This window comes from Haemaphysalis longicornis, unplaced genomic scaffold, assembly GCF_048455015.1.
Source record: "Haemaphysalis longicornis isolate Haplotype H1 unplaced genomic scaffold, Haemaphysalis longicornis Haplotype H1 scaffold_5, whole genome shotgun sequence".
NCBI lineage: Eukaryota > Metazoa > Arthropoda > Arachnida > Ixodida > Ixodidae > Haemaphysalis > Haemaphysalis longicornis.
Window position 1 is genome coordinate 205,093,115 of NW_027526385.1, and position 71,468 is coordinate 205,164,582.

A 71,468-nucleotide genomic window follows, 5' to 3' on the forward strand; every position below is an offset into this window, starting at 1 on the left:
GCCACGTGCGATAAAGAAAGGCGAACCTGACGCAGCGGTTACCGAGGCTTCGCTTCGGCTGGACCCACGTGACTGCAAACCAGCGCCACCGCTCCCGGACAGCTACAAAAAGAAGGACGCATCTGGGCTCCAGCATTTCGCAGCAAGGGTTGCGGCTGGACCACAACTAATCGCCGTTTGCTGCGCAGGGTTTGCGTGGGGCCTCATCGAGCGCTGCTAGCCACGTGCGATAAAGAAAGGCGAACCTGACGCCGCGGTTACCGAGGCTTCGCTTCGGCTGGACCCGCGTGACTGCAACGCAGCGCCACCACTTCTGGACAGCTACAAAAGGAAGGACGCATCTGGGCTCCAGCCTTTGGCAGCAAGGGTTGCGGCTGGACCACAACTAATCGCCGTTTGCTTCGCAGGGTTTGCGTGGGGCCTCATCGAGCGCTGCTAGCCACGTGCGATAAAGAAAGGCGAACCTGACGCCGCGGTTACCGAGGCTTCGCTTCGGCTGGACCCGCGTGACTGCAACCCAGCGCCACCACTTCCGGACAGCTACAAAAGGAAGGACGCATCTGGGCTCCAGCCTTTGGCAGCAAGGGTTGCGGCTGGACCACAACTAATCGCCGTTTGCTTCGCAGGGTTTGCGTGGGGCCTCATCGAGCGCTGCTAGCCACGTGCGATAAAGAAAGGCGAACCTGACATAGCGGTTACCGAGGCTTTCCTTCGGCTGGACCCACGTTACTGCAACCCAGCGCCACCACTTCCGGACAGCTACAAAAGGAAGGACGCATCTGGGCTCCAGCATTTAACAGCAAGAGTTGCGGCTGGACCACAACTAATCGCCGTTTGCTGCGCAGGGTTTGCGTGGGGCCTCATCGAGCGCTGCTAGCCACGTGCGATAAAGAAACGCGAACCTGACGCCGCGGTTACCGAGGCTTCGCTTCGGCTGGACCCGCGTGACTGCAACCCAGCGCCACCACTTCCGGACAGTTACAAAAGGAAGGACGCATCTGGGCTCCAGCATTTGGCAGCAAGGGTTGCGGCTGGACCACAAATAATCGCCGTTTGCTGCGCAGGGTTTGCGTGGGGCCTCATCGAGCGCTGCTAGCCACGTGCGATAAAGAAAGGCGAACCTGACGCAGCGGTTACCGAGGCTTCGCTTCGGCTGGACCCACGTGACTGCAAACCAGCGCCACCAATTCCGGACAGCTACAAAAAGAAGGACGCATCTGGCCTCCAGCATTTGGCAGCAAGGGTTGCGGCTGGACCACAACTAATCGCCGTTTGCTGCGCAGGGTTTGCGTGGGGCCTCATCGAGCGCTGCTAGCCACGTGTGATAAAGAAAGGCGAACCTGACATAGCGGTTACCGAGGCTTCGCTTCGGCTGGACCCACGTGACTGCAAACCAGCGCCACCACTCCCGGACAGCTACAAAAAGAAGGACGCATCTGGGCTCCAGCATTTCGCAGCAAGGGTTGCGGCTGGACCACAACGAATCGCCGTTTGCTGCGCAGGGTTTGCGTGGGGCCTCATCGAGCGCTGCTAGCCACGTGCGATAAAGAAAGGCGAACCTGACATAGCGGTTACCGAGGCTTTCCTTCGGCTGGACCCACGTTACTGCAACCCAGCGCCACCACTTCCGGACAGCTACAAAAGGAAGGACGCATCTGGGCTCCAGCATTTGGCAGCAAGAGTTGCGGCTGGACCACAACTAATCGCCGTTTGCTGCGCAGGGTTTGCGTGGGGCCTCATCGAGCGCTGCTAGCCACGTGCGATAAAGAAAGGCGAACCTGACGCCGCGGTTACCGAGGCTTCGCTTCGGCTGGACCCGCGTGACTGCAACCCAGCGCCACCACTTCCGGACAGTTACAAAAGGAAGGACGCATCTGGGCTCCAGCATTTGGCAGCAAGGGTTGCGGCTGGACCACAATTAATCGCCGTTTGCTGCGCAGGGTTTGCGTGGGGCCTCATCGAGCGCTGCTAGCCACGTGCGATAAAGAAAGGCGAACCTGACGCAGCGGTTACCGAGGCTTCGCTTCGGCTGGACCCACGTGACTGCAAACCAGCGCCACCAATTCCGGACAGCTACAAAAAGAAGGACGCATCTGGGCTCCAGCATTTGGCAGCAAGGGTTGCGGCTGGACCACAATTAATCGCCGTTTGCTGCGCAGGGTTTGCGTGGGGCCTCATCGAGCGCTGCTAGCCACGTGCGATAAAGAAAGGCGAACCTGACGCAGCGGTTACCGAGGCTTCGCTTCGGCTGGACCCACGTGACTGCAAACCAGCGCCACCACTCCCGGACAGCTACAAAAAGAAGGACGCATCTGGGCTCCAGCATTTCGCAGCAAGGGTTGCGGCTGGACCACAACTAATCGCCGTTTGCTGCGCAGGGTTTGCGTGGGGCCTCATCGAGCGCTGCTAGCCACGTGTGATAAAGAAAGGCGAACCTGACATAGCGGTTACCGAGGCTTCCCTTCGGCTGGACCCACGTGACTGCAACCCAGCGCCACCACTTCCGGACAGTTACAAAAGGAAGGACGCATCTGGGCTCCAGCATTTGGCAGCAAGGGTTGCGGCTGGACCACAATTAATCGCCGTTTGCTGCGCAGGGTTTGCGTGGGGCCTCATCGAGCGCTGCTAGCCACGTGCGATAAAGAAAGGCGAACCTGACGCAGCGGTTACCGAGGCTTCGCTTCGGCTGGACCCACGTGACTGCAAACCAGCGCCACCACTCCCGGACAGCTACAAAAAGAAGGACGCATCTGGGCTCCAGCATTTCGCAGCAAGGGTTGCGGCTGGACCACAACTAATCGCCGTTTGCTGCGCAGGGTTTGCGTGGGGCCTCATCGAGCGCTGCTAGCCACGTGCGATAAAGAAAGGCGAACCTGACATAGCGGTTACCGAGGCTTCCCTTCGGCTGGACCCACGTGACTGCAAACCAGCGCCACCACTCCCGGACAGCTACAAAAAGAATGACGCATCTGGGCTCCAGCATTTCGCAGCAAGGGTTGCGGCTGGACCACAACTAATCGCCGTTTGCTGCGCAGGGTTTGCGTGGGGCCTCATCGAGCGCTGCTAGCCACGTGCGATAAAGAAAGGCGAACCTGACATAGCGGTTACCGAGGCTTTCCTTCGGCTGGACCCACGTTACTGCAACCCAGCGCCACCACTTCCGGACAGCTACAAAAGGAAGGACGCATCTGGGCTCCAGCATTTGGCAGCAAGAGTTGCGGCTGGACCACAACTAATCGCCGTTTGCTGCGCAGGGTTTGCGTGGGGCCTCATCGAGCGCTGCTAGCCACGTGCGATAAAGAAAGGCGAACCTGACGCCGCGGTTACCGAGGCTTCGCTTCGGCTGGACCCGCGTGACTGCAACCCAGCGCCACCACTTCCGGACAGTTACAAAAGGAAGGACGCATCTGGGCTCCAGCATTTGGCAGCAAGGGTTGCGGCTGGACCACAATTAATCGCCGTTTGCTGCGCAGGGTTTGCGTGGGGCCTCATCGAGCGCTGCTAGCCACGTGCGATAAAGAAAGGCGAACCTGACGCAGCGGTTACCGAGGCTTCGCTTCGGCTGGACCCACGTGACTGCAAACCAGCGCCACCAATTCCGGACAGCTACAAAAAGAAGGACGCATCTGGGCTCCAGCATTTCGCAGCAAGAGTTGCGGCTGGACCACAACTAATCGCCGTTTGCTGCGCAGGGTTTGCGTGGGGCCTCATCGAGCGCTGCTAGCCACGTGCGATAAAGAAAGGCGAACCTGACGCCGCGGTTACCGAGGCTTCGCTTCGGCTGGACCCGCGTGACTGCAACGCAGCGCCACCACTTCTGGACAGCTACAAAAGGAAGGACGCATCTGGGCTCCAGCCTTTGGCAGCAAGGGTTGCGGCTGGACCACAACTAATCGCCGTTTGCTTCGCAGGGTTTGCGTGGGGCCTCATCGAGCGCTGCTAGCCACGTGCGATAAAGAAAGGCGAACCTGACGCCGCGGTTACCGAGGCTTCGCTTCGGCTGGACCCACGTGACTGCAACCCAGCGCCACCACTTCCGGACAGCTACAAAAGGAAGGACGCATCTGGGCTCCAGCATTTGGCAGCAAGGGTTGCGGCTGGACCACAACTAGTCGCCGTTTGCTGCGCAGGGTTTCCGTGGGACCTTCTCGAGCGCTGCTAGCCACGTGCGATAAAGAAAGGCGAACCTGACATAGCGGTTACCGAGGCTTCCCTTCGGCTGGACCCACGTGACTGCAACCCAGCGCCACCACTTCCGGACAGCTACAAAACGAAGGACGCATCTGGGCTCCAGCATTTGGCAGCAAGGGTTGCGGCTGGACCACAACTAATCGCCGTTTGCTGCGCAGGGTTTGCGTGGGACCTTATCGAGCGCTGCTAGCCACGTGCGATAAAGAAAGGCGAACCTGACATAGCGGTTACCGAGGCTTCGCTTCGGCTGGACCCGCGTGACTGCAACCCAGCGCCACCACTTCCGGACAGTTACAAAAGGAAGGACGCATCTGGGCTCCAGCAGTTGGCAGCAAGGGTTGCGGCTGGACCACAATTAATCGCCGTTTGCTGCGCAGGGTTTGCGTGGGGCCTCATCGAGCGCTGCTAGCCACGTGCGATAAAGAAAGGCGAACCTGACGCAGCGGTTACCGAGGCTTCGCTTCGGCTGGACCCACCTGACTGCAAACCAGCGCCACCACTCCCGGACAGCTACAAAAAGAAGGACGCATCTGGGCTCCTGCATTTCGCAGCAAGGGTTGCGGCTGGACCACAACTAATCGCCGTTTGCTGCGCAGGGTTTGCGTGGGGCCTCATCGAGCGCTGCTAGCCACGTGCGATAAAGAAAGGCGAACCTGACATAGCGGTTACCGAGGCTTCCCTTCGGCTGGACCCACGTGACTGCAACCCAGCGCCACCACTTCCGGACAGCTACAAAAGGAAGGACGCATCTGGGCTCCAGCATTTGGCAGCAAGGGTTGCGGCTGGACCACAACTAATCGCCGTTTGCTGCGCAGGGTTTGCGTGGGGCCTCATCGAGCGCTGCTAGCCACGTGCGATAAAGAAAGGCGAACCTGACGCCGCGGTTACCGAGGCTTCGCTTCGGCTGGACCCGCGTGACTGCAACCCAGTGCCACCACATCCGGACAGTTACAAAAGGAAGGACGCATCTGGGCTCCAGCATTTGGCAGCAAGGGTTGCGGCTGGACCACAATTAATCGCCGTTAGCTGCGCAGGGTTTGCGTGGGGCCTCATCGAGCGCTGCTAGCCACGTGCGATAAAGAAAGGCGAACCTGACGCAGCGGTTACCGAGGCTTCGCTTCGGCTGGACCCACGTGACTGCAAACCAGCGCCACCGCTCCCGGACAGCTACAAAAAGAAGGACGCATCTGGGCTCCAGCATTTCGCAGCAAGGGTTGCGGCTGGACCACAACTAATCGCCGTTTGCTGCGCAGGGTTTGCGTGGGGCCTCATCGAGCGCTGCTAGCCACGTGCGATAAAGAAAGGCGAACCTGACGCCGCGGTTACCGAGGCTTCGCTTCGGCTGGACCCGCGTGACTGCAACGCAGCGCCACCACTTCTGGACAGCTACAAAAGGAAGGACGCATCTGGGCTCCAGCCTTTGGCAGCAAGGGTTGCGGCTGGACCACAACTAATCGCCGTTTGCTTCGCAGGGTTTGCGTGGGGCCTCATCGAGCGCTGCTAGCCACGTGCGATAAAGAAAGGCGAACCTGACGCCGCGGTTACCGAGGCTTCGCTTCGGCTGGACCCGCGTGACTGCAACCCAGCGCCACCACTTCCGGACAGCTACAAAAGGAAGGACGCATCTGGGCTCCAGCCTTTGGCAGCAAGGGTTGCGGCTGGACCACAACTAATCGCCGTTTGCTTCGCAGGGTTTGCGTGGGGCCTCATCGAGCGCTGCTAGCCACGTGCGATAAAGAAAGGCGAACCTGACGCCGCGGTTACCGAGGCTTCCCTTCGGCTGGACCCACGTGACTGCAACCCAGCGCCACCACTCCCGGACAGCTACAAAAGGAAGGACGCATCTGGGCTCCAGCATTTGGCAGCAAGGGTTGCGGCTGGACCACAACTAATCGCCGTTTGCTGCGCAGGGTTTGCGTGGGGCCTCATCGAGCGCTGCTAGCCACGTGCGATAAAGAAAGGCGAACCTGACGCCGCGGTTACCGAGGCTTCGCTTCGGCTGGACCCGCGTGACTGCAACCCAGCGCCACCACTTCCGGACAGTTACAAAAGGAAGGACGCATCTGGGCTCCAGCATTTGGCAGCAAGGGTTGCGGCTGGACCACAACTAATCGCCGTTTGCTGCGCAGGGTTTGCGTGGGGCCTCATCGAGCGCTGATAGCCACGTGCGATAAAGAAAGGCGAACCTGACGCAGCGGTTACCGAGGCTTCGCTTCGGCTGGACCCACGTGACTGCTACCCAGCGCCACCACTCTCGGACAGCTACAAAAAGAAGGACGCATCTGGGCTCCAGCATTTGGCAGCAAGGGTTGCGGCTGGACCACAACTAATCGCCGTTTGCTGCGCATGGTTTGCGTGGGGCCTCATCGAGCGCTGCTAGCCACGTGCGATAAAGAAAGGCGAACCTGACGCCGCGGTTACCGAGGCTTCGCTTCGGCTGGACCCGCGTGACTGCAACCCAGCGCCACCACTTCCGGACAGCTACAAAAGGAAGGACGCATCTGGGCTCCAGCATTTGGCAGCAAGGGTTGCGGCTGGACCACAACTAATTGCCGTTTGCTGCGCAGGGTTTGCGTGGGGCCTCATCGAGCGCTGCTAGCCACGTGCGATAAAGAAAGGCGAACCTGACGCCGCGGTTACCGAGGCTTCCCTTCGGCTGGACCCACGTGACTGCAACCCAGCGCCACCACTTCCGGACAGCTACAAAAGGAAGGACGCATCTGGGCTCCAGCATTTGGCAGCAAGGGTTGCGGCTGGGCCACAACTAATCGCCGTTTGCTGCGCAGGGTTTGCGTGGGACCTTATCGAGCGCTGCTAGCCACGTGCGATAAAGAAAGGCGAACCTGACATAGCGGTTACCGAGGCTTCGCTTCGGCTGGACCCACGTGACTGCAACCCAGCGCCACCACTCCCGGACAGCTACAAAAGGAAGGACGCATCTGGGCTCCAGCATTTGGCAGCAAGGGTTGTGGCTGGACCACAACTAATCGCCGTTTGCTTCGCAGGGTTTGCGTGGGGCCTCATCGAGCGCTGCTAGCCACGTGCGATAAAGAAAGGCGAACCTGACGCCGCGGTTACCGAGGCTTCGCTTCGGCTGGACCCGCGTGACTGCAACCCAGCGCCACCACTTCCGGACAGCTACAAAAGGAAGGACGCATCTGGGCTCCAGCATTTGGCAGCAAGGGTTGCGGCTGGACCACAACTAATCGCCGTTTGCTGCGCAGGGTTTGCTTGCGGCCTATTCGAGTGCTGCTAGCCACGTGCGATAAAGAAAGGCGAACCTGACGCAGCGGTTACCGAGGCTTCGCTTCAGCTGGACCCACGTGACTGCAACCCAGCGCCACCACTCCCGGACAGCTACAAAAAGAAGGACGCATCTGGGCTCCAGCATTTGGCAGCAAGGGTTGCGGCTGGACCACAACTAATCGCCGTTTGCTGCGCAGGCTTTGCGTAGGGCCTCATCGAGCGCTGCTAGCCACGTGCGATAAAGAAAGGCGAACCTGACGCAGCGGTTACTGAGGCTTCGCTTCGGCTGGACCCACGTGACTGCTACCCAGCGCCACCACTCCTGGACAGCTACAAAAAGAAGGACGCATCTGGGCTCCAGCATTTGGCAGCAAGGGTTGCGGCTGGACCACAACTAATCGCCGTTTGCTGCGCAGGGTTTGCGTGGGGCCTCATCGAGCGCTGCTAGCCACGTGCGATAAAGAAAGGCGAACCTGTCATAGCGGTTACCGAGGCTTCCTTTCGGCTGGACCCACGTGACTGCAACCCAGAGCCACCACTTCCGGACAGCTAAAAAAGGAAGGACGCATCTGGGCTCCAGCATTTGGCAGCAAGGGTTGCGGCTGGACCACAACTAATCGCCGTTTGCTGCGCAGGGTTTGCGTGGGGCCTCATCGAGCGCTGCTAGCCACGTGCGATAAAGAAAGGCGAACGTGACGCCGCGGTTACCGAGGCTTCGCTTCGGCTGGACCCGCGTGACTGCAACCCAGCGCCACCACTTCCGGACAGCTACAAAAGGAAGGACGCATCTGGGCTCCAGCCTTTGGCAGCAAGGGTTGCGGCTGGACCACAACTAATCGCCGTTTGCTTCGCAGGGTTTGCGTGGGGCCTCATCGAGCGCTGCTAGCCACGTGCGATAAAGAAAGGCGAACCTGACGCCGCGGTTACCGAGGCTTCGCTTCGGCTGGACCCACGTGACTGCAACCCAGCGCCACCACTTCCGGACAGCTACAAAAGGAAGGACGCATCTGGGCTCCAGCATTTGGCAGCAAGGGTTGCGGCTGGACCACAACTAGTCGCCGTTTGCTGCGCAGGGTTTCCGTGGGACCTTATCGAGCGCTGCTAGCCACGTGCGATAAAGAAAGGCGAACCTGACATAGCGGTTACCGAGGCTTCGCTTCGGCTCTACCCACGTGACTGCAACCCAGCGCCACCACTCCCGGACAGCTACAAAAGGAAGGACGCATCTGGGCTCCAGCATTTGGCCGCAAGGGTTGCGGCTGGACCACAACTAATAGCCGTTTGCTGCGCAGGGTTTGCGTGGGGCCTCATCGAGCGCTGCTAGCCACGTGCGATAAAGAAAGGCGAACCTGACGCCGCGGTTACCGAGGCTTCGCTTCGGCTGGACCCGCGTGACTGCAACCCAGCGCCACCACTTCCGGACAGCTACAAAAGGAAGGACGCATCTGGGCTCCAGCATTTGGCAGCAAGGGTTGCGGCTGGACCACAACTAGTCGCCGTTTGCTGCGCAGGGTTTCCGTGGGACCTTATCGAGCGCTGCTAGCCACGTGCGATAAAGAAAGGCGAACCTGACATAGCGGTTACCGAGGCTTCGCTTCGGCTGGACCCACGTGACTGCAACCCAGCGCCACCACTCCCGGACAGCTACAAAAGGAAGGACGCATCTGGGCTCCAGCATTTGGCAGCAAGGGTTGCGGCTGGACCACAACTAATCGCCGTTTGCTGCGCAGGGTTTGCGTGGGGCCTCATCGAGCGCTGCTAGCCACGTGCGATAAAGAAAGGCGAACCTGACGCCGCGGTTACCGAGGCTTCGCTTCGGCTGGACCCGCGTGACTGCAACCCAGCGCCACCACTTCCGGACAGTTACAAAAGGAAGGACGCATCTGGGCTCCAGCATTTGGCAGCAAGGGTTGCGGCTGGACCACAACTAATCGCCGTTTGCTGCGCAGGGTTTGCGTGGGGCCTCATCGAGCGCTGATAGCCACGTGCGATAAAGAAAGGCGAACCTGACGCAGCGGTTACCGAGGCTTCGCTTCGGCTGGACCCACGTGACTGCAAACCAGCGCCACCACTCCCGGACAGCTACAAAAAGAAGGACGCATCTGGGCTCCAGCATTTCGCAGCAAGGGTTGCGGCTGGACCACAACTAATCGCCGTTTGCTGCGCAGGGTTTGCGTGGGGCCTCATCGAGCGCTGCTAGCCACGTGTGATAAAGAAAGGCGAACCTGACATAGCGGTTACCGAGGCTTCCCTTCGGCTGGACCCACGTGACTGCAACCCAGCGCCACCACTTCCGGACAGTTACAAAAGGAAGGACGCATCTGGGCTCCAGCATTTGGCAGCAAGGGTTGCGGCTGGACCACAATTAATCGCCGTTTGCTGCGCAGGGTTTGCGTGGGGCCTCATCGAGCGCTGCTAGCCACGTGCGATAAAGAAAGGCGAACCTGACGCAGCGGTTACCGAGGCTTCGCTTCGGCTGGACCCACGTGACTGCAAACCAGCGCCACCACTCCCGGACAGCTACAAAAAGAAGGACGCATCTGGGCTCCAGCATTTCGCAGCAAGGGTTGCGGCTGGACCACAACTAATCGCCGTTTGCTGCGCAGGGTTTGCGTGGGGCCTCATCGAGCGCTGCTAGCCACGTGCGATAAAGAAAGGCGAACCTGACATAGCGGTTACCGAGGCTTCCCTTCGGCTGGACCCACGTGACTGCAAACCAGCGCCACCACTCCCGGACAGCTACAAAAAGAATGACGCATCTGGGCTCCAGCATTTCGCAGCAAGGGTTGCGGCTGGACCACAACTAATCGCCGTTTGCTGCGCAGGGTTTGCGTGGGGCCTCATCGAGCGCTGCTAGCCACGTGCGATAAAGAAAGGCGAACCTGACATAGCGGTTACCGAGGCTTTCCTTCGGCTGGACCCACGTTACTGCAACCCAGCGCCACCACTTCCGGACAGCTACAAAAGGAAGGACGCATCTGGGCTCCAGCATTTGGCAGCAAGAGTTGCGGCTGGACCACAACTAATCGCCGTTTGCTGCGCAGGGTTTGCGTGGGGCCTCATCGAGCGCTGCTAGCCACGTGCGATAAAGAAAGGCGAACCTGACGCCGCGGTTACCGAGGCTTCGCTTCGGCTGGACCCGCGTGACTGCAACCCAGCGCCACCACTTCCGGACAGTTACAAAAGGAAGGACGCATCTGGGCTCCAGCATTTGGCAGCAAGGGTTGCGGCTGGACCACAATTAATCGCCGTTTGCTGCGCAGGGTTTGCGTGGGGCCTCATCGAGCGCTGCTAGCCACGTGCGATAAAGAAAGGCGAACCTGACGCAGCGGTTACCGAGGCTTCGCTTCGGCTGGACCCACGTGACTGCAAACCAGCGCCACCAATTCCGGACAGCTACAAAAAGAAGGACGCATCTGGGCTCCAGCATTTCGCAGCAAGAGTTGCGGCTGGACCACAACTAATCGCCGTTTGCTGCGCAGGGTTTGCGTGGGGCCTCATCGAGCGCTGCTAGCCACGTGCGATAAAGAAAGGCGAACCTGACGCCGCGGTTACCGAGGCTTCGCTTCGGCTGGACCCGCGTGACTGCAACGCAGCGCCACCACTTCTGGACAGCTACAAAAGGAAGGACGCATCTGGGCTCCAGCCTTTGGCAGCAAGGGTTGCGGCTGGACCACAACTAATCGCCGTTTGCTTCGCAGGGTTTGCGTGGGGCCTCATCGAGCGCTGCTAGCCACGTGCGATAAAGAAAGGCGAACCTGACGCCGCGGTTACCGAGGCTTCGCTTCGGCTGGACCCACGTGACTGCAACCCAGCGCCACCACTTCCGGACAGCTACAAAAGGAAGGACGCATCTGGGCTCCAGCATTTGGCAGCAAGGGTTGCGGCTGGACCACAACTAGTCGCCGTTTGCTGCGCAGGGTTTCCGTGGGACCTTCTCGAGCGCTGCTAGCCACGTGCGATAAAGAAAGGCGAACCTGACATAGCGGTTACCGAGGCTTCCCTTCGGCTGGACCCACGTGACTGCAACCCAGCGCCACCACTTCCGGACAGCTACAAAACGAAGGACGCATCTGGGCTCCAGCATTTGGCAGCAAGGGTTGCGGCTGGACCACAACTAATCGCCGTTTGCTGCGCAGGGTTTGCGTGGGACCTTATCGAGCGCTGCTAGCCACGTGCGATAAAGAAAGGCGAACCTGACATAGCGGTTACCGAGGCTTCGCTTCGGCTGGACCCGCGTGACTGCAACCCAGCGCCACCACTTCCGGACAGTTACAAAAGGAAGGACGCATCTGGGCTCCAGCAGTTGGCAGCAAGGGTTGCGGCTGGACCACAATTAATCGCCGTTTGCTGCGCAGGGTTTGCGTGGGGCCTCATCGAGCGCTGCTAGCCACGTGCGATAAAGAAAGGCGAACCTGACGCAGCGGTTACCGAGGCTTCGCTTCGGCTGGACCCACCTGACTGCAAACCAGCGCCACCACTCCCGGACAGCTACAAAAAGAAGGACGCATCTGGGCTCCTGCATTTCGCAGCAAGGGTTGCGGCTGGACCACAACTAATCGCCGTTTGCTGCGCAGGGTTTGCGTGGGGCCTCATCGAGCGCTGCTAGCCACGTGCGATAAAGAAAGGCGAACCTGACATAGCGGTTACCGAGGCTTCCCTTCGGCTGGACCCACGTGACTGCAACCCAGCGCCACCACTTCCGGACAGCTACAAAAGGAAGGACGCATCTGGGCTCCAGCATTTGGCAGCAAGGGTTGCGGCTGGACCACAACTAATCGCCGTTTGCTGCGCAGGGTTTGCGTGGGGCCTCATCGAGCGCTGCTAGCCACGTGCGATAAAGAAAGGCGAACCTGACGCCGCGGTTACCGAGGCTTCGCTTCGGCTGGACCCGCGTGACTGCAACCCAGTGCCACCACATCCGGACAGTTACAAAAGGAAGGACGCATCTGGGCTCCAGCATTTGGCAGCAAGGGTTGCGGCTGGACCACAATTAATCGCCGTTAGCTGCGCAGGGTTTGCGTGGGGCCTCATCGAGCGCTGCTAGCCACGTGCGATAAAGAAAGGCGAACCTGACGCAGCGGTTACCGAGGCTTCGCTTCGGCTGGACCCACGTGACTGCAAACCAGCGCCACCGCTCCCGGACAGCTACAAAAAGAAGGACGCATCTGGGCTCCAGCATTTCGCAGCAAGGGTTGCGGCTGGACCACAACTAATCGCCGTTTGCTGCGCAGGGTTTGCGTGGGGCCTCATCGAGCGCTGCTAGCCACGTGCGATAAAGAAAGGCGAACCTGACGCCGCGGTTACCGAGGCTTCGCTTCGGCTGGACCCGCGTGACTGCAACGCAGCGCCACCACTTCTGGACAGCTACAAAAGGAAGGACGCATCTGGGCTCCAGCCTTTGGCAGCAAGGGTTGCGGCTGGACCACAACTAATCGCCGTTTGCTTCGCAGGGTTTGCGTGGGGCCTCATCGAGCGCTGCTAGCCACGTGCGATAAAGAAAGGCGAACCTGACGCCGCGGTTACCGAGGCTTCGCTTCGGCTGGACCCGCGTGACTGCAACCCAGCGCCACCACTTCCGGACAGCTACAAAAGGAAGGACGCATCTGGGCTCCAGCCTTTGGCAGCAAGGGTTGCGGCTGGACCACAACTAATCGCCGTTTGCTTCGCAGGGTTTGCGTGGGGCCTCATCGAGCGCTGCTAGCCACGTGCGATAAAGAAAGGCGAACCTGACGCCGCGGTTACCGAGGCTTCCCTTCGGCTGGACCCACGTGACTGCAACCCAGCGCCACCACTCCCGGACAGCTACAAAAGGAAGGACGCATCTGGGCTCCAGCATTTGGCAGCAAGGGTTGCGGCTGGACCACAACTAATCGCCGTTTGCTGCGCAGGGTTTGCGTGGGGCCTCATCGAGCGCTGCTAGCCACGTGCGATAAAGAAAGGCGAACCTGACGCCGCGGTTACCGAGGCTTCGCTTCGGCTGGACCCGCGTGACTGCAACCCAGCGCCACCACTTCCGGACAGTTACAAAAGGAAGGACGCATCTGGGCTCCAGCATTTGGCAGCAAGGGTTGCGGCTGGACCACAACTAATCGCCGTTTGCTGCGCAGGGTTTGCGTGGGGCCTCATCGAGCGCTGATAGCCACGTGCGATAAAGAAAGGCGAACCTGACGCAGCGGTTACCGAGGCTTCGCTTCGGCTGGACCCACGTGACTGCTACCCAGCGCCACCACTCTCGGACAGCTACAAAAAGAAGGACGCATCTGGGCTCCAGCATTTGGCAGCAAGGGTTGCGGCTGGACCACAACTAATCGCCGTTTGCTGCGCATGGTTTGCGTGGGGCCTCATCGAGCGCTGCTAGCCACGTGCGATAAAGAAAGGCGAACCTGACGCCGCGGTTACCGAGGCTTCGCTTCGGCTGGACCCGCGTGACTGCAACCCAGCGCCACCACTTCCGGACAGCTACAAAAGGAAGGACGCATCTGGGCTCCAGCATTTGGCAGCAAGGGTTGCGGCTGGACCACAACTAATTGCCGTTTGCTGCGCAGGGTTTGCGTGGGGCCTCATCGAGCGCTGCTAGCCACGTGCGATAAAGAAAGGCGAACCTGACGCCGCGGTTACCGAGGCTTCCCTTCGGCTGGACCCACGTGACTGCAACCCAGCGCCACCACTTCCGGACAGCTACAAAAGGAAGGACGCATCTGGGCTCCAGCATTTGGCAGCAAGGGTTGCGGCTGGGCCACAACTAATCGCCGTTTGCTGCGCAGGGTTTGCGTGGGACCTTATCGAGCGCTGCTAGCCACGTGCGATAAAGAAAGGCGAACCTGACATAGCGGTTACCGAGGCTTCGCTTCGGCTGGACCCACGTGACTGCAACCCAGCGCCACCACTCCCGGACAGCTACAAAAGGAAGGACGCATCTGGGCTCCAGCATTTGGCAGCAAGGGTTGTGGCTGGACCACAACTAATCGCCGTTTGCTTCGCAGGGTTTGCGTGGGGCCTCATCGAGCGCTGCTAGCCACGTGCGATAAAGAAAGGCGAACCTGACGCCGCGGTTACCGAGGCTTCGCTTCGGCTGGACCCGCGTGACTGCAACCCAGCGCCACCACTTCCGGACAGCTACAAAAGGAAGGACGCATCTGGGCTCCAGCATTTGGCAGCAAGGGTTGCGGCTGGACCACAACTAATCGCCGTTTGCTGCGCAGGGTTTGCTTGCGGCCTATTCGAGTGCTGCTAGCCACGTGCGATAAAGAAAGGCGAACCTGACGCAGCGGTTACCGAGGCTTCGCTTCAGCTGGACCCACGTGACTGCAACCCAGCGCCACCACTCCCGGACAGCTACAAAAAGAAGGACGCATCTGGGCTCCAGCATTTGGCAGCAAGGGTTGCGGCTGGACCACAACTAATCGCCGTTTGCTGCGCAGGCTTTGCGTAGGGCCTCATCGAGCGCTGCTAGCCACGTGCGATAAAGAAAGGCGAACCTGACGCAGCGGTTACTGAGGCTTCGCTTCGGCTGGACCCACGTGACTGCTACCCAGCGCCACCACTCCTGGACAGCTACAAAAAGAAGGACGCATCTGGGCTCCAGCATTTGGCAGCAAGGGTTGCGGCTGGACCACAACTAATCGCCGTTTGCTGCGCAGGGTTTGCGTGGGGCCTCATCGAGCGCTGCTAGCCACGTGCGATAAAGAAAGGCGAACCTGTCATAGCGGTTACCGAGGCTTCCTTTCGGCTGGACCCACGTGACTGCAACCCAGAGCCACCACTTCCGGACAGCTAAAAAAGGAAGGACGCATCTGGGCTCCAGCATTTGGCAGCAAGGGTTGCGGCTGGACCACAACTAATCGCCGTTTGCTGCGCAGGGTTTGCGTGGGGCCTCATCGAGCGCTGCTAGCCACGTGCGATAAAGAAAGGCGAACGTGACGCCGCGGTTACCGAGGCTTCGCTTCGGCTGGACCCGCGTGACTGCAACCCAGCGCCACCACTTCCGGACAGCTACAAAAGGAAGGACGCATCTGGGCTCCAGCCTTTGGCAGCAAGGGTTGCGGCTGGACCACAACTAATCGCCGTTTGCTTCGCAGGGTTTGCGTGGGGCCTCATCGAGCGCTGCTAGCCACGTGCGATAAAGAAAGGCGAACCTGACGCCGCGGTTACCGAGGCTTCGCTTCGGCTGGACCCACGTGACTGCAACCCAGCGCCACCACTTCCGGACAGCTACAAAAGGAAGGACGCATCTGGGCTCCAGCATTTGGCAGCAAGGGTTGCGGCTGGACCACAACTAGTCGCCGTTTGCTGCGCAGGGTTTCCGTGGGACCTTATCGAGCGCTGCTAGCCACGTGCGATAAAGAAAGGCGAACCTGACATAGCGGTTACCGAGGCTTCGCTTCGGCTCTACCCACGTGACTGCAACCCAGCGCCACCACTCCCGGACAGCTACAAAAGGAAGGACGCATCTGGGCTCCAGCATTTGGCCGCAAGGGTTGCGGCTGGACCACAACTAATAGCCGTTTGCTGCGCAGGGTTTGCGTGGGGCCTCATCGAGCGCTGCTAGCCACGTGCGATAAAGAAAGGCGAACCTGACGCCGCGGTTACCGAGGCTTCGCTTCGGCTGGACCCGCGTGACTGCAACCCAGCGCCACCACTTCCGGACAGCTACAAAAGGAAGGACGCATCTGGGCTCCAGCATTTGGCAGCAAGGGTTGCGGCTGGACCACAACTAGTCGCCGTTTGCTGCGCAGGGTTTCCGTGGGACCTTATCGAGCGCTGCTAGCCACGTGCGATAAAGAAAGGCGAACCTGACATAGCGGTTACCGAGGCTTCGCTTCGGCTGGACCCACGTGACTGCAACCCAGCGCCACCACTCCCGGACAGCTACAAAAGGAAGGACGCATCTGGGCTCCAGCATTTGGCAGCAAGGGTTGCGGCTGGACCACAACTAATCGCCGTTTGCTGCGCAGGGTTTGCGTGGGGCCTCATCGAGCGCTGCTAGCCACGTGCGATAAAGAAAGGCGAACCTGACGCCGCGGTTACCGAGGCTTCGCTTCGGCTGGACCCGCGTGACTGCAACCCAGCGCCACCACTTCCGGACAGTTACAAAAGGAAGGACGCATCTGGGCTCCAGCATTTGGCAGCAAGGGTTGCGGCTGGACCACAACTAATCGCCGTTTGCTGCGCAGGGTTTGCGTGGGGCCTCATCGAGCGCTGATAGCCACGTGCGATAAAGAAAGGCGAACCTGACGCAGCGGTTACCGAGGCTTCGCTTCGGCTGGGCCCACGTGACTGCTACCCAGCGCCACCACTCTCGGACAGCTACAAAAAGAAGGACGCATCTGGGCTCCAGCATTTGGCAGCAAGGGTTGCGGCTGGACCACAACTAATCGCCGTTTGCTGCGCATGGTTTGCGTGGGGCCTCATCGAGCGCTGCTAGCCACGTGCGATAAAGAAAGGCGAACCTGACGCCGCGGTTACCGAGGCTTCGCTTCGGCTGGACCCGCGTGACTGCAACCCAGCGCCACCACTTCCGGACAGCTACAAAAGGAAGGACGCATCTGGGCTGCAGCATTTGGCAGCAAGGGTTGCGGCTGGACCACAACTAATCGCCGTTTGCTGCGCAGGGTTTGCGTGGGGCCTCATCGAGCGCTGCTAGCCACGTGCGATAAAGAAAGGCGAACCTGACATAGCGGTTACCGAGGCTTCCCTTCGGCTGGACCCACGTGACTGCAACCCAGCGCCACCACTTCCGGACAGCTACAAAAGGAAGGACGCATCTGGGCTCCAGCATTTGGCAGCAAGGGTTGCGGCTGGACCACAACTAATCGCCGTTTGCTGCGCAGGGTTTGCGTGGGACCTTATCGAGCGCTGCTAGCCACGTGCGATAAAGAAAGGCGAACCTGACATAGCGGCTACCGAGGCTTCGCTTCGGCTGGACCCACGTGACTGCAACCCAGCGCCACCACTCCCGGACAGCTACAAAAGGAAGGACGCATCTGGGCTCCAGCCTTTGGCAGCAAGGGTTGCGGCTGGGCCACAACTAATCGCCGTTTGCTTCGCAGGGTTTGCGTGGGGCCTCATCGAGCGCTGCTAGCCACGTGCGATAAAGAAAGGCGAACCTGACGCCGCGGTTACCGAGGCTTCGCTTCGGCTGGACCCGCGTGACTGCAACCCAGCGCCACCACTTCCGGACAGCTACAAAACGAAGGACGCATCTGGGCTCCAGCATTTGGCAGCAAGGGTTGCGGCTGGACCACAACTAATCGCCGTTTGCTGCGCAGGGTTTGCGTGGGGCCTCATCGAGCGCTGCTAGCCACGTGCGATAAAGGCGAACCTGACATAGCGGTTACCGAGGCTTCCCTTCGGCTGGACCCACGTGACTGCAACCCAGCGCCACCACTCACGGACAGCTACAAAAGGAAGGACGCATCTGGGCTCCAGCATTTGGCAGCAAGGGTTGCGGCTGGACCACAACTAATCGCCGTTTGCTGCGCAGGGTTTGCGTGGGGCCTCATCGAGCGCTGCTAGCCACGTGCGATAAAGAAAGGCGAACCTGACGCCGCGGTTACCGAGGCTTCGCTTCGGCTGGACCCGCGTGACTGCAACCCAGCGCCACCACTTCCGGACACCTACAAAAGGAAGGACGCATCTGGGCTCCAGCATTTGGCAGCAAGGGTTGCGGCTGGACCACAACTAATCGCCGTTTGCTGCGCAGGGTTTGCGTGGGGCCTCATCGAGCGCTGCTAGCCACGTGCGATAAAGAAAGGCGAACCTGACGCAGCGGTTACCGAGGCTTCGCTTCGGCTGGACCCACGTGACTGCTACCCAGCGCCACCACTCCCGGACAGCTACAAAAAGAAGGACGCATCTGGGCTCCAGCATTTGGCAGCAAGGGTTGCGGCTGGACCACAACTAATCGCCGTTTGCTGCGCAGGGTTTGCGTAGGGCCTCATCGAGCGCTGCTAGCCACGTGCGATAAAGAAAGGCGAACCTGACGCAGCGGTTACCGAGGCTTCGCTTCGGCTGGACCCACGTGACTGCTACCCAGCGCCACCACTCCCGGACAGCTACAAAAAGAAGGACGCATCTGGGCTCCAGCATTTGGCAGCAAGGGTTGCGGCTGGACCACAACTAATCGCCGTTTGCTGCGCAGGGTTTGCGTGGGGCCTCATCGAGCGCTGCTAGCCACGTGCGATAAAGAAAGGCGAACCTGACATAGCGGTTACCGAGGCTTCCCTTCGGCTGGACCCACGTGACTGCAACCCAGCGCCACCACTTCCGGACAGCTACAAAAGGAAGGACGCATCTGGGCTCCAGCATTTGGCAGCAAGGGTTGCGGCTGGACCACAACTAATCGCCGTTTGCTGCGCAGGGTTTGCGTGGGGCCTCATCGAGCGCTGCTAGCTACGTGCAATAAAGAAAGGCGAACGTGACGCCGCGGTTACCGAGGCTTCGCTTCGGCTGGACCCGCGTGACTGCAACCCAGCGCCACCACTTCCGGACAGCTACAAAAGGAAGGACGCATCTGGGCTCCAGCCTTTGGCAGCAAGGGTTGCGCCTGGACCACAACTAATCGCCGTTTGCTTCGCAGGGTTTGCGTGGGGCCTCATCGAGCGCTGCTAGCCACGTGCGATAAAGAAAGGCGAACCTGACGCCGCGGTTAGCGAGGCTTCGCTTCGGCTGGACCCACGTGACTGCAACCCAGCGCCACCACTTCCGGACAGCTACAAAAGGAAGGACGCATCTGGGCTCCAGCCTTTGGCAGCAAGGGTTGCGGCTGGACCACAACTAATCGCCGTTTGCTTCGCAGGGTTTGCGTGGGGCCTCATCGAGCGCTGCTAGCCACGTGCGATAAAGAAAAGCGAACCTGACGCCGCGGTTACCGAGGCTTCGCTTCGGCTGGACCCGCGTGACTGCAACCCAGCGCCACCACTTCCGGACAGCTACAAAAGGAAGGACGCATCTGGGCTCCAGCATTTGGCAGCAAGGGTTGCGGCTGGACCACAACTAATCGCCGTTTGCTGCACAGGGTTTGCTTGGGGCCTCATCGAGTGCTGCTAGCCACGTGCGATAAAGAAAGGCGAACCTGACGCAGCGGTTACCGAGGCTTCGCTTCAGCTGGACCCACGTGACTGCAACCCAGCGCCACCACTCCCGGACAGCTACAAAAGGAAGGACGCATCTGGGCTCCAGCATTTGGCAGCAAGGGTTGCGGCTGGACCACAACTAATCGCCGTTTGCTGCGCAGGGTTTGCGTGGGGCCTCATCGAGCGCTGCTAGCCACGTGCGATAAAGAAAGGCGAATCTGACGCAGCGGTTTCCGAGGCTTCGCTTCGGCTGGACCCACGTGACTGCTACCCAGCGCCACCACTCCCGGACAGCTACAAAAAGAAGGACGCATCTGGGCTCCAGCATTTGGCAGCAAGGGTTGCGGCTGGACCACAACTAATCGCCGTTTGCTGCGCAGGGTTTGCGTGGGGCCTCATCGAGCGCTGCTAGCCACGTGCGATAAAGAAAGGCGAACCTGACATAGCGGTTACCGAGGCTTCCCTTCGGCTGGACCCACGTGACTGCAACCCAGCGCCACCACTTCCGGACAGCTACAAAAGGAAGGACGCATCTGGGCTCCAGCATTTGGCAGCAAGGGTTGCGGCTGGACCACAACTAATCGCCGTTTGCTGCGCAGGGTTTGCGTGGGGCCTCATCGAGCGCTGCTAGCCACGTGCGATAAAGAAAGGCGAACGTGACGCCGCGGTTACCGAGGCTTCGCTTCGGCTGGACCCGCGTGACTGCAACCCAGCGCCACCACTTCCGGACAGCTACAAAAGGAAGGACGCATCTGGGCTCCAGCCTTTGGCAGCAAGGGTTGCGCCTGGACCACAACTAATCGCCGTTTGCTTCGCAGGGTTTGCGTGGGGCCTCATCGAGCGCTGCTAGCCACGTGCGATAAAGAAAGGCGAACCTGACGCCGCGGTTACCGAGGCTTCGCTTCGGCTGGACCCACGTGACTGCAACCCAGCGCCACCACTTCCGGACAGCTACAAAAGGAAGGACGCATCTGGGCTCCAGCCTTTGGCAGCAAGGGTTGCGGCTGGACCACAACTAATCGCCGTTTGCTGCGCAGGGTTTGCGTGGGGCCTCATCGAGCGCTGCTAGCCACGTGCGATAAAGAAAGGTGAACCTGAAGCCTTAGTTGCATTAGTTGCATCTGGGCTCCAGCATTTGGCAGCAAGGGTTGCGGCTGGACCACAACTAATCGCCGTTTGCTGCGCAGGGTTTGCGTGGGGCCTCATCGAGCGCTGCTAGCCACGTGCGATAAAGAAAGGCGAACCTGACATAGCGGTTACCGAGGCTTCCCTTCGGCTGGACCCAAGTGACTGCAACCCAGCGCCACCACTTCCGGACAGCTACAAAAGGAATGACGCATCTGGGCTCCAGCATTTGGCAGCAAGTGTTGCGGCTGGACCACAACTAATCGCCGTTTGCTGCGCAGGGTTTGCGTGGGACCTTATCGAGCGCTGCTAGCCACATGCGATAAAGAAAGGCGAACCTGACATAGCGGTTACCGAGGCTTCGCTTCGGCTGGACCCAGGTGACTGCAACCCAGCGCCACCACTCCCGGACAGCTACAAAAGGAAGGACGCATCTGGGCTCAAGCATTTGGTAGCAAGGGTTGCGGCTGGACCACAACTAATCGCCGTTTGCTGCGCAGGGTTTGCGTGGGGCCTCATCGAGCGCTGCTAGCCACGTGCGATAAAGAAAGGCGAACCTGACGCCGCGGTTACCGAGGCTTCGCTTCGGCTGGACCCGCTTGACTGCAACCCAGCGCCACCACTTCCGGACAGCTACAAAAGGAAGGACGCATCTGGGCTCCAGCCTTTGGCAGCAAGGGTTGCGGCTGGACCACAACTAATCGCCGTTTGCTTCGCAGGGTTTGCGTGGGGCCTCATCGAGCGCTGCTAGCCACGTGCGATAAGGAAAGGCGAACCTGACGCCGCGGTTACCGAGGCTTCGCTTCGGCTGGACCCGCGTGACTGCAACCCAGCGCCACCACTTTCGGACAGCTACAAAAGGAAGGACGCATCTGGGCTCCAGCATTTGGCAGCAAGGGTTGCGGCTGGACCACAACTAATCGCCGTTTGCTGCGCAGGGTTTGCTTGGGGCCTCATCGAGCGCTGCTAGCCCCATGCGATAAAGAAAGGCGAACCTGACGCAGCGGTTACCGAGGCTTCACTTCAGCTGGACCCACGTGACTGCAACCCAGCGCCACCACTCCCGGACCGCTACAAAAGGAAGGACGCATCTGGGCTGCAGCATTTGGCAGCAAGGGTTGCGGCTGGACCACAACTAATCGCCGTTTGCTGCGCAGGGTTTGCGTGAGGCCTCATCGAGCGCTGCTAGCCACGTGCGATAACGAAAGGCGAACCTGACGCCGCGGTTACCGAGGCTTCGCTTCGGCTGGACCCGCGTGACTGCAACCCAGCGCCACCACTTCCGGACAGCTACAAAAGGAAGGACGCATCTGGGCTCCAGCATTTGGCAGCAAGGGTTGCGGCTGGACCACAACTAATCGCCGTTTGCTGCGCAGGGTTTGCGTGGGGCCTCATCGAGCGCTGCTAGGCACGTGCGATAAAGAAAGGCGAACCTGACGCCGCGGTTACCGAGGCTTCGCTTCGGCTGGACCCGCGTGACTGCAACCCAGCGCCACCACTTCCGGACAGCTACAAACGGAAGGACGCATCTGGGCTCCAGCCTTTGGCAGCAAGGGTTGCGGCTGGACCACAACTAATCGCCGTTTGCTGCGCAGGGTTTGCGTACGGCCTCATCGAGCGCTGCTAGCCACGTGCGATAAGGAAAGGCGAACCTGACGCCTTAGTTGCATTAGTTGCATCTGGGCTCCAGCATTTTTCAGCAAGGGTTGCGGCTGGACCACAACTAATCGCCGTTTGCTGCACAGGGTTTGCGTGGGGCCTCATCGAGCGCTGCTAGCCACGTGCGATAAAGAAAGGCGAACCTGACGCAGCGGTTACCGAGGCTTCGCTTCGGCTGGACCCACGTGACTGCAACCCAGCGCCACCACTTCCGGACAGCTACAAAAGGAAGGACGCATCTGGGCTCCAGCATTTGGCAGCAAGGGTTGCGGCTGGACCACAACTATTCGCCGTTTGGTGCGCAGGGTTTGCGTGGGACCTTATCGAGCGCTGCTAGCCACGTGCGATAAAGAAAGGCGAACCTGACATAGCGGTTACCGAGGCTTCGCTTTGGCTGGACCCACGTGACTGCAACCCAGCGCCACCACTCACGGACAGCTACAAAAGGAAGGACGCATCTGGGCTCCAGCATTTGGTAGCAAGGGTTGCGGCTGGACCACAACTAATCGCCGTTTGCTGCGCAGGGTTTGCGTGGGGCCTCATCGAGCGCTGCTAGCCACGTGCGATAAAGAAAGGCGAACCTGACGCCGCGATTACCGAGGCTTCGCTTCGGCTGGACCCGCGTGACTGCTACCCAGCGCCACCACTTCCGGACAGCTACAAAAGGAAGGACGCATCTGGGCTCCAGCATTTGGCAGCAAGGGTTGCGGCTGGACCACAACTAATCGCCGTTTGCTGCGCAGGGTTTGCGTGGGGCCTCATCGAGCGCTGCTAGCCACGTGCGATAAAGAAAGGCGAACCTGACGCAGCGGTTACCGAGGCTTCGCTTCGGCTGGACCCACGTGACTGCTACCCAGCGCCACCACTCCCGGACAGCTACAAAAAGAAGGACGCATCTGGGCTCCAGCATTTGGCAGCAAGGGTTGCGGCTGGACCACAACTAATCGCCGTTTGCTGCGCAGGGTTTGCGTAGGGCCTCATCGAGCGCTGCTAGTCACGTGCGATAAAGAAAGGCGAACCTGACGCAGCGGTTACCGAGGCTTCGCTTTGGCTGGACCCGCGTGACTGCATCCCAGCGCCACCACTCCCGGACAGCTACAAAAGGAAGGACGCATCTGGGCTCCAGCATTTGGCAGCAAGGGTTGCGGCTTGACCACAACTAATCGCCGTTTGCTGCGCAGGGTTTGCGTGGGGCCTCATCGAGCGCTCCTAGCCACGTGCGATAAAGAAAGGCGAACCTGACGCAGCGGTTACCGAGGCTTCACTTCGGCTGGACCCACGTGACTGCAACCCAGCGCCACCACTCCTGGACAGCTACAAAAGGAAGGACGCATCTGGGCTCCAGCATTTGGCAGCAAGGGTTGCGGCTGGACCACAACTAATCAATCGCCGTTTGCTGCGCAGGGTTTGCGTGGGGCCTCATCGAGCGCTGCTAGCCACGTGCGATAAAGAAAGGCGAACCTGACGCAGCGGTTACCGAGGCTTCGCTTCGGCTGGACCCACGTGACTGCTACCCAGCGCCACCACTCCCGGACAGCTACAAAAAGAAGGACGCATCTGGGCTCCAGCATTTGGCAGCAAGGGTTGCGGCTGGACCACAACTAATCGCCGTTTGCTGCGCAGGGTTTGCGTGGGGCCTCATCGAGCGCTGCTAGTCACGTGCGATAAAGAAAGGCGAACCTGACGCAGCGGTTACCGAGGCTTCGCTTTGGCTGGACCCACGTGACTGCAACCCAGCGCCACCACTCCCGGACAGCTACAAAAGGAAGGACGCATCTGGGCTCCAGCATTTGGCATCAAGGGTTGCGGCTTGACCACAACTAATCGCCGTTTGCTGCGCAGGGTTTGCGTGGGGCCTCATCGAGCGCTGCTAGCCAGGTGCGATAAAGAAAGGCGAACCTGACGCAGCGGTTACCGAGGCTTCGCTTCGGCTGGACCCACGTGACTGCAACCCAGCGCCACCACTCCCGGACAGCTACAAAAGGAAGGACGCATCTGGGCTCCAGCATTTGGCAGCAAGGGTTGCGGCTGGACCACAACTAATCGCCGTTTGCTGCGCAGGGTTTGCGTGGGGCCTCATCGAGCGCTGCTAGCCACGTGCGATAAAGAAAGGCGAACCTGACGCAGCGGTTACCGAGGCTTCGCTTCGGCTGGACCCACGTGACTGCAACCCAGCGCCACCACTCCCGGACAGCTACAAAAGGAAGGACGCATCTGGGCTCCAGCATTTGGCAGCAAGGGTTGCGGCTGGACCACAACTAATCGCCGTTTGCTGCGCAGGGTTTGCGTGGGGCCTCATCGAGCGCTGCTAGCCACGTGCGATAAAGAAAGGCGAACCTGACGCAGCGGTTACCGAGGCTTCGCTACGGCTGGACCCACGTGACTGCAACACAGCGCCACCACTCCCGGACAGCTACAAAAAGAAGGACGCATCTGGGCTCCAGCATTTGGCAGCAAGGGTTGCGGCTGGACCACAGCTAATCGCCGTTTGCTGCGCAGGGTTTGCGTGGGGCCTCATCGAGCGCTGCTAGCCACGTGCGATAAAGAAAGGCAAACCTGACGCAGCGGTTACCGAGGCTTCGCTTCGGCTGGACCCACGTGACTGGAACCCAGCGGAACCACTCCCAGACAGCTACAAAAGGAAGGACGCATCTGGGATCCAGCATTTGGCAGCAAGGGTTGCGGCTGGACCACAACTAGTCGCCGTTTGCTGCGCAGGGTTTGCGCGGGACTTTATCGAGCGCTGCTAGCCACGTGCGATAAAGAAAGGCGAACCTGACATAGCGGTTACCGAGGCTTCGCTTCGGCTGGACCCACGTGACTGCAACCCAGCGCCACCAATCCCGGACAGCTACAAAAGGAAGGACGCATCTGGGCTCCAGCATTTGGTAGCAAGGGTTGCGGCTGGACCACAACTAATCACCGTTTGCTGCGCAGGGTTTGCGTGGGGCCTCATCGCGCGCTGCTAGCCACGTGCGATAAAGCAAGGCGAACCTGACGCAGCGGTTACCGAGGCTTCGCTTCGGCTGGGCCCACGTGACTGCAACCCAGCGCCACCACTCCCGGACAGCTACAAAAGGAAGGACGCATCTGGGCTCCAGCCTTTGGCAGCAAGGGTTGCGGCTGAACCACAACTAATCGCCGTTTGCTGCGCAGGGTTTGCCTGGGGCCTCATCGAGCGCTGCTAGCCACTTGCGATAAAGAAAGGCGAACCTGACGCCGCGGTTACCGAGGCTTCGCTTCGGCTGGACCCGCGTGACTGCAACCCAGCGCCACCACTTCCGGACAGCTACAAAAGGAAGGACGCATCTGGGCTCCAGCATTTGGCAGCAAGGGTTGCGGCTGGACCACAACTAATCGCCATTTGCTGCGCAGGGTTTGCTTGGGGCCTCATCGAGCGCTGCTAGCCACGTGCGATAAAGAAAGGCGAACCTGACGCAGCGGTTACCGAGGCTTCGCTGCGGCTGGACCCACGTGACTGCAACCCAGCGCCACCACTCCCGGACAGCTACAAAAGGAAGGACGCTTCTGGGCTCCAGCATTTGGCAGCAAGGGTTGCGGCTGGACGACAACTAATCGCCGTTTGCTGCGCAGGGTTTGCGTGGGGCCTCATAGAGCGCTGCTAGCCATGTGCGATAAAGAAAGGCGAACCTGACATAGCGGTTACCGAGGCTTCCCTTCGGCTGGACCCACGTGACTGCAACCCAGCGCCACCACTTCCGGACAGCTACAAAACGAAGGACGCATCTGGGCTCCAGCATTTGGCAGCAAGGGTTGCGGCTGGACCACAACTAATCGCCGTTTGCTGCGCAGGGTTTGCGTGGGGCCTCATCGAGCGCTGCTAGCCACGTGCGATAAAGGCGAACCTGACATAGCGGTTACCGAGGCTTCCCTTCGGCTGGACCCACGTGACTGCAACCCAGCGCCACCACTCACGGACAGCTACAAAAGGAAGGACGCATCTGGGCTCCAGCATTTGGCAGCAAGGGTTGCGGCTGGACCACAACTAATCGCCGTTTGCTGCGCAGGGTTTGCGTGGGGCCTCATCGAGCGCTGCTAGCCACGTGCGATAAAGAAAGGCGAACCTGACGCCGCGGTTACCGAGGCTTCGCTTCGGCTGGACCCGCGTGACTGCAACCCAGCGCCACCACTTCCGGACACCTACAAAAGGAAGGACGCATCTGGGCTCCAGCATTTGGCAGCAAGGGTTGCGGCTGGACCACAACTAATCGCCGTTTGCTGCGCAGGGTTTGCGTGGGGCCTCATCGAGCCCTGCTAGCCACGTGCGATAAAGAAAGGCGAACCTGACGCAGCGGTTACCGAGGCTTCGCTTCGGCTGGACCCACGTGACTGCTACCCAGCGCCACCACTCCCGGACAGCTACAAAAAGAAGGACGCATCTGGGCTCCAGCATTTGGCACCAAGGGTTGCGGCTGGACCACAACTAATCGCCGTTTGCTGCGCAGGGTTTGCGTAGGGCCTCATCGAGCGCTGCTAGCCACGTGCGATAAAGAAAGGCGAACCTGACGCAGCGGTTACCGAGGCTTCGCTTCGGCTGGACCCATGTGACTGCTACCCAGCGCCACCACTCCCGGACAGCTACAAAAAGAAGGACGCATCTGGGCTCCAGCATTTGGCAGCAAGGGTTGCGGCTGGACCACAACTAATCGCCGTTTGCTGCGCAGGGTTTGCGTGGGGCCTCATCGAGCGCTGCTAGCCACGTGCGATAAAGAAAGGCGAACCTGACATAGCGGTTACCGAGGCTTCCCTTCGGCTTCCTCATCGAGCGCTGCTAGCCACGTGCGATAACGAAAGGCGAACCTGACGCCGCGGTTACCGAGGCTTCGCTTCGGCTGGACCCGCGTGACTGCAACCCAGCGCCACCACTTCCGGACAGCTACAAAAGGAAGGACGCATCTGGGCTCCAGCATTTGGCAGCAAGGGTTGCGGCTGGACCACAACTAATCGCCGTTTGCTGCGCAGGGTTTGCGTGGGGCCTCATCGAGCGCTGCTAGGCACGTGCGATAAAGAAAGGCGAACCTGACGCCGCGGTTACCGAGGCTTCGCTTCGGCTGGACCCGCGTGACTGCAACCCAGCGCCACCACTTCCGGACAGCTACAAACGGAAGGACGCATCTGGGCTCCAGCCTTTGGCAGCAAGGGTTGCGGCTGGACCACAACTAATCGCCGTTTGCTGCGCAGGGTTTGCGTACGGCCTCATCGAGCGCTGCTAGCCACGTGCGATAAGGAAAGGCGAACCTGACGCCTTAGTTGCATTAGTTGCATCTGGGCTCCAGCATTTTTCAGCAAGGGTTGCGGCTGGACCACAACTAATCGCCGTTTGCTGCACAGGGTTTGCGTGGGGCCTCATCGAGCGCTGCTAGCCACGTGCGATAAAGAAAGGCGAACCTGACGCAGCGGTTACCGAGGCTTCGCTTCGGCTGGACCCACGTGACTGCAACCCAGCGCCACCACTTCCGGACAGCTACAAAAGGAAGGACGCATCTGGGCTCCAGCATTTGGCAGCAAGGGTTGCGGCTGGACCACAACTATTCGCCGTTTGGTGCGCAGGGTTTGCGTGGGACCTTATCGAGCGCTGCTAGCCACGTGCGATAAAGAAAGGCGAACCTGACATAGCGGTTACCGAGGCTTCGCTTTGGCTGGACCCACGTGACTGCAACCCAGCGCCACCACTCACGGACAGCTACAAAAGGAAGGACGCATCTGGGCTCCAGCATTTGGTAGCAAGGGTTGCGGCTGGACCACAACTAATCGCCGTTTGCTGCGCAGGGTTTGCGTGGGGCCTCATCGAGCGCTGCTAGCCACGTGCGATAAAGAAAGGCGAACCTGACGCCGCGATTACCGAGGCTTCGCTTCGGCTGGACCCGCGTGACTGCTACCCAGCGCCACCACTTCCGGACAGCTACAAAAGGAAGGACGCATCTGGGCTCCAGCATTTGGCAGCAAGGGTTGCGGCTGGACCACAACTAATCGCCGTTTGCTGCGCAGGGTTTGCGTGGGGCCTCATCGAGCGCTGCTAGCCACGTGCGATAAAGAAAGGCGAACCTGACGCAGCGGTTACCGAGGCTTCGCTTCGGCTGGACCCACGTGACTGCTACCCAGCGCCACCACTCCCGGACAGCTACAAAAAGAAGGACGCATCTGGGCTCCAGCATTTGGCAGCAAGGGTTGCGGCTGGACCACAACTAATCGCCGTTTGCTGCGCAGGGTTTGCGTAGGGCCTCATCGAGCGCTGCTAGTCACGTGCGATAAAGAAAGGCGAACCTGACGCAGCGGTTACCGAGGCTTCGCTTTGGCTGGACCCGCGTGACTGCATCCCAGCGCCACCACTCCCGGACAGCTACAAAAGGAAGGACGCATCTGGGCTCCAGCATTTGGCAGCAAGGGTTGCGGCTTGACCACAACTAATCGCCGTTTGCTGCGCAGGGTTTGCGTGGGGCCTCATCGAGCGCTCCTAGCCACGTGCGATAAAGAAAGGCGAACCTGACGCAGCGGTTACCGAGGCTTCACTTCGGCTGGACCCACGTGACTGCAACCCAGCGCCACCACTCCTGGACAGCTACAAAAGGAAGGACGCATCTGGGCTCCAGCATTTGGCAGCAAGGGTTGCGGCTGGACCACAACTAATCAATCGCCGTTTGCTGCGCAGGGTTTGCGTGGGGCCTCATCGAGCGCTGCTAGCCACGTGCGATAAAGAAAGGCGAACCTGACGCAGCGGTTACCGAGGCTTCGCTTCGGCTGGACCCACGTGACTGCTACCCAGCGCCACCACTCCCGGACAGCTACAAAAAGAAGGACGCATCTGGGCTCCAGCATTTGGCAGCAAGGGTTGCGGCTGGACCACAACTAATCGCCGTTTGCTGCGCAGGGTTTGCGTGGGGCCTCATCGAGCGCTGCTAGTCACGTGCGATAAAGAAAGGCGAACCTGACGCAGCGGTTACCGAGGCTTCGCTTTGGCTGGACCCACGTGACTGCAACCCAGCGCCACCACTCCCGGACAGCTACAAAAGGAAGGACGCATCTGGGCTCCAGCATTTGGCATCAAGGGTTGCGGCTTGACCACAACTAATCGCCGTTTGCTGCGCAGGGTTTGCGTGGGGCCTCATCGAGCGCTGCTAGCCAGGTGCGATAAAGAAAGGCGAACCTGACGCAGCGGTTACCGAGGCTTCGCTTCGGCTGGACCCACGTGACTGCAACCCAGCGCCACCACTCCCGGACAGCTACAAAAGGAAGGACGCATCTGGGCTCCAGCATTTGGCAGCAAGGGTTGCGGCTGGACCACAACTAATCGCCGTTTGCTGCGCAGGGTTTGCGTGGGGCCTCATCGAGCGCTGCTAGCCACGTGCGATAAAGAAAGGCGAACCTGACGCAGCGGTTACCGAGGCTTCGCTTCGGCTGGACCCACGTGACTGCAACCCAGCGCCACCACTCCCGGACAGCTACAAAAGGAAGGACGCATCTGGGCTCCAGCATTTGGCAGCAAGGGTTGCGGCTGGACCACAACTAATCGCCGTTTGCTGCGCAGGGTTTGCGTGGGGCCTCATCGAGCGCTGCTAGCCACGTGCGATAAAGAAAGGCGAACCTGACGCAGCGGTTACCGAGGCTTCGCTACGGCTGGACCCACGTGACTGCAACACAGCGCCACCACTCCCGGACAGCTACAAAAAGAAGGACGCATCTGGGCTCCAGCATTTGGCAGCAAGGGTTGCGGCTGGACCACAGCTAATCGCCGTTTGCTGCGCAGGGTTTGCGTGGGGCCTCATCGAGCGCTGCTAGCCACGTGCGATAAAGAAAGGCAAACCTGACGCAGCGGTTACCGAGGCTTCGCTTCGGCTGGACCCACGTGACTGGAACCCAGCGGAACCACTCCCAGACAGCTACAAAAGGAAGGACGCATCTGGGATCCAGCATTTGGCAGCAAGGGTTGCGGCTGGACCACAACTAGTCGCCGTTTGCTGCGCAGGGTTTGCGCGGGACTTTATCGAGCGCTGCTAGCCACGTGCGATAAAGAAAGGCGAACCTGACATAGCGGTTACCGAGGCTTCGCTTCGGCTGGACCCACGTGACTGCAACCCAGCGCCACCAATCCCGGACAGCTACAAAAGGAAGGACGCATCTGGGCTCCAGCATTTGGTAGCAAGGGTTGCGGCTGGACCACAACTAATCACCGTTTGCTGCGCAGGGTTTGCGTGGGGCCTCATCGCGCGCTGCTAGCCACGTGCGATAAAGCAAGGCGAACCTGACGCAGCGGTTACCGAGGCTTCGCTTCGGCTGGGCCCACGTGACTGCAACCCAGCGCCACCACTCCCGGACAGCTACAAAAGGAAGGACGCATCTGGGCTCCAGCCTTTGGCAGCAAGGGTTGCGGCTGAACCACAACTAATCGCCGTTTGCTGCGCAGGGTTTGCCTGGGGCCTCATCGAGCGCTGCTAGCCACTTGCGATAAAGAAAGGCGAACCTGACGCCGCGGTTACCGAGGCTTCGCTTCGGCTGGACCCGCGTGACTGCAACCCAGCGCCACCACTTCCGGACAGCTACAAAAGGAAGGACGCATCTGGGCTCCAGCATTTGGCAGCAAGGGTTGCGGCTGGACCACAACTAATCGCCATTTGCTGCGCAGGGTTTGCTTGGGGCCTCATCGAGCGCTGCTAGCCACGTGCGATAAAGAAAGGCGAACCTGACGCAGCGGTTACCGAGGCTTCGCTGCGGCTGGACCCACGTGACTGCAACCCAGCGCCACCACTCCCGGACAGCTACAAAAGGAAGGACGCTTCTGGGCTCCAGCATTTGGCAGCAAGGGTTGCGGCTGGACGACAACTAATCGCCGTTTGCTGCGCAGGGTTTGCGTGGGGCCTCATAGAGCGCTGCTAGCCATGTGCGATAAAGAAAGGCGAACCTGACATAGCGGTTACCGAGGCTTCCCTTCGGCTGGACCCACGTGACTGCAACCCAGCGCCACCACTTCCGGACAGCTACAAAACGAAGGACGCATCTGGGCTCCAGCATTTGGCAGCAAGGGTTGCGGCTGGACCACAACTAATCGCCGTTTGCTGCGCAGGGTTTGCGTGGGGCCTCATCGAGCGCTGCTAGCCACGTGCGATAAAGGCGAACCTGACATAGCGGTTACCGAGGCTTCCCTTCGGCTGGACCCACGTGACTGCAACCCAGCGCCACCACTCACGGACAGCTACAAAAGGAAGGACGCATCTGGGCTCCAGCATTTGGCAGCAAGGGTTGCGGCTGGACCACAACTAATCGCCGTTTGCTGCGCAGGGTTTGCGTGGGGCCTCATCGAGCGCTGCTAGCCACGTGCGATAAAGAAAGGCGAACCTGACGCCGCGGTTACCGAGGCTTCGCTTCGGCTGGACCCGCGTGACTGCAACCCAGCGCCACCACTTCCGGACACCTACAAAAGGAAGGACGCATCTGGGCTCCAGCATTTGGCAGCAAGGGTTGCGGCTGGACCACAACTAATCGCCGTTTGCTGCGCAGGGTTTGCGTGGGGCCTCATCGAGCCCTGCTAGCCACGTGCGATAAAGAAAGGCGAACCTGACGCAGCGGTTACCGAGGCTTCGCTTCGGCTGGACCCACGTGACTGCTACCCAGCGCCACCACTCCCGGACAGCTACAAAAAGAAGGACGCATCTGGGCTCCAGCATTTGGCACCAAGGGTTGCGGCTGGACCACAACTAATCGCCGTTTGCTGCGCAGGGTTTGCGTAGGGCCTCATCGAGCGCTGCTAGCCACGTGCGATAAAGAAAGGCGAACCTGACGCAGCGGTTACCGAGGCTTCGCTTCGGCTGGACCCATGTGACTGCTACCCAGCGCCACCACTCCCGGACAGCTACAAAAAGAAGGACGCATCTGGGCTCCAGCATTTGGCAGCAAGGGTTGCGGCTGGACCACAACTAATCGCCGTTTGCTGCGCAGGGTTTGCGTGGGGCCTCATCGAGCGCTGCTAGCCACGTGCGATAAAGAAAGGCGAACCTGACATAGCGGTTACCGAGGCTTCCCTTCGGCTGGACCCACGTGACTGCAACCCAGCGCCACCACTTCCGGACAGCTACAAAAGGAAGGACGCATCTGGGCTCCAGCATTTGGCAGCAAGGGTTGCGGCTGGACCACAACTAATCGCCGTTTGCTGCGCAGGGTTTGCGTGGGGCCTCATCGAGCGCTGCTAGCCACGTGCGATAAAGAAAGGCGAACGTGACGCCGCGGTTACCGAGGCTTCGCTTCGGCTGGACCCGCGTGACTGCAACCCAGCGCCACCACTTCCGGACAGCTACAAAAGGAAGGACGCATCTGGGCTCCAGCCTTTGGCAGCAAGGGTTGCGCCTGGACCATAACTAATCGCCGTTTGCTTCGCAGGGTTTGCGTGGGGCCTCATCGAGCGCTGCTAGCCACGTGCGATAAAGAAAGGCGAACCTGACGCCGCGGTTACCGAGGCTTCGCTTCGGCTGGACCCACGTGACTGCAACCCAGCGCCACCACTTCCGGACAGCTACAAAAGGAAGGACGCATCTGGGCTCCAGCCTTTGGCAGCAAGGGTTGCGGCTGGACCACAACTAATCGCCGTTTGCTTCGCAGGGTTTGCGTGGGGCCTCATCGAGCGCTGCTAGCCACGTGCGATAAAGAAAGGCGAACCTGACGCCGCGGTTACCGAGGCTTCGCTGCGGCTGGACCCGCGTGACTGCAACCCAGCGCCACCACTTCCGGACAGCTACAAAAGGAAGGACGCATCTGGGCTCCAGCATTTGGCAGCAAGGGTTGCGGCTGGACCACAACTAATCGCCGTTTGCTGCGCAGGGTTTGCTTGGGGCCTCATCGAGTGCTGCTAGCCACGTGCGATAAAGAAAGGCGAACCTGACGCAGCGGTTACCGAGGCTTCGCTTCAGCTGGACCCACGTGACTGCAACCCAGCGCCACCACTCCCGGACAGCTACAAAAGGAAGGACGCATCTGGGCTCCAGCTTTTGGCAGCAAGGGTTGCGGCTGGACCACAACTAATCGCCGTTTGCTGCGCAGGGTTTGCGTGGGGCCTCATCGAGCGCTGCTAGCCACGTGCGATAAAGAAAGGCGAATCTGACGCAGCGGTTTCCGAGGCTTCGCTTCGGCTGGACCCACGTGACTGCTACCCAGCGCCACCACTCCCGGACAGCTACAAAAGGAAGGACGCATCTGGGCTCCAGCATTTGGCAGCAAGGGTTGCGGCTGGACCACAACTAATCGCCGTTTGCTGCGCAGGGTTTGCGTGGGGCCTCATCGAGCGCTGCTAGCCACGTGCGATAAAGAAAGGCGAACCTGACGCCGCGGTTACCGAGGCTTCGCTTCGGCTGGACCCACGTGACTGCAACCCAGCGCCACCACTTCCGGACAGCTACAAAAGGAAGGACGCATCTGGGCTCCAGCCTTTGGCAGCAAGGGTTGCGGCTGGACCACAACTAATCGCCGTTTGCTTCGCAGGGTTTGCGTGGGGCCTCATCGAGCGCTGCTAGCCACGTGCGATAAAGAAAGGCGAACCTGACGCCGCGGTTACCGAGGCTTCGCTGCGGCTGGACCCGCGTGACTGCAACCCAGCGCCACCACTTCCGGACAGCTACAAAAGGAAGGACGCATCTGGGCTCCAGCATTTGGCAGCAAGGGTTGCGGCTGGACCACAACTAATCGCCGTTTGCTGCGCAGGGTTTGCTTGGGGCCTCATCGAGTGCTGCTAGCCACGTGCGATAAAGAAAGGCGAACCTGACGCAGCGGTTACCGAGGCTTCGCTTCAGCTGGACCCACGTGACTGCAACCCAGCGCCACCACTCCCGGACAGCTACAAAAGGAAGGACGCATCTGGGCTCCAGCATTTGGCAGCAAGGGTTGCGGCTGGACCACAACTAATCGCCGTTTGCTGCGCAGGGTTTGCGTGGGGCCTCATCGAGCGCTGCTAGCCACGTGCGATAAAGAAAGGCGAATCTGACGCAGCGGTTTCCGAGGCTTCGCTTCGGCTGGACCCACGTGACTGCTACCCAGCGCCACCACTCCCGGACAGCTACAAAAAGAAGGACGCATCTGGGCTCCAGCATTTGGCAGCAAGGGTTGCGGCTGGACCACAACTAATCGCCGTTTGCTGCGCAGGGTTTGCGTGGGGCCTCATCGAGCGCTGCTAGCCACGTGCGATAAAGAAAGGCGAACCTGACATAGCGGTTACCGAGGCTTCCCTTCGGCTGGACCCACGTGACTGCAACCCAGCGCCACCACTTCCGGACAGCTACAAAAGGAAGGACGCATCTGGGCTCGAGCATTTGGCAGCAAGGGTTGCGGCTGGACCACAACTAATCGCCGTTTGCTGCGCAGGGTTTGCGTGGGGCCTCATCGAGCGCTGCTAGCCACGTGCGATAAAGAAAGGCGAACCTGACGCTGCGGTTACCGAGGCTTCGCTTCGGCTGGACCCGCGTGACTGCAACCCAGCGCCACCACTTCCGGACAGCTACAAAAGGAAGGGCGCATCTGGGCTCCAGCATTTGGCAGCAAGGGTTGCGGCTGGACCACAACTAATCGCCGTTTGCTGCGCAGGGTTTGCGTGGGGCCTCATCGAGCGCTGCTAGCCACGTGCGATAAAGAAAGGCGAACCTGACGCCGCGGTTACCGAGGCTTCGCTTCGGCTGGACCCGCGTGACTGCAACCCAGCGCCACCACTTCCGGAAAGCTACAAAAGGAAGGACGCATCTGGGCTCCAGCCTTTGGCAGCAAGGGTTGCGGCTGGACCACAACTAATCGCCGTTTGCTGCGCAGGGTTTGCGTGGGGCCTCATCGAGCGCTGCTAGCCACGTGCGATAAAGAAAGGTGAATCTGACGCCTTAGTTGCATTAGTTGCATCTGGGCTCCAGCATTTGGCAGCAAGGGTTGCGGCTGGACCACAACTAATCGCCGTTTGCTGCGCAGGGTTTGCGTGGGGCCTCATCGAGCGCTGCTAGCCACGTGCGATAAAGAAAGGCGAACCTGACATAGCGGTTACCGAGGCTTCCCTTCGGCTGGACCCAAGTGACTGCAACCCAGCGCCACCACTTCCGGACAGCTACAAAAGGAATGACGCATCTGGGCTCCAGCATTTGGCAGCAAGTGTTGCGGCTGGACCACAACTAATCGCCGTTTGCTGCGCAGGGTTTGCGTGGGACCTTATCGAGCGCTGCTAGCCACATGCGATAAAGAAAGGCGAACCTGACATAGCGGTTACCGAGGCTTCGCTTCGGCTGGACCCAGGTGACTGCAACCCAGCGCCACCACTCCCGGACAGCTACAAAAGGAAGGACGCATCTGGGCTCAAGCATTTGGTAGCAAGGGTTGCGGCTGGACCACAACTAATCGCCGTTTGCTGCGCAGGGTTTGCGTGGGGCCTCATCGAGCGCTGCTAGCCACGTGCGATAAAGAAAGGCGAACCTGACGCCGCGGTTACCGAGGCTTCGCTTCGGCTGGACCCGCTTGACTGCAACCCAGCGCCACCACTTCCGGACAGCTACAAAAGGAAGGACGCATCTGGGCTCCAGCCTTTGGCAGCAAGGGTTGCGGCTGGACCACAACTAATCGCCGTTTGCTTCGCAGGGTTTGCGTGGGGCCTCATCGAGCGCTGCTAGCCACGTGCGATAAGGAAAGGCGAACCTGACGCCGCGGTTACCGAGGCTTCGCTTCGGCTGGACCCGCCAGGACTGCAACCCAGCGCCACCACTTTCGGACAGCTACAAAAGGAAGGACGCATCTGGGCTCCAGCATTTGGCAGCAAGGGTTGCGGCTGGACCACAACTAATCGCCGTTTGCTGCGCAGGGTTTGCTTGGGGCCTCATCGAGCGCTGCTAGCCACATGCGATAAAGAAAGGCGAACCTGACGCAGCGGTTACCGAGGCTTCACTTCAGCTGGACCCACGTGACTGCAACCCAGCGAAACCACTCCCGGAGAGCTACAAAAGGAAGGACGCATCTGGGCTGCAGCATTTGGCAGCAAGGGTTGCGGCTGGACCACAACTAATCGCCGTTTGCTGCGCAGGGTTTGCGTGAGGCCTCATCGAGCGCTGCTAGCCACGTGCGATAAAGAAAGGCGAACCTGACGCCGCGGTTACCGAGGCTTCGCTTCGGCTGGACCCGCGTGACTGCAACCCAGCGCCACCACTTCCAAACAGCTACAAAAGGAAGGACGCATCTGGGCTCCAGCATTTGGCAGCAAGGGTTGCGGCTGGACCACAACTAATCGCCGTTTGCTGCGCAGGGTTTGCGTGGGGCCTCATCGAGCGCTGCTAGGCACGTGCGATAAAGAAAGGCGAACCTGACGCCGCGGTTACCGAGGCTTCGCTTCGGCTGGACCCGCGTGACTGCAACCCAGCGCCACCACTTCCGGACAGCTACAAACGGAAGGTCGCATCTGGGCTCCAGCCTTTGGCAGCAAGGGTTGCGGCTGGACCACAACTAATCGCCGTTTGCTGCGCAGGGTTTGCGTGGGGCCTCATCGAGCGCTGCTAGCCACGTGCGATAAGGAAAGGCGAACCTGACGCCTTAGTTGCATTAGTTGCATCTGGGCTCCAGCATTTTTCAGCAAGGGTTGCGGCTGGACCACAACTAATCGCCGTTTGCTGCACAGGGTTTGCGTGGGGCCTCATCGAGCGCTGCTAGCCACGTGCGATAAAGAAAGGCGAACCTGACGCAGCGGTTACCGAGGCTTCGCTTCGGCTGGACCCACGTGACTGCAACCCAGCGCCACCACTTCCGGACAGCTACAAAAGGAAGGACGCATCTGGGCTCCAGCATTTGGCAGCAAGGGTTGCGGCTGGACCACAACTATTCGCCGTTTGCTGCGCAGGGTTTGCGTGGGACCTTATCGAGCGCTGCTAGCCACGTGCGATAAAGAAAGGCGAACCTGACATAGCGGTTACCGAGGCTTCGCTTCGGCTGGACCCACGTGACTGCTACCCAGCGCCACCACTCCCGGACAGCTACAAAAAGAAGGACGCATCTGGGCTCCAGCATTTGGCAGCAAGGGTTGCGGCTGGACCACAACTAATCGCCGTTTGCTGCGCAGGGTTTGCGTAGGGCCTCATCGAGCGCTGCTAGTCACGTGCGATAAAGAAAGGCGAACCTGACGCAGCGGTTACCGAGGCTTCGCTTTGGCTGGACCCGCGTGACTGCATCCCAGCGCCACCACTCCCGGACAGCTACAAAAGGAAGGACGCATCTGGGCTCCAGCATTTGGCAGCAAGGGTTGCGGCTTGACCACAACTAATCGCCGTTTGCTGCGCAGGGTTTGCGTGGGGCCTCATCGAGCGCTCCTAGCCACGTGCGATAAAGAAAGGCGAACCTGACGCAGCGGTTACCGAGGCTTCGCTTCGGCTGGACCCACGTGACTGCAACCCAGCGCCACCACTCCTGGACAGCTACAAAAGGAAGGACGCATCTGGGCTCCAGCATTTGGCAGCAAGGGTTGCGGCTGGACCACAACTAATCGCCGTTTGCTGCGCAGGGTTTGCGTGGGGCCTCATCGAGCGCTGCTAGCCACGTGCGATAAAGAAAGGCGAACCTGACGCAGCGGTTACCGAGGCTTCGCTTCGGCTGGACCCACGTGACTGCTACCCAGCGCCACCACTCCCGGCCAGCTACAAAAAGAAGGACGCATCTGGGCTCCAGCATTTGGCAGCAAGGGTTGCGGCTGGACCACAACTAATCGCCGTTTGCTGCGCAGGGTTTGCGTGGGGCCTCATCGAGCGCTGCTAGTCACGTGCGATAAAGAAAGGCGAACCTGACGCAGCGGTTACCGAGGCTTCGCTTTGGCTGGACCCACGTGACTGCAACCCAGCGCCACCACTCCCGGACAGCTACAAAAGGAAGGACGCATCTGGGCTCCAGCATTTGGCATCAAGGGTTGCGGCTTGACCACAACTAATCGCCGTTTGCTGCGCAGGGTTTGCGTGGGGCCTCATCGAGCGCTGCTAGCCAGGTGCGATAAAGAAAGGCGAACCTGACGCAGCGGTTACCGAGGCTTCGCTTCGACTGGACCCACGTGACTGCAACCCAGCGCCACCACTCCCGGACAGCTACAAAAGGAAGGACGCATCTGGGCTCCAGCATTTGGCAGCAAGGGTTGCGGCTGGACCACAACTAATCGCCGTTTGCTGCGCAGGGTTTGCGTGGGGCCTCATCGAGCGCTGCTAGCCACGTGCGATAAAGAAAGGCGAACCTGACGCAGCGGTTACCGAGGCTTCGCTTCGGCTGGACCCACGTGACTGCAACCCAGCGCCACCACTCCCGGACAGCTACAAAAGGAAGGACGCATCTGGGCTCCAGCATTTGGCAGCAAGGGTTGCGGCTGGACCACAACTAATCGCCGTTTGCTGCGCAGGGTTTGCGTGGGGCCTCATCGAGCGCTGCTAGCCACGTGCGATAAAGAAAGGCGAACCTGACGCAGCGGTTACCGAGGCTTCGCTACGGCTGGACCCACGTGACTGCAACACAGCGCCACCACTCCCGGACAGCTACAAAAAGAAGGACGCATCTGGGCTCCAGCATTTGGCAGCAAGGGTTGCGGCTGGACCAGAGCTAATCGCCGTTTGCTGCGCAGGGTTTGCGTGGGGCCTCATCGAGCGCTGCTAGCCACGTGCGATAAAGAAAGGCAAACCTGACGCAGCGGTTACCGAGGCTTCGCTTCGGCTGGACCCACGTGACTGGAACCCAGCGGAACCACTCCCAGACAGCTACAAAAGGAAGGACGCATCTGTGATCCAGCATTTGGCAGCAAGGGTTGCGGCTGGACCACAACTAGTCGCCGTTTGCTGCGCAGGGTTTGCGCGGGACTTTATCGAGCGCTGCTAGCCACGTGCGATAAAGAAAGGCGAACCTGACATAGCGGTTACCGAGGCTTCGCTTCGGCTGGACCCACGTGACTGCAACCCAGCGCCACCAATCCCGGACAGCTACAAAAGGAAGGACGCATCTGGGCTCCAGCATTTGGTAGCAAGGGTTGCGGCTGGACCACAACTAATCACCGTTTGCTGCGCAGGGTTTGCGTGGGGCCTCATCGCGCGCTGCTAGCCACGTGCGATAAAGCAAGGCGAACCTGACGCAGCGGTTACCGAGGCTTCGCTTCGGCTGGGCCCACGTGACTGCAACCCAGCGCCACCACTCCCGGACAGCTACAAAAGGAAGGACGCATCTGGGCTCCAGCCTTTGGCAGCAAGGGTTGCGGCTGAACCACAACTAATCGCCGTTTGCTGCGCAGGGTTTGCGTGGGGCCTCATCGAGCGCTGCTAGCCACTTGCGATAAAGAAAGGCGAACCTGACGCCGCGGTTACCGAGGCTTCGCTTCGGCTGGACCCGCGTGACTGCAACCCAGCGCCACCACTTCCGGACAGCTACAAAAGGAAGGACGCATCTGGGCTCCAGCATTTGGCAGCAAGGGTTGCGGCTGGACCACAACTAATCGCCATTTGCTGCGCAGGGTTTGCTTGGGGCCTCATCGAGCGCTGCTAGCCACGTGCGATAAAGAAAGGCGAATCTGACGCAGCGGTTACCGAGGCTTCGCTGCGGCTGGACCCACGTGACTGCAACCCAGCGCCACCACTCCCGGACAGCTACAAAAGGAAGGACGCTTCTGGGCTCCAGCATTTGGCAGCAAGGGTTGCGGCTGGACGACAACTAATCGCCGTTTGCTGCGCAGGGTTTGCGTGGGGCCTCATCGAGCGCTGCTAGCCACGTGCGATAAAGAAAGGCGAACCTGACATAGCGGTTAACGAGGCTTCCCTTCGGCTGGACCCACGTGACTGCAACCCAGCGCCACCACTTCCGGACAGCTACAAAAGGAAGGACGCATCTGGGGTCCAGCATTTGGCAGCAAGGGTTGCAGCTGGACCACAACTAATCGCCGTTTGCTGCGCAGGGTTTGCGTGGGGCCTCATCGAGCGCTGCTAGCCACGAGCGATAAAGAAAGGCGAACCTGACGCAGCGGTTACCGAGGCTTCGCTACGGCTGGACCCACGTGACTGCAACCCAGCGCCACCACTCCCGGACAGCTACAAAAGGAAGGACGCATCTGGGCAACAGCATTTGGCAGCAAGGGTTGCGGATGGACCACAACTAATCACCGTTTGCTGCGCAGGGTTTGCGTGGGGCCTCATCGAGCGCTGCTAGCCACGTGCGATAAAGAAAGGCGAACCTGACGCAGTGGTTACCGAGGCTTCGCTTCGGCTGGACCCACGTGACTGCAACCCAGCGCCACCACTCCCGGACAACTACAAAGGGAAGGACGCATCTGGGCTCCAGCATTTGGCAGCAAGGGTTGCGGCTTGACCACAACTAATCGCCGTTTGCTGCGCAGGGTTTGCGTGGGGCCTCATCGAGCGATGCTAGCCACGTGCAATAAAGAAAGGCGAACCTGACGCAGCGGTTACCGAGGCTTCGCTTCGGCTGGACCCACGTGACTGCAACCCAGCGCCACCACTCCCGGACAGCTACAAAAGGAAGGACGCATCTGGGCTCAAGCATTTGGCAGCAAGGGTTGCGGCTGGACCACAACTAATCGCCGTTTGCTGCGCAGGGTTTGCGTGGGGCCTCATCGAGCGCTGCTAGCCACGTGCGATAAAGAAAGGCGAACCTGACGCAGTGGTTACCAGAGCTTCGCTTCGGGTGGACCCACGTGACTGCAACCCAGCGCATCCACTCCCGGACAGCTACAAAAGGAAGAAAGCATCTGGGCTCCAGCATTTGGCAGCAAGGGTTGCGGCTGGACCACAACTAATCGCCGTTTGCTGCGCAGGGTTTGCGTGGGGCCTCATCGAGCGCTGCTAGCCACGTGCGATAAAGAAAGGCGAACCTGACGCAGCGGTTACCGAGGCTTCGCTTCGGCTGGACCCACGTGACTGCAACCCAGCGCCACCACTCCCGGACAGCTACAAAAGGAAGGACGCATCTGGGCTCCAGCATTTGGCAGCAAGGGTTGCGACTGGACCACAACTAATCGCCGTTTGCTGCGCAGGGTTTGCGTGGGGCCTCATCGAGCGCTGCTAGCCACGTGCGATAAAGAAAGGCGAACCTGACGCAGCGGTTACCGAGGCTTCGCTTCGGCTGGACCCACGTGACTGGAACCCAGCGCCACCACTCCCGGACAGCTACAAAAGGAAGGACGCATCTGGGCTCCAGCATGTGGCATCAAGGGTTGCGGCTGGACCACAACTAATCGCCGTTTGCTGCGCAGGGTTTGCGTGGGGCCTCATCGAGCGCTGCTAGCCACGTGCGATAAAGAAAGGCGAACCTGACGCAGCGGTTACCGAGGCTTCGCTTCGGCTGGACCCACGTGACTGCAACCCAGCGCCACCACTCCCGGACAGCTACAAAAGGAAGGACGCATCTGGGCTCCAGCATTTGGCAGCAAGGCTTGCGGCTGGACCACAACTAATCGCCGTTTGCTGCGCAGGGTTTGCGTGGGGCCTCATCGAGCGCTGCTAGCCACGTGCGATAAAGAAAGGCGAACCTGACATAGCGGTTACCGAGGCTTCGCTTCGGCTGGACCCACGTGACTGCAACCCAGCGCCACCACTTCCGGACAGCTACAAAAGGAAGGACGCATCTGGGCTCCAGCATTTGGCAGCAAGGGTTGCGGCTGGACCACAACTAATCGCCGTTTGCTGCGCAGGGTTTGCGTGGGGCCTCATCGAGCGCTGCTAGCCACGTGCGATAAGGAAAGGCGAACCTGACGCCTTAGTTGCATTAGTTGCATCTGGGCTCCAGCATTTTTCAGCAAGGGTTGCGGCTGGACCACAACTAATCGCCGTTTGCTGCACAGGGTTTGCGTGGGGCCTCATCGAGCGCTGCTAGCCACGTGCGATAAAGAAAGGCGAACCTGACGCAGCGGTTACCGAGGCTTCGCTTCGGGTGGACCCACGTGACTGCAACCCAGCGCCACCACTTCCGGACAGCTACAAAAGGAAGGACGCATCTGGGCTCCAGCATTTGGCAGCAAGGGTTGCGGCTGGACCACAACTATTCGCCGTTTGCTGCGCAGGGTTTGCGTGGGACCTTATCGAGCGCTGCTAGCCACGTGCGATAAAGAAACGCGAACCTGACATAGCGGTTACCGAGGCTTCGCTTCGGCTGGACCCACGTGACTGCAACCCAGCGCCACCACTCACGGACAGCTACAAAAGGAAGGACGCATCTGGGCTCCAGCATTTGGTAGCAAGGGTTGCGGCTGGACCACAACTAATCGCCGTTTGCTGCGCAGGGTTAGCGTGGGGCCTCATCGAGCGCTGCTAGCCACGTGCGATAAAGAAAGGCGAACCTGACGCCGCGATTACCGAGGCTTCGCTTCGGCTGGACCCGCGTGACTGCTACCCAGCGCCACCACTTCCGGACAGCTACAAAAGGAAGGACGCATCTGGGCTCCAGCATTTGGCAGCAAGGGTTGCGGCTGGACCACAACTAATCGCCGTTTGCTGCGCAGGGTTTGCGTAGGGCCTCATCGAGCGCTGCTAGTCACGTGCGATAAAGAAAGGCGAACCTGACGCAGCGGTTACCGAGGCTTCGCTTTGGCTGGACCCGCGTGACTGCATCCCAGCGCCACCACTCCCGGACAGCTACAAAAGGAAGGACGCATCTGGGCTCCAGCATTTGGCAGCAAGGGTTGCGGCTTGACCACAACTAATCGCCGTTTGCTGCGCAGGGTTTGCGTGGGGCCTCATCGAGCGCTCCTAGCCACGTGCGATAAAGAAAGGCGAACCTGACGCAGCGGTTACCGAGGCTTCGCTTCGGCTGGACCCACGTGACTGCAACCCAGCGCCACCACTCCTGGACAGCTACAAAAGGAAGGACGCATCCGGGCTCCAGCATTTGGCAGCAAGGGTTGCGGCTGGACCACAACTAATCGCCGTTTGCTGCGCAGGGTTTGCGTGGGGCCTCATCGAGCGCTGCTAGCCACGTGCGATAAAGAAAGGCGAACCTGACGCAGCGGTTACCGAGGCTTCGCTTCGGCTGTACCCACGTGACTGCTACCCAGCGCCACCACTCCCGGACAGCTACAAAAAGAAGGACGCATCTGGGCTCCAGCATTTGGCAGCAAGGGTTGCGGCTGGACCACAACTAATCGCCGTTTGCTGCGCAGGGTTTGCGTGGGGCCTCATCGAGCGCTGCTAGTCACGTGCGATAAAGAAAGGCGAACCTGACGCAGCGGTTACCGAGGCTTCGCTTTGGCTGGACCCACGTGACTGCAACCCAGCGCCACCACTCCTGGACAGCTACAAAAGGAAGGACGCATCTGGGCAACAGCATTTGGCATCAAGGGTTGCGGCTTGACCACAACTAATCACCGTTTGATGCGCAGGGTTTGCGTGGGGCCTCATCGAGCGCTGCTAGCCAGGTGCGATAAAGAAAGGCGAACCTGACGCAGCGGTTACCGAGGCTTCGCTTCGGCTGGACCCACGTGACTGCAACCCAGCGCCACCACTCCCGGACAGCTACAAAAGGAAGGACGCATCTGGGCTCCAGCATTTGGCAGCAAGGGTTGCGGCTGGACCACAACTAATCGCCGTTTGCTGCGCAGGGTTTGCGTGGGGCCTCATCGAGCGCTGCTAGCCACGTGCGATAAAGAAAGGCGAACCTGACGCAGCGGTTACCGAGGCTTCGCTTCGGCTGGACCCACGTGACTGCAACCCAGCGCCACCACTCCCGGACAGCTACAAAAGGAAGGACGCATCTGGGCTCCAGCATTTGGCAGCAAGGGTTGCGGCTGGACCACAACTAATCGCCGTTTGCGTCGCAGGGTTTGCGTGGGGCCTCATCGAGCGCTGCTAGACACGTGCGATAAAGAAAGGCGAACCTGACGCAGCGGTTACCGAGGCTTCGCTACGGCTGGACCCACGTGACTGCAACAAAGCGCCACCACTCGCGGACAGCTACAAAAAGAAGGACGCATCTGGGCTCCAGCATTTGGCAGCAAGGGTTGCGGCTGGACCACAGCTAATCGCCGTTTGCTGCGCAGGGTTTGCGTGGGGCCTCATCGAGCGCTGCTAGCCACGTGCGATAAAGAAAGGCGAACCTGACGCAGCGGTTACCGAGGCTTCGCTTCGGCTGGACCCACGTGACTGGAACCCAGCGGAACCACTCCCAGACAGCTACAAAAGGAAGGACGCATCTGGGCTCCAGCATTTGGTAGCAAGGGTTGCGGCTGGACCACAACTAATCACCGTTTGCTGCGCAGGGTTTGCGTGGGGCCTCATCGCGCGCTGCTAGCCACGTGCGATAAAGCAAGGCGAACCTGACGCAGCGGTTACCGAGGCTTCGCTTCGGCTGGGCCCACGTGACTGCAACCCAGCGCCACCACTCCCGGACAGCTACAAAAGGAAGGACGCATCTGGGCTCCAGCCTTTGGCAGCAAGGGTTGCGGCTGAACCACAACTAATCGCCGTTTGCTGCGCAGGGTTTGCGTGGGGCCTCATCGAGCGCTGCTAGCCACGTGCGATAAAGAAAGGCGAACCTGACGCCGCGGTTACCGAGGCTTCGCTTCGGCTGGACCCGCGTGACTGCAACCCAGCGCCACCACTTCCGGACAGCTACAAAAGGAAGGACGCATCTGGGCTCCAGCATTTGGCAGCAAGGGTTGCGGCTGGACCACAACTAATCGCCATTTGCTGCGCAGGGTTTGCTTGGGGCCTCATCGAGCGCTGCTAGCCACGTGCGATAAAGAAAGGCGAACCTGACGCAGCGGTTACCGAGGCTTCGCTGCGGCTGGACCCACGTGACTGCAACCCAGCGCCACCACTCCCGGACAGCTACAAAAGGAAGGACGCTTCTGGGCTCCAGCATTTGGCAGCAAGGGTTGCGGCTGGACGACAACTAATCGCCGTTTGCTGCGCAGGGTTTGCGTGGGGCCTCATCGAGCGCTGCTAGCCACGTGCGATAAAGAAAGGCAAACCTGACATAGCGGTTAACGAGGCTTCCCTTCGGCTGGACCCACGTGACTGCAACCCAGCGCCACCACTTCCGGACAGCTACAAAAGGAAGGACGCATCTGGGCTCCAGCATTTGGCAGCAAGGGTTGCAGCTGGACCACAACTAATTGCCGTTTGCTGCGCAGGGTTTGCGTGGGGCCTCATCGAGCGCTGCTAGCCACGTGCGATAAAGAAAGGCGAACCTGACGCAGCGGTTACCGAGGCTTCGCTACGGCTGGACCCACGTGACTGCAACCCAGCGCCACCACTCCCGGACAGCTACAAAAGGAAGGACGCATCTGGGCAACAGCATTTGGCAGCAAGGGTTGCGGATGGACCACAACTAATCGCCGTTTGCTGCGCAGGGTTTGCGTGGGGCCTCATCGAGCGCTGCTAGCCACGTGCGATAAAGAAAGGCGAACCTCACGCAGTGGTTACCGAGGCTTCGCTTCGGCTGGACCCACGTGACTGCAACCCAGCGCCACCACTCCCGGACAACTACAAAGGGAAGGACGCATCTGGGCTCCAGCATTTGGCAGCAAGGGTTGCGGCTTGACCACAACTAATCGCCGTTTGCTGCGCAGGGTTTGCGTGGGGCCTCATCGAGCGATGCTAGCCACGTGCGATAAAGAAAGGCGAACCTGACGCAGCGGTTACCGAGGCTTCGCTTCGGCTGGACCCACGTGACTGCAACCCAGCGCCACCACTCCCGGACAGCTACAAAAGGAAGGACGCATCTGGGCTCAAGCATTTGGCAGCAAGGGTTGCGGCTGGACCACAACTAATCGCCGTTTGCTGCGCATGGTTTGCATTGGGCCTCATCGAGCGCTGCTAGCCACGTGCGATAAAGAAAGGCGAACCTGACATACCGGTTACCGAGGCTTCGCTTCGGCTGGACCCACGTGACTGCAAGCCAGCACCACCACTTCCGGACAGCTACAAAAGGAAGGACGCATCTGTGCTCCAGCATTTGGCAGCAAGGGTTGCGGCTGGACCACAACTAATCGCCGTTTGCTGCGCAGGGTTTGCGTGGGGCCTCATCGAGCGCTGCTAGCCACGTGCGATAAAGAAAGGCGAACCTGACGCAGTGGTTACCAGAGCTTCGCTTCGGGTGGACCCACGTGACTGCAACCCAGCGCATCCACTCCCGGACAGCTACAAAAGGAAGAAAGCATCTGGGCTCCAGCATTTGGCAGCAAGGGTTGCGGCTGGACCACAACTAATCGCCGTTTGCTGCGCAGGGTTTGCGTGGGGCCTCATCGAGCGCTGCTAGCCACGTGCGATAAAGAAAGGCGAACCTGACGCAGCGGTTACCGAGGCTTCGCTTCGGCTGCACCCACGTGACTGCAACCCAGCGCCACCACTCCCGGACAGCTACAAAAGGAAGGACGCATCTGGGCTCCAGCATTTGGCAGCAAGGGTTGCGACTGGACCACAACTAATCGCCGTTTGCTGCGCAGGGTTTGCGTGGGGCCTCATCGAGCACTGCTAGCCACGTGCGATAAAGAAAGGCGAACCTGACGCAGCGGTTACCGAGGCTTCGCTTCGGCTGGACCCACGTGACTGGAACCCAGCGCCACCACTCCCGGACAGCTACAAAAGGAAGGACGCATCTGGGCTCCAGCATGTGGCATCAAGGGTTGCGGCTGGACCACAACTAATCGCCGTTTGCTGCGCAGGGTTTGCGTGGGGCCTCATCGAGCGCTGCTAGCCACGTGCGATAAAGAAAGGCGAACCTGACGCAGCGGTTACCGAGGCTTCGCTTCGGCTGGACCCACGTGACTGCAACCCAGCGCCACCACTCCCGGACAGCTACAAAAGGAAGGACGCATCTGGGCTCCAGCATTTGGCAGCAAGGCTTGCGGCTGGACCACAACTAATCGCCGTTTGCTGCGCAGGGTTTGCGTGGGACCTCATCGAGCGCTGCTAGCCACGTGCGATAAAGAAAGGCGAACCTGACATAGCGGTTACCGAGGCTTCGCTTCGGCTGGACCCACGTGACTGCAACCCAGCGCCACCACTTCCGGACAGCTACAAAAGGAAGGACGCATCTGGGCTCCAGCATTTGGCAGCAAGGGTTGCGGCTGGACCACAACTAATCGCCGTTTGCTGCGCAGGGTTTGCGTGGGGCCTCATCGAGCGCTGCTAGCCACGTGCGATAAAGAAAGGCGAACCTGACGCAGCGGTTACCGAGGCTTCGCATCGGCTGGACCCACGTGACTGCAACCCAGCGCCACCACTCCCGGAAAGCTACAAAAGGAAGGACGCATCTGGGCTCCAGCATTTGGCAGCAAGGGTTGCGGCTGGACCACAACTAATCGCCGTTTGCTGCGCAGGGTTTGCGTGGGGCCTCATCGAGCGCTCCTAGCCACGTGCGATAAAGAAAGGCGAACCTGACGCAGCGGTTACCGAGGCTTCGCTTCGGCTGGACCCACGTGACTGCAACCCAGCGCCACCACTCCTGGACAGCTACAAAAGGAAGGACGCATCTGGGCTCCAGCATTTGGCAGCAAGGGTTGCGGCTGGACCACAACTAATCGCCGTTTGCTGCGCAGGGTTTGCGTGGGGCCTCATCGAGCGCTGCTAGCCACGTGCGATAAAGAAAGGCGAACCTGACGCAGCGGTTACCGAGGCTTCGCTTCGGCTGGACCCACGTGACTGCTACCCAGCGCCACCACTCCCGGACAGCTACAAAAAGAAGGACGCAACTGGGCTCCAGCATTTGGCAGCAAGGGTTGCGGCTGGACCACAACTAATCGCCGTTTGCTGCGCAGGGTTTGCGTGGGGCCTCATCGAGCGCTGCTAGTCACGTGCGATAAAGAAAGGCGAACCTGACGCAGCGGTTACCGAGGCTTCGCTTTGGCTGGACCCACGTGACTGCAACCCAGCGCCACCCCCTCCCGGACAGCTACAAAAGGAAGGACGCATCTGGGATCCAGCATTTGGCAGCAAGGGTTGCGGCTTGACCACAACTAATCGCCGTTTGCTGCGCAGGGTTTGCGTGGGGCCTCATCGAGCGCTGCTAGCCAGGTGCGATAAAGAAAGGCGAACCTGACGCAGCGGTTACCGAGGCTTCGCTTCGGCTGGACCCACGTGAGTGCAACCCAGCGCCACCACTCCCGGACCGCTACAAAAGGAAGGACGCATCTGGGCTCCAGCATTTGGCAGCAAGGGTTGCGGCTGGACCACAACTAATCGCCGTTTGCTGCGCAGGGTTTGCGTGAGGCCTCATCGAGCGCTGCTAGCCACGTCCGATAAAGAAAGGCGAACCTGACGCAGCGGTTACCGAGGCTTCGCTACGGCTGGACCCACGTGACTGCAACCCAGCGCCACCACTCCTGGACAGCTACAAAAGGAAGGACGCATCTGGGCAACAGCATTTGGCAGCAAGGGTTGCGGATGGACCACAACTAATCGCCGGTTGCTGCGCAGGGTTTGCGTGGGGCCTCATCGAGCGCTGCTAGCCACGTGCGATAAAGAAAGGCAAACCTGACGCAGTGGTTACTGAGGCTTCGCTTCGGCTGGACCCACGTGACTGCAACCCAGCGCCACCACTCCCGGACAACTACAAAAGGAAGGACGCTTCTGGGCTCCTGCATTTGGCAGCAAGGGTTGCGGCTGGACCACAACTAATCGCCGTTTGCTGCGCAGGGTTTGCGTGAGGCCTCATCGAGCTCTGCTAGCCACGTGCGATAAAGAAAGGCGAACCTGACGCAGCGGTTACCGAGGCTTCGCTTCGGCTGGACCCACGTGACTGCAACCCAGCGCCACCACTCCCGGACAGCTACACAAGGAAGGACGCATCTGGGCTCCAGCATTTGGCAGCAAGGGTTGTGGCTGGACCACAACTAATCGCCGTTTGCTGCGCAGGGTTTGCGTGGGGCCTCATCGAGCGCTGCTAACCACGTGCAATAAAGAAAGGCGAACCTGATATAGCGGTTACAGAGGCTTCGCTTCGGCTGGACCCACGTGACTGCAACCCAGCACCACCACTCCCGGACAGCTACAAAAGGAAGCACGCATCTGGGCTCCAGCATTTGGCAGCAAGGGTTGCGGCTGGACCACAACTAATTGCCGTTTGCTGCGCAGGGTTTGCGTGGGGCCTCATCGAGCGCTGCTAGCCACGTGCGATAAAGAAACGCGAACCTGACGCAGCGGTTACCAAGGCTTCGCTTCGGCTGGACCCACGTGACTGCAACCCAGCGCCACCACACCCGGACAGCTACAAAAGGAAGGACGCATCTGGGCTCCAGCATTTGGCAGCAAGGGTTGCGGCTGGACCACAACTAATCGCCGTTTGCTGCGCAGGGTTTGCGTGGGGCCTCATCGAGCGCTGCTAGCCTCGTGCGATAAAGAAAGGCGAACCTGACGCAGCGGTTACCGAGGCTTCGCTTCGGCTGGACCCACGTGACTGGAACCCAGCGCCACCACTCCCGGACAGCTACAAAAGGAAGGACGCATCTGGGCTCGAGCATGTGGCAGCAAGGGTTGCGGCTTGACCACAACTAATCGCCGTTTGCTGCGCAGGGTTTGCGTGAGGCCTCATCGAGCGCTGCTAGCCACGTGCGATAAAAAAAGGCGAACCTGACGCAGTGGTTACCGAGGCTTCGCTTCGGCTGGACCCACGTGACTGCAACCCAGCGCCACCACTCCGGGACAGCTACAAAAGGAAGGACGCATCTGGGCTCCAGCATTTGGCAGCAAGGGTTGCGGCTGGACCACAACTAATCGCCATTTGCTGCGCAGGGTTTGCGTGGGGCCTCATCGAGCGCTGCTAGCCACGTGCGATAAAGAAAGGCGAACCTGACGCAGCGGTTACCGAGGCTTCGCTTCGGCTGGACCCACGTGACTGCAACCCAGCGCCACCACTCCCGGACAGCTACAAAAGGAAGGACGCATCTGGGCTCCAGCATTTGGCAGCAAGGGTTGCGGCTGGACCACAACTAATCGCCGTTTGCTGCGCAGGGTTTGCGTGGGGCCTCATCGAGCGCTGCTAGCCACGTGCGATAAAGAAAGGCGAACCTGACGCAGCGGTTACCGAGGCTTCGCTACGGCTGGACCCACGTGACTGCAACCCAGCGCCACCACTCCCGGACAGCTACAAAAGGAAGGACGCATCTGGGCAACAGCATTTGGCAGCAAGGGTTGTGGATGGACCACAACTAATCGCCGTTTGCTGCGCAGGGTTTGCGTGGGGCCTCATCGAGCGCTGCTAGCCACGTGCGATAAAGAAAGGCGAACATGACGCAGTTATTACCAAGGCTTCGCTTCGGCTGGACCCACGTGACTGCAACCCAGCGCCACCACTCCCGGACAGCTACAAAAGGAAGGACGCATCTGGGCTCCAGCATTTGGCAGCAAGGGTTGTGGATGGACCACAACTAATCGCCGTTTGCTGCGCAGGGTTTGCGTGGGACCTCATCGAGCGCTGCTAGCCACGTGCGATAAAGAAAGGCGAACCTGACATAGCGGTTACCGAGGCTTCGCTTCGGCTGGACCCACGTGACTGCAACCCAGCGCCACCACTTCCGGACAGCTACAAAAGGAAGGACGCATCTGGGCTCCAGCATTTGGCAGCAAGGGTTGCGGCTGGACCACAACTAATCGCCGTTTGCTGCGCAGGGTTTGCGTGGGGCCTCATCGAGCGCTGCTAGCCACGTGCGATAAAGAAAGGCGAACCTGACGCAGCGGTTACCGAGGCTTCGCATCGGCTGGACCCACGTGACTGCAACCCAGCGCCACCACTCCCGGAAAGCTACAAAAGGAAGGACGCATCTGGGCTCCAGCATTTGGCAGCAAGGGTTGCGGCTGGACCACAACTAATCGCCGTTTGCTGCGCAGGGTTTGCGTGGGGCCTCATCGAGCGCTCCTAGCCTCGTGCGATAAAGAAAGGCGAACCTGACGCAGCGGTTACCGAGGCTTCGCTTCGGCTGGACCCACGTGACTGCAACCCAGCACCACCACTCCCGGACAGCTACAAAAGGAAGCACGCATCTGGGCTCCAGCATTTGGCAGCAAGGGTTGCGGCTGGACCACAACTAATTGCCGTTTCTGCGCAGGGTTTGCGTGGGGCCTCATCGAGCGCTGCTAGCCACGTGCGATAAAGAAACGCGAACCTGACGCAGCGGTTACCAAGGCTTCGCTTCGGCTGGACCCACGTGACTGCAACCCAGCGCCACCACTCCCGGAAAGCTACAAAAGGAAGGACGCATCTGGGCTCCAGCATTTGGCAGCAAGGGTTGCGGCTGGACCACAACTAATCGCCGTTTGCTGCGCAGGGTTTGCGTGGGGCCTCATCGAGCGCTCCTAGCCTCGTGCGATAAAGAAAGGCGAACCTGACGCAGCGGTTACCGAGGCTTCGCTTCGGCTGGACCCACGTGACTGCAACCCAGCACCACCACTCCCGGACAGCTACAAAAGGAAGCACGCATCTGGGCTCCAGCATTTGGCAGCAAGGGTTGCGGCTGGACCACAACTAATTGCCGTTTCTGCGCAGGGTTTGCGTGGGGCCTCATCGAGCGCTGCTAGCCACGTGCGATAAAGAAACGCGAACCTGACGCAGCGGTTACCAAGGCTTCGCTTCGGCTGGACCCACGTGACTGCAACCCAGCGCCACCACACCCGGACAGCTACAAAAGGAAGGACGCATCTGGGCTCCAGCATTTGGCAGCAAGGGTTGCGGCTGGACCACAACTAATCGCCATTTGCTGCGCAGGGTTTGCGTGGGGCCTCATCGAGCGCTGCTAGCCACGTGCGATAAAGAAAGGCGAACCTGACGCAGCGGTTACCGAGGCTTCGCTTCGGCTGGACCCACGTGACTGCAACCCAGCGCCACCACTCCCGGACAGCTACAAAAGGAAGGACGCATCTGGGCTCCAGCATTTGGCAGCAAGGGTTGCGGCTGGACCACAACTAATCGCCGTTTGCTGCGCAGGGTTTGCGTGGGGCCTCATCGAGCGCTGCTAGCCACGTGCGATAAAGAAAGGCGAACCTGACGCAGCGGTTACCGAGGCTTCGCTACGGCTGGACCCACGTGACTGCAACCCAGCGCCACCACTCCCGGACAGCTACAAAAGGAAGGACGCATCTGGGCAACAGCATTTGGCAGCAAGGGTTGTGGATGGACCACAACTAATCGCCGTTTGCTGCGCAGGGTTTGCGTGGGGCCTCATCGAGCGCTGCTAGCCACGTGCGATAAAGAAAGGCGAACATGACGCAGTTATTACCAAGGCTTCGCTTCGGCTGGACCCACGTGACTGCAACCCAGCGCCACCACTCCCGGACAGCTACAAAAGGAAGGACGCATCTGGGCTCCAGCATTTGGCAGCAAGGGTTGTGGATGGACCACAACTAATCGCCGTTTGCTGCGCAGGGTTTGCGTGGGGCCTCATCGAGCGCTGCTAGCCACGTGCGATAAAGAAAGGCGAACATGACGCAGTGGTTACCGAGGCTTCGCTTCGGCTGGACCCACGTGACTACAACCCAGCGCCACCACTCCCGGACAGCTACAAAAGGAAGGACGCATCTGGGCTCCATCATTTGGCAGCAAGGGTTGCGGCTGGACCACAACTAATCGCCGTTTGCTGCGCAGGGTTTGCGTGGGGCCTCATCGAGCGCTGCTAGCCACGTGCGATAAAGAAAGGCGAACCTGACGCTGCGGTTACCGAGGCTTCGCTTCGGCTGGACCCACGTGACTGCAACCCAGCGCCACCACTTCCGGACAGCTACAAAAGGAAGGACGCATCTGGGCTCCAGCATTTGGCAGCAAGGGTTGCGGCTGGACCACAACTAATCGCCGTTTGCGGCGCAGGGTTTGCGTGGGGCCTCATCGAGCGCTGCTAGCCACGTGCGATAAAGAAAGGCGAAACTGACATAGCGGTTACCGAGGCTTCCCTTCGGCTGGACCCACGTGACTGCAACCCAGCGCCACCACTTCCGGACAGCTACAAAAGGAAGGACGCATCTGGGCTCCAGCATTTGGCAGCAAGGGTTGCGGCTGGACCACAACTAATCGCCATTTGCTGCGCAGGGTTTGCTTGGGGCCTCATCGAGCGCTGCTAGCCACGTGCGATAAAGAAAGGCGAACCTGACGCAGCGGTTACCGAGGCTTCGCTGCGGCTGGACCCACGTGACTGCAACCCAGCGCCACCACTCCCGGACAGCTACAAAAGGAAGGACGCTTCTGGGCTCCAGCATTTGGCAGCAAGGGTTGCGGCTGGACGACAACTAATCGCCGTTTGCTGCGCAGGGTTTGCGTGGGGCCTCATCGAGCGCTGCTAGCCACGTGCGATAAAGAAAGGCGAACCTGACATAGCGGTTAACGAGGCTTCCCTTCGGCTGGACCCACGTGACTGCAACCCAGCGCCACCACTTCCGGACAGCTACAAAAGGAAGGACGCATCTGGGCTCCAGCATTTGGCAGCAAGGGTTGCAGCTGGACCACAACTAATCGCCGTTTGCTGCGCAGGGTTTGCGTGGGGCCTCATCGAGCGCTGCTAGCCACGTGCGATAAAGAAAGGCGAACCTGACGCAGCGGTTACCGAGGCTTCGCTACGGCTGGACCCACGTGACTGCAACCCAGCGCCACCACTCCCGGACAGCTACAAAAGGAAGGACGCATCTGGGCAACAGCATTTGGCAGCAAGGGTTGCGGATGGACCACAACTAATCGCCGTTTGCTGCGCAGGGTTTGCGTGGGGCCTCATCGAGCGCTGCTAGCCACGTGCGATAAAGAAAGGCGAACCTGACGCAGCGGTTACCGAGGCTTCGCTTCGGCTGGACCCACGTGACTGCAACCCAGCGCCACCACTCCCGGACAGCTACAAAAGGAAGGACGCATCTGGGCTCCAGCATTTGGCAGCAAGGCTTGCGGCTGGACCACAACTAATCGCCGTTTGCTGCGCAGGGTTTGCGTGGGACCTCATCGAGCGCTGCTAGCCACGTGCGATAAAGAAAGGCGAACCTGACATAGCGGTTACCGAGGCTTCGCTTCGGCTGGACCCACGTGACTGCAACCCAGCGCCACCACTTCCGGACAGCTACAAAAGGAAGGACGCATCTGGGCTCCAGCATTTGGCAGCAAGGGTTGCGGCTGGACCACAACTAATCGCCGTTTGCTGCGCAGGGTTTGCGTGGGGCCTCATCGAGCGCTGCTAGCCACGTGCGATAAAGAAAGGCGAACCTGACGCAGCGGTTACCGAGGCTTCGCATCGGCTGGACCCACGTGACTGCAACCCAGCGCCACCACTCCCGGAAAGCTACAAAAGGAAGGACGCATCTGGGCTCCAGCATTTGGCAGCAAGGGTTGCGGCTGGACCACAACTAATCGCCGTTTGCTGCGCAGGGTTTGCGTGGGGCCTCATCGAGCGCTCCTAGCCTCGTGCGATAAAGAAAGGCGAACCTGACGCAGCGGTTACCGAGGCTTCGCTTCGGCTGGACCCACGTGACTGCAACCCAGCGCCACCACTCCTGGACAGCTACAAAAGGAAGGACGCATCTGGGCTCCAGCATTTGGCAGCAAGGGTTGCGGCTGGACCACAACTAATCGCCGTTTGCTGCGCAGGGTTTGCGTGGGGCCTCATCGAGCGCTGCTAGCCACGTGCGATAAAGAAAGGCGAACCTGACGCAGCGGTTACCGAGGCTTCGCTTCGGCTGGACCCACGTGACTGCTATCCAGCGCCACCACTCCCGGACAGCTACAAAAAGAAAGACGCAACTGGGCTCCAGCATTTGGCAGCAAGGGTTGCGGCTGGACCACAACTAATCGCCGTTTGCTGCGCAGGGTTTGCGTGGGGCCTCATCGAGCGCTGCTAGTCACGTGCGATAAAGAAAGGCGAACCTGACGCAGCGGTTACCAAGGCTTCGCTTTGGCTGGACCCACGTGACTGCAACCCAGCGCCACCACTCCCGGACAGCTACAAAAGGAAGGACGCATCTGGGATCCAGCATTTGGCAGCAAGGGTTGTGGCTTGACCACAACTAATCGCCGTTTGCTGCGCAGGGTTTGCGTGGGGCCTCATCGAGCGCTGCTAGCCAGGTGCGATAAAGAAAGGCGAACCTGACGCAGCGGTTACCGAGGCTTCGCTTCGGCTGGACCCACGTGACTGCAACCCAGCGCCACCACTCCCGGACCGCTACAAAAGGAAGGACGCATCTGGGCTCCAGCATTTGGCAGCAAGGGTTGCGGCTGGACCACAACTAATCGCCGTTTGCTGCGCAGGGTTTGCGTGAGGCCTCATCGAGCGCTGCTAGCCACGTCCGATAAAGAAAGGCGAACCTGACGCAGCGGTTACCGAGGCTTCGCTACGGCTGGACCCACGTGACTGCAACCCAGCGCCACCACTCCTGGACAGCTACAAAAGGAAGGACGCATCTGGGCAACAGCATTTGGCAGCAAGGGTTGCGGATGGACCACAACTAATCGCCGTTTGCTGCGCAGGGTTTGCGTGGGGCCTCATCGAGCGCTGCTAGCCACGTGCGATAAAGAAAGGCAAACCTGACGCAGTGGTTACCGAGGCTTCGCTTCGGCTGGACCCACGTGACTGCAACCCAGCGCCACCACTCCCGGACAACTACAAAAGGAAGGACGCTTCTGGGCTCCTGCATTTGGCAGCAAGGGTTGCGGCTGGACCACAACTAATCGCCGTTTGCTGCGCAGGGTTTGCGTGGGGCCTCATCGAGCGCTGCTAGCCACGTGCGATAAAGAAAGGCGAACCTGACGCAGCGGTTACCGAGGCTTCGCTTCGGCTGGACCCACGTGACTGCAACCCAGCGCCACCACTCCCGGACAGCTACACAAGGAAGGACGCATCTGGGCTCCAGCATTTGGCAGCAAGGGTTGTGGCTGGACCACAACTAATCGCCGTTTGCTGCGCAGGGTTTGCGTGGGGCCTCATCGAGCGCTGCTAACCACGTGCGATAAAGAAAGGCGAACCTGATATAGCGGTTACAGAGGCTTCGCTTCGGCTGGACCCACGTGACTGCAACCCAGCACCACCACTTCCGGACCGCTACAAAAGAAAGGACGCATCTGTGCTCCAGCATTTGGCAGCAAGGGTTGCGGCTGGACCACAACTAATCGCCGTTTGCTGCGCAGGGTTTGCGTGGGGCCTCATCGAGCGCTGCTAGCCACGTGCGATAAAGAAAGGCGAACCTGACACAGTGGTTACCGAAGCTTCGCTTTGGCTGGACCCACGTGACTGCAACCCAGCGCGACCACTCCCGGACAGCTACAAAAGGAAGGACGCATCTGGGCTCCAGCATTTGGCAGCAAGGGTTGCGGCTGGACCACAACTAATCGCCGTTTGCTGCGCAGGGTTTGCGTGGGGCCTCATCGAGCGCTGCTAGCCACGTGCGATAAAGAAACGCGAACCTGACGCAGCGGTTACCAAGGCTTCGCTTCGGCTGGACCCACGTGACTGCAACCCAGCGCCACCACACCCGGACAGCTACAAAAGGAAGGACGCATCTGGGCTCCAGCATTTGGCAGCAAGGGTTGCGGCTGGACCACAACTAATCGCCGTTTGCTGCGCAGGGTTTGCGTGGGGCCTCATCGAGCGCTGCTAGCCTCGTGCGATAAAGAAAGGCGACCCTGACGCAGCGGTTACCGAGGGTTCGCTTCGGCTGGACCCACGTGACTGGAACCCAGCGCCACCACTCCCGGACAGCTACAAAAGGAAGGACGCATCTGGGCTCGAGCATGTGGCAGCAAGGGTTGCGGCTTGACCACAACTAATCGCCGTTTGCTGCGCAGGGTTTGCGTGAGGCCTCATCGAGCGCTGCTAGCCACGTGCGATAAAAAAAGGCGAACCTGACGCAGTGGTTACCGAGGCTTCGCTTCGGCTGGACCCACGTGACTGCAACCCAGCGCCACCACTCCGGGACAGCTACAAAAGGAAGGACGCATCTGGGCTCCAGCATTTGGCAGCAAGGGTTGCGGCTGGACCACAACTAATCGCCATTTGCTGCGCAGGGTTTGCGTGGGGCCTCATCGAGCGCTGCTAGCCACGTGCGATAAAGAAAGGCGAACCTGACGCAGCGGTTACCGAGGCTTCGCTTCGGCTGGACCCACGTGACTGCAACCCAGCGCCACCACTCCCGGACAGCTACAAAAGGAAGGACGCATCTGGGCTCCAGCATTTGGCAGCAAGGGTTGCGGCTGGACCACAACTAATCGCCGTTTGCTGCGCAGGGTTTGCGTGGGGCCTCATCGAGCGCTGCTAGCCACGTGCGATAAAGAAAGGCGAACCTGACGCAGCGGTTACCGAGGCTTCGCTACGGCTGGACCCACGTGACTGCAACCCAGCGCCACCACTCCCGGACAGCTACAAAAGGAAGGACGCATCTGGGCAACAGCATTTGGCAGCAAGGGTTGTGGATGGACCACAACTAATCGCCGTTTGCTGCGCAGGGTTTGCGTGGGGCCTCATCGAGCGCTGCTAGCCACGTGCGATAAAGAAAGGCGAACATGACGCAGTTATTACCAAGGCTTCGCTTCGGCTGGACCCACGTGACTGCAACCCAGCGCCACCACTCCCGGACAGCTACAAAAGAAAGGACGCATCTGGGCTCCAGCATTTGGCAGCAAGGGTTGTGGATGGACCACAACTAATCGCCGTTTGCTGCGCAGGGTTTGCGTGGGGCCTCATCGAGCGCTGCTAGCCACGTGCGATAAAGAAAGGCGAACATGACGCAGTGGTTACCGAGGCTTCGCTTCGGCTGGACCCACGTGACTACAACCCAGCGCCACCACTCCCGGACAGCTACAAAAGGAAGGACGCATCTGGGCTCCATCATTTGGCAGCAAGGGTTGCGGCTGGACCACAACTAATCGCCGTTTGCTGCGCAGGGTTTGCGTGGGGCCTCATCGAGCGCTGATAGCCACGTGCGATAAAGAAAGGCGAACCTGACGCAGCGGTTACCGAGGCTTCGCTTCGGCTGGACCCACGTGACTGCAACCCAGCGCCACCACTTCCGGACAGCTACAAAAGGAAGGACGCATCTGGGCTCCAGCATTTGGCAGCAAGGGTTGCGGCTGGACCACAACTAATCGCCATTTGCTGCGCAGGGTTTGCTTGGGGCCTCATCGAGCGCTGCTAGCCACGTGCGATAAAGAAAGGCGAACCTGACGCAGCGGTTACCGAGGCTTCGCTGCGGCTGGACCCACGTGACTGCAACCCAGCGCCACCACTCCCGGACAGCTACAAAAGGAAGGACGCTTCTGGGCTCCAGCATTTGGCAGCAAGGGTTGCGGCTGGACGACAACTAATCGCCGTTTGCTGCGCAGGGTTTGCGTGGGGCCTCATCGAGCGCTGCTAGCCACGTGCGATAAAGAAAGGCGAACCTGACATAGCGGTTAACGAGGCTTCCCTTGGGCTGGACCCACGTGACTGCAACCCAGCGCCACCACTTCCGGACAGCTACAAAAGGAAGGACGCATCTGGGCTCCAGCATTTGGCAGCAAGGGTTGCAGCTGGACTACAACTAATCGCCGTTTGCTGCGCAGGGTTTGCGTGGGGCCTCATCGAGCGCTGCTAGCCACGTGCGATAAAGAAAGGCGAACCTGACGCAGCGGTTACCGAGGCTTCGCTACGGCTGGACCCACGTGACTGCAACCCAGCGCCACCACTCCCGGACAGCTACAAAAGGAAGGACGCATCTGGGCAACAGCATTTGGCAGCAAGGGTTGCGGATGGACCACAACTAATCGCCGTTTGCTGCGCAGGGTTTGCGTGGGGCCTCATCGAGCGCTGCTAGCCACGTGCGATAAAGAAAGGCGAACCTGACGCAGTGGTTACCGAGGCTTCGCTTCGGCTGGACCCACGTGACTGCAACCCAGCGCCACCACTCCCGGACAACTACAAAGGGAAGGACGCATCTGGGCTCCAGCATTTGGCAGCAAGGGTTGCGGCTTGACCACAACTAATCGCCGTTTGCTGCGCAGGGTTTGCGTGGGGCCTCATCGAGCGATGCTAGCCACGTGCGATAAAGAAAGGCGAACCTGACGCAGTGGTTACCAGAGCTTCGCTTCGGGTGGACCCACGTGACTGCAACCCAGCGCATCCACTCCCGGACAGCTACAAAAGGAAGAAAGCATCTGGGCTCCAGCATTTGGCAGCAAGGGTTGCGGCTGGACCACAACTAATCGCCGTTTGCTGCGCAGGGTTTGCGTGGGGCCTCATCGAGCGCTGCTAGCCACGTGCGATAAAGAAAGGCGAACCTGACGCAGCGGTTACCGAGGCTTCGCTTCGGCTGGACCCACGTGACTGCAACCCAGCGCCACCACTCCCGGACAGCTACAAAAGGAAGGACGCATCTGGGCTCCAGCATTTGGCAGCAAGGGTTGCGACTGGACCACAACTAATCGCCGTTTGCTGCGCAGGGTTTGCGTGGGGCCTCATCGAGCGCTGCTAGCCACGTGCGATAAAGAAAGGCGAACCTGACGCAGCGGTTACCGAGGCTTCGCTTCGGCTGGACCCACGTGACTGGAACCCAGCGCCACCACTCCCGGACAGCTACAAAAGGAAGGACGCATCTGCGCTCCAGCATGTGGCATCAAGGGTTGCGGCTGGACCACAACTAATCGCCGTTTGCTGCGCAGGGTTTGCGTGGGGCCTCATCGAGCGCTGCTAGCCACGTGCGATAAAGAAAGGCGAACCTGACGCAGCGGTTACCGAGGCTTCGCTTCGGCTGGACCCACGTGACTGCAACCCAGCGCCACCACTCCCGGACAGCTACAAAAGGAAGGACGCATCTGGGCTCCAGCATTTGGCAGCAAGGCTTGCGGCTGGACCACAACTAATCGCCGTTTGCTGCGCAGGGTTTGCGTGGGGCCTCATCGAGCGCTGCTAGCCACGTGCGATAAAGAAAGGCGATCCTGACATAGCGGTTACCGAGGCTTCGCTTCGGCTGGACCCACGTGACTGCAACCCAGCGCCACCACTTCCGGACAGCTACAAAAGGAAGGACGCATCTGGGCTCCAGCATTTGGCAGCAAGGGTTGCGGCTGGACCACAACTAATCGCCGTTTGCTGCGCAGGGTTTGCGTGGGGCCTCATCGAGCGCTGCTAGCCACGTGCGATAAAGAAAGGCGAACCTGACGCAGCGGTTACCGAGGCTTCGCATCGGCTGGACCCACGTGACTGCAACCCAGCGCCACCACTCCCGGAAAGCTACAAAAGGAAGGACGCATCTGGGCTCCAGCATTTGGCAGCAAGGGTTGCGGCTGGACCACAACTAATCGCCGTTTGCTGCGCAGGGTTTGCGTGGGGCCTCATCGAGCGCTCCTAGCCACGTGCGATAAAGGCGAACCTGACGCAGCGGTTACCGAGGCTTCGCTTCGGCTGGACCCACGTGACTGCAACCCAGCGCCACCACTCCTGGACAGCTACAAAAGGAAGGACGCATCTGGGCTCCAGCATTTGGCAGCAAGGGTTGCGGCTGGACCACAACTAATCGCCGTTTGCTGCGCAGGGTTTGCGTGGGGCCTCATCGAGCGCTGCTAGCCACGTGCGATAAAGAAAGGCGAACCTGACGCAGCGGTTACCGAGGCTTCGCTTCGGCTGGACCCACGTGACTGCTACCCAGCGCCACCACTCCCGGAAAGCTACAAAAGGAAGGACGCATCTGGGCTCCAGCATTTGGCAGCAAGGGTTGCGGCTGGACCACAACTAATCGCCGTTTGCTGCGCAGGGTTTGCGTGGGGCCTCATCGAGCGCTACTAGTCACGTGCGATAAAGAAAGGCGAACCTGACGCAGCGGTTACCGAGGCTTCGCTTTGGCTGGACCCACGTGACTGCAACCCAGCGCCACCACTCCCGGACCGCTACAAAAGGAAGGACGCATCTGGGCTCCAGCATTTGGCAGCAAGGGTTGCGGCTGGACCACAACTAATCGCCGTTTGCTGCGCAGGGTTTGCGTGAGGCCTCATCGAGCGCTGCTAGCCACGTCCGATAAAGAAAGGCGAACCTGACGCAGCGGTTACCGAGGCTTCGCTACGGCTGGACCCACGTGACTGCAACCCAGCGCCACCACTCCTGGACAGCTACAAAAGGAAGGACGCATCTGGGCAACAGCATTTGGCAGCAAGGGTTGCGTATGGACCACAACTAATCGCCGTTTGCTGCGCAGGGTTTGCGTGGGGCCTCATCGAGCGCTGCTAGCCACGTGCGATAAAGAAAGGCAAACCTGACGCAGTGGTTACCGAGGCTTCGCTTCGGCTGGACCCACGTGACTGCAACCCAGCGCCACCACTCCCGGACAACTACAAAAGGAAGGACGCTTCTGGGCTCCTGCATTTGGCAGCAAGGGTTGCGGCTGGACCACAACTAATCGCCGTTTGCTGCGCAGGGTTTGCGTGGGGCCTCATCGAGCGCTGCTAGCCACGTGCGATAAAGAAAGGCGAACCTGACGCAGCGGTTACCGAGGCTTCGCATCGGCTGGACCCACGTGACTGCAACCCAGCGCCACCACTCCCGGAAAGCTACAAAAGGAAGGACGCATCTGGGCTCCAGCATTTGGCAGCAAGGGTTGCGGCTGGACCACAACTAATCGCCGTTTGCTGCGCAGGGTTTGCGTGGGGCCTCATCGAGCGCTCCTAGCCACGTGCGATAAAGGCGAACCTGACGCAGCGGTTACCGAGGCTTCGCTTCGGCTGGACCCACGTGACTGCAACCCAGCGCCACCACTCCCGGACAGCTACAAAAGGAATGACGCATCTGGGCAACAGCATTTGGCAGCAAGGGTTGCGGATGGACCACAACTAATCGCCGTTTGCTGCGCAGGGTTTGCGTGGGGCCTCATCGAGCGCTGCTAGCCACGTGCGATAAAGAAAGGCGAACCTGACGCAGTGGTTACCGAGGCTTCGCTTCGGCTGGACCCACGTGACTGCAACCCAGCGCCACCACTCCCGGACAACTACAAAGGGAAGGACGCATCTGGGCTCCAGCATTTGGCAGCAAGGGTTGCGGCTTGACCACAACTAATCGCCGTTTGCTGCGCAGGGTTTGCGTGGGGCCTCATCGAGCGATGCTAGCCACGTGCGATAAAGAAAGGCGAACCTGACGCAGTGGTTACCAGAGCTTCGCTTCGGGTGGACCCACGTGACTGCAACCCAGCGCATCCACTCCCGGACAGCTACAAAAGGAAGAAAGCATCTGGGCTCCAGCATTTGGCAGCAAGGGTTGCGGCTGGACCACAACTAATCGCCGTTTGCTGCGCAGGGTTTGCGTGGGGCCTCATCGAGCGCTGCTAGCCACGTGCGATAAAGAAAGGCGAACCTGACGCAGCGGTTACCGAGGCTTCGCTTCGGCTGGACCCACGTGACTGCAACCCAGCGCCACCACTCCCGGACAGCTACAAAAGGAAGGACGCATCTGGGCTCCAGCATTTGGCAGCAAGGGTTGCGACTGGACCACAACTAATCGCCGTTTGCTGCGCAGGGTTTGCGTGGGGCCTCATCGAGCGCTGCTAGCCACGTGCGATAAAGAAAGGCGAACCTGACGCAGCGGTTACCGAGGCTTCGCTTCGGCTGGACCCACGTGACTGGAACCCAGCGCCACCACTCCCGGACAGCTACAAAAGGAAGGACGCATCTGCGCTCCAGCATGTGGCATCAAGGGTTGCGGCTGGACCACAACTAATCGCCGTTTGCTGCGCAGGGTTTGCGTGGGGCCTCATCGAGCGCTGCTAGCCACGTGCGATAAAGAAAGGCGAACCTGACGCAGTGGTTACCAGAGCTTCGCTTCGGGTGGACCCACGTGACTGCAACCCAGCGCATCCACTCCCGGACAGCTACAAAAGGAAGAAAGCATCTGGGCTCCAGCATTTGGCAGCAAGGGTTGCGGCTGGACCACAACTAATCGCCGTTTGCTGCGCAGGGTTTGCGTGGGGCCTCATCGAGCGCTGCTAGCCACGTGCGATAAAGAAAGGCGAACCTGACGCAGCGGTTACCGAGGCTTCGCTTCCGCTGGACCCACGTGACTGCAACCCAGCGCCACCACTCCCGGACAGCTACAAAAGGAAGGACGCATCTGGGCTCCAGCATTTGGCAGCAAGGGTTGCGACTGGACCACAACTAATCGCCGTTTGCTGCGCAGGGTTTGCGTGGGGCCTCATCGAGCGCTGCTAGCCACGTGCGATAAAGAAAGGCGAACCTGACGCAGCGGTTACCGAGGCTTCGCTTCGGCTGGACCCACGTGACTGGAACCCAGCGCCACCACTCCCGGACAGCTACAAAAGGAAGGACGCATCTGCGCTCCAGCATGTGGCATCAAGGGTTGCGGCTGGACCACAACTAATCGCCGTTTGCTGCGCAGGGTTTGCGTGGGGCCTCATCGAGCGCTGCTAGCCACGTGCGATAAAGAAAGGCGAACCTGACGCAGCGGTTACCGAGGCTTCGCTTCGGCTGGACCCACGTGACTGCAACCCAGCGCCACCACTCCCGGACAGCTACAAAAGGAAGGACGCATCTGGGCTCCAGCATTTGGCAGCAAGGCTTGCGGCTGGACCACAACTAATCGCCGTTTGCTGCGCAGGGTTTGCGTGGGGCCTCATCGAGCGCTGCTAGCCACGTGCGATAAAGAAAGGCGAACCTGACATAGCGGTTACCGAGGCTTCGCTTCGGCTGGACCCACGTGACTGCAACCCAGCGCCACCACTTCCGGACAGCTACAAAAGGAAGGACGCATCTGGGCTCCAGCATTTGGCAGCAAGGGTTGCGGCTGGACCACAACTAATCGCCGTTTGCTGCGCAGGGTTTGCGTGGGGCCTCATCGAGAGCTCCTAGCCACGTGCGATAAAGGCGAACCTGACGCAGCGGTTACCGAGGCTTCGCTTCGGCTGGACCCACGTGACTGCAACCCAGCGCCACCACTCCTGGACAGCTACAAAAGGAAGGACGCATCTGGGCTCCAGCATTTGGCAGCAAGGGTTGCGGCTGGACCACAACTAATCGCCGTTTGCTGCGCAGGGTTTGCGTGGGGCCTCATCGAGCGCTGCTAGCCACGTGCGATAAAGAAAGGCGAACCTGACGCAGCGGTTACCGAGGCTTCGCTTCGGCTGGACCCACGTGACTGCTACCCAGCGCCACCACTCCCGGAAAGCTACAAAAGGAAGGACGCATCTGGGCTCCAGCATTTGGCAGCAAGGGTTGCGGCTGGACCACAACTAATCGCCGTTTGCTGCGCAGGGTTTGCGTGGGGCCTCATCGAGCGCTGCTAGTCACGTGCGATAAAGAAAGGCGAACCTGACGCAGCGGTTACCGAGGCTTCGCTTTGGCTGGACCCACGTGACTGCAACCCAGCGCCACCACTCCCGGACCGCTACAAAAGGAAGGACGCATCTGGGCTCCAGCATTTGGCAGCAAGGGTTGCGGCTGGACCACAACTAATCGCCGTTTGCTGCGCAGGGTTTGCGTGAGGCCTCATCGAGCGCTGCTAGCCACGTCCGATAAAGAAAGGCGAACCTGACGCAGCGGTTACCGAGGCTTCGCTACGGCTGGACCCACGTGACTGCAACCCAGCGCCACCACTCCTGGACAGCTACAAAAGGAAGGACGCATCTGGGCAACAGCATTTGGCAGCAAGGGTTGCGGATGGACCACAACTAATCGCCGTTTGCTGCGCAGGGTTTGCGTGGGGCCTCATCGAGCGCTGCTAGCCACGTGCGATAAAGAAAGGCAAACCTGACGCAGTGGTTACCGAGGCTTCGCTTCGGCTGGACCCACGTGACTGCAACCCAGCGCCACCACTCCCGAACAACTACAAAAGGAAGGACGCTTCTGGGCTCCTGCATTTGGCAGCAAGGGTTGCGGCTGGACCACAACTAATCGCCGTTTGCTGCGCAGGGTTTGCGTGGGGCCTCATCGAGCGCTGCTAGCCACGTGCGATAAAGAAAGGCGAACCTGACGCAGCGGTTACCGAGGCTTCGCTTCGGCTGGACCCACGTGACTGCAACCCAGCGCGACCACTCCCGGACAGCTACAAAAAGAAGGACGCAACTGGGCTCCAGCATTTGGCAGCAAGTGTTGCGGCTGGACCACAACTAATCGCCGTTTGCTGCGCAGGGTTTGCGTGGGGCCTCATCGAGCGCTGCTAGTCACGTGCGATAAAGAAAGGCGAACCTGACGCAGCGGTTACCGAGGCTTCGCTTTGGCTGGACCCACGTGACTGCAACCCAGCGCCACCACTCCCGGACCGCTACAAAAGGAAGGACGCATCTGGGCTCCAGCATTTGGCAGCAAGGGTTGCGGCTGGACCACAACTAATCGCCGTTTGCTGCGCAGGGTTTGCGTGAGGCCTCATCGAGCGCTGCTAGCCACGTCCGATAAAGAAAGGCGAACCTGACGCAGCGGTTACCGAGGCTTCGCTACGGCTGGACCCACGTGACTGCAACCCAGCGCCACCACTCCCGGACAACTACAAAAGGAAGGACGCTTCTGGGCTCCTGCATTTGGCAGCAAGGGTTGCGGCTGGACCACAACTAATCGCCGTTTGCTGCGCAGGGTTTGCATGGGGCCTCATCGAGCGCTGCTAGCCACGTGCGATAAAGAAAGGCGAACCTGACATACCGGTTACCGAGGCTTCGCTTCGGCTGGACCCACGTGACTGCAAGCCAGCACCACCACTTGCGGACAGCTACAAAAGGAAGGACGCATCTGTGCTCCAGCATTTGGCAGCAAGGGTTGCGGCTGGACCACAACTAATCGCCGTTTGCTGCGCAGGGTTTGCGTGGGGCCTCATCGAGCGCTGCTAGCCACGTGCGATAAAGAAAGGCGAACCTGACGCAGTGGTTACCAGAGCTTCGCTTCGGGTGGACCCACGTGACTGCAACCCAGCGCCACCACTCCCGGACCGCTACAAAAGGAAGGACGCATCTGGGCTCCAGCATTTGGCAGCAAGGGTTGCGGCTGGACCACAACTAATCGCCGTTTGCTGCGCAGGGTTTGCGTGGGGCCTCATCGAGCGCTGCTAGCCACGTGCGATAAAGAAAGGCGAACCTGACGCAGCGGTTACCGAGGCTTCGCTTCGGCTGGACCCACGTGACTGCAACCCAGCGCCACCACTCCCGGACAGCTACAAAAGGAAGGACGCATCTGGGCTCCAGCATTTGGCAGCAAGGGTTGCGACTGGACCACAACTAATCGCCGTTTGCTGCGCAGGGTTTGCGTGGGGCCTCATCGAGCGCTGCTAGCCACGTGCGATAAAGAAAGGCGAACCTGACGCAGCGGTTACCGAGGCTTCGCTTCGGCTGGACCCACGTGACTGGAACCCAGCGCCACCACTCCCGGACAGCTACAAAAGGAAGGACGCATCTGGGCTCCAGCATGTGGCATCAAGGGTTGCGGCTGGACCACAACTAATCGCCGTTTGCTGCGCAGGGTTTGCGTGGGGCCTCATCGAGCGCTGCTAGCCACGTGCGATAAAGAAAGGCGAACCTGACGCAGCGGTTACCGAGGCTTCGCTTCGGCTGGACCCACGTGACTGCAACCCAGCGCCACCACTCCCGGACAGCTACAAAAGGAAGGACGCATCTGGGCTCCAGCATTTGGCAGCAAGGCTTGCGGCTGGACCACAACTAATCGCCGTTTGCTGCGCAGGGTTTGCGTGGGGCCTCATCGAGCGCTGCTAGCCACGTGCGATAAAGAAAGGCGAACCTGACATAGCGGTTACCGAGGCTTCCCTTCGGCTGGACCCACGTGACTGCAACCCAGCGCCACCACTTCCGGACAGCTACAAAAGGAAGGACGCATCTGGGCTCCAGCATTTGGCAGCAAGGGTTGCGGCTGGACCACAACTAATCGCCGTTTGCTGCGCAGGGTTTGCGTGGGGCCTCATCGAGCGCTGCTAGCCACGTGCGATAAAGAAAGGCGAACCTGACGCAGCGGTTACCGAGGCTTCGCATCGGCTGGACCCACGTGACTGCAACCCAGCGCCACCACTCCCGGAAAGCTACAAAAGGAAGGACGCATCTGGGCTCCAGCATTTGGCAGCAAGGGTTGCGGCTGGACCACAACTAATCGCCGTTTGCTGCGCAGGGTTTGCGTGGGGCCTCATCGAGCGCTCCTAGCCACGTGCGATAAAGGCGAACCTGACGCAGCGGTTACCGAGGCTTCGCTTCGGCTGGACCCACGTGACTGCAACCCAGCGCCACCACTCCTGGACAGCTACAAAAGGAAGGACGCATCTGGGCTCCAGCATTTGGCAGCAAGGGTTGCGGCTGGACCACAACTAATCGCCGTTTGCTGCGCAGGGTTTGCGTGGGGCCTCATCGAGCGCTGCTAGCCACGTGCGATAAAGAAAGGCGAACCTGACGCAGCGGTTACCGAGGCTTCGCTTCGGCTGGACCCACGTGACTGCTACCCAGCGCCACCACTACCGGACAGCTACAAAAAGAAGGACGCAACTGGGCTCCAGCATTTGGCAGCAAGGGTTGCGGCTGGACCACAACTAATCGCCGTTTGCTGCGCAGGGTTTGCGTGGGGCCTCATCGAGCGCTGCTAGTCACGTGCGATAAAGAAAGGCGAACCTGACGCAGCGGTTACCGAGGCTTCGCTTTGGCTGGACCCAGGTGACTGCAACCCAGCGCCACCACTCCCGGACAGCTACAAAAGGAAGGACGCATCTGGGATCCAGCATTTGGCAGCAAGGGTTGCGGCTTGACCACAACTAATCGCCGTTTGCTGCGCAGGGTTTGCGTGGGGCCTCATCGAGCGCTGCTAGCCAGGTGCGATAAAGAAAGGCGAACCTGACGCAGCGGTTACCGAGGCTTCGCTTCGGCTGGACCCACGTGACTGCAACCCAGCGCCACCACTCCCGGACCGCTACAAAAGGAAGGACGCATCTGTGCTCCAGCATTTGGCAGCAAGGGTTGCGGCTGGACCACAACTAATCGCCGTTTGCTGCGCAGGGTTTGCGTGGGGCCTCATCGAGCGCTGCTTGCCAGGTGCGATAAAGAAAGGCGAACCTGACGCAGCGGTTACCGAGGCTTCGCTTCGGCTGGACCCACGTGACTGCAACCCAGCGCCACCACTCCCGGACCGCTACAAAAGGAAGGACGCATCTGGGCTCCAGCATTTGGCAGCAAGGGTTGCGGCTGGACCACAACTAATCGCCGTTTGCTGCGCAGGGTTTGCGTGGGGCCTCATCGAGCGCTGCTAGCCTCGTGCGATAAAGAAAGGCGAACCTGACGCAGCGGTTACCGAGGCTTCGGTTCGGCTGGACCCACGTGACTGCAACCCAGCGCCACCACTCCCGGACAGCTACACAAGGAAGGACGCATCTGGGCTCCAGCATTTGGCAGCAAGGGTTGTGGCTGGACCACAACTAATCGCCGTTTGCTGCGCAGGGTTTGCGTGGGGCCTCATCGAGCGCTGCTAACCACGTGCGATAAAGAAAGGCGAACCTGATATAGCGGTTACAGAGGCTTCGCTTCGGCTGGACCCACGTGACTGCAACCCAGCACCACCACTTCCGGACCGCTACAAAAGAAAGGACGCATCTGTGCTCCAGCATTTGGCAGCAAGGGTTGCGGCTGGACCACAACTAATCGCCGTTTGCTGCGCAGGGTTTGCGTGGGGCCTCATCGAGCGCTGCTTGCCACGTGCGATAAAGAAAGGCGAACCTGACACAGTGGTTACCGAAGCTTCGCTTCGGCGGGACCCACGTGACTGCAACCCAGCGCGACCACTCCCGGACAGCTACAAAAGGAAGGACGCATCTGGGCTCCAGCATTTGGCAGCAAGGGTTGCGGCTGGACCACAACTAATCGCCGTTTGCTGCGCAGGGTTTGCGTGGGGCCTCATCGAGCGCTGCTAGCCACGTGCGATAAAGAAACGCGACCCTGACGCAGCGGTTACCAAGGCTTCGCTTCGGCTGGACCCACGTGACTGCAACCCAGCGCCACCACACCCGGACAGCTACAAAAGGAAGGACGCATCTGGGCTCCAGCATTTGGCAGCAAGGGTTGCGGCTGGACCACAACTAATCGCCGTTTGCTGCGCAGGGTTTGCGTGGGGCCTCATCGAGCGCTGCTAGCCTCGTGCGATAAAGAAAGGCGAACCTGACGCAGCGGTTACCGAGGCTTCGCTTCGGCTGGACCCACGTGACTGGAACCCAGCGCCACCACTCCCGGACAGCTACAAAAGGAAGGACGCATCTGGGCTCCAGCATTTGGCAGCAAGGGTTGCGGCTGGACCACAACTAATCGCCGTTTGCTGCGCAGGGTTTGCGTGGGGCCTCATCGAGCGCTGCTAGCCACGTGCGATAAAGAAAGGCGAACCTGATATAGCGGTTACCGAGGCTTCGCTACGGCTGGACCCACGTGACTGCAACCCAGCACCACCACTTCCGGACCGCTACAAAAGAAAGGACGCATCTGTGCTCCAGCATTTGGCAGCAAGGGTTGCGGCTGGACCACAACTAATCGCCGTTTGCTGCGCAGGGTTTGCGTGGGGCCTCATCGAGCGCTGCTTGCCACGTGCGATAAAGAAAGGCGAACCTGACGCAGCGGTTACCGAGGCTTCGCTTCGGCTGGACCCACGTGACTGCAACCCAGCGCCACCACTCCCGGACCGCTACAAAAGGAAGGACGCATCTGGGCTCCAGCATTTGGCAGCAAGGGTTGCGGCTGGACCACAACTAATCGCCGTTTGCTGCGCAGGGTTTGCGTGAGGCCTCATCGAGCGCTGCTAGCCACGTCCGATAAAGAAAGGCGAACCTGACGCAGCGGTTACCGAGGCTTCGCTTCGGCTGGACCCACGTGACTGCAACCCAGCGCCACCACTCCCGGACAGCTACACAAGGAAGGACGCATCTGGGCTCCAGCATTTGGCAGCAAGGGTTGTGGCTGGACCACAACTAATCGCCGTTTGCTGCGCAGGGTTTGCGTGGGGCCTCATCGAGCGCTGCTAACCACGTGCGATAAAGAAAGGCGAACCTGATATAGCGGTTACAGAGGCTTCGCTTCGGCTGGACCCACGTGACTGGAACCCAGCGCCACCACTCCCGGACAGCTACAAAAGGAAGGACGCATCTGGGCTCCAGCATGTGGCAGCAAGGGTTGCGGCTGGACCACAACTAATCGCCGTTTGCTGCGCAGGGTTTGCGTGGGGCCTCATCGAGCGCTGCTTGCCACGTGCGATAAAGAAAGGCGAACCTGACGCAGTGGTTACCGAAGCTTCGCTTCGGCGGGACCCACGTGACTGCAACCCAGCGCGACCACTCCCGGACAGCTACAAAAGGAAGGACGCATCTGGGATCCAGCATTTGGCAGCAAGGGTTGCGGCTTGACCACAACTAATCGCCGTTTGCTGCGCAGGGTTTGCGTGGGGCCTCATCGAGCGCTGCTAGCCACGTGCGATAAAGAAACGCGAACCTGACGCAGCGGTTACCGAGGCTTCGCTTCGGCTGGACCCACGTGACTGCAACCCAGCGCCACCACTCCCGGACCGCTACAAAAGGAAGGACGCATCTGGGCTCCAGCATTTGGCAGCAAGGGTTGCGGCTGGACCACAACTAATCGCCGTTTGCTGCGCAGGGTTTGCGTGGGGCCTCATCGAGCGCTGCTAGCCTCGTGCGATAAAGAAAGGCGAACCTGACGCAGCGGTTACCGAGGCTTCGCTTCGGCTGGACCCACGTGACTGCAACCCAGCGCCACCACTCCCGGACAGCTACACAAGGAAGGACGCATCTGGGCTCCAGCATTTGGCAGCAAGGGTTGTGGCTGGACCACAACTAATCGCCGTTTGCTGCGCAGGGTTTGCGTGGGGCCTCATCGAGCGCTGCTAACCACGTGCGATAAAGAAAGGCGAACCTGATATAGCGGTTACAGAGGCTTCGCTTCGGCTGGACCCACGTGACTGCAACCCAGCACCACCACTTCCGGACCGCTACAAAAGAAAGGACGCATCTGTGCTCCAGCATTTGGCAGCAAGGGTTGCGGCTGGACCACAACTAATCGCCGTTTGCTGCGCAGGGTTTGCGTGGGGCCTCATCGAGCGCTGCTTGCCACGTGCGATAAAGAAAGGCGAACCTGACACAGTGGTTACCGAAGCTTCGCTTCGGCGGGACCCACGTGACTGCAACCCAGCGCGACCACTCCCGGACAGCTACAAAAGGAAGGACGCATCTGGGCTCCAGCATTTGGCAGCAAGGGTTGCGGCTGGACCACAACTAATCGCCGTTTGCTGCGCAGGGTTTGCGTGGGGCCTCATCGA